The sequence below is a fragment of the Caretta caretta genome, chromosome 2 (genome assembly GCF_965140235.1).
Source record: "Caretta caretta isolate rCarCar2 chromosome 2, rCarCar1.hap1, whole genome shotgun sequence".
Taxonomy (NCBI): Eukaryota; Metazoa; Chordata; order Testudines; family Cheloniidae; genus Caretta; species Caretta caretta.
In genome coordinates this window covers 269,630,234-269,697,323 of record NC_134207.1, presented here as the reverse complement: position 1 = coordinate 269,697,323, position 67,090 = coordinate 269,630,234, and the positions used below count along the sequence as shown (strand labels likewise).

Genomic DNA, 67,090 nt, shown 5'->3' with positions numbered 1-67,090 from the left:
ACGATACTGGGGGACGGTCCCTTGTTTAATGCCAGCGAGAATTTTCATTTACCAGAAGATGGGGGCAGGGCTGCAAGCAGATCCCGCATCCTAATGATAAAGGCGTCACTAGCAGCCGGGAGCCAAGCCTGAAGATGAACATCTAAGGCACGACAAGGGTCCCAATCGTACCATCCGCCCTGTGAGCAGATCTGGGCTCCAACTGCTCAGCCCTACTTTAAAAATGATTCTTGCCCTCATAGCAACAAATGAGATGCTGAAAGCTGGAGCCCAGTGTAAGCCGCGCAGGGATGTCTGCCTGAGCTAAGGGACATTAGCTTGGAGGGGTGTGGATTGCCCCATTCATCTCAATGGGATGTTAACTCTGAACCCTACAGATAGCAAGTAATAACCCAACAGTGCTAACTATTTGGGCAGAAGCATCCAGCCGATGTGTTGACCCCACACTGTCAATCAATCTTCCACCCCTTTCCAGCTGCCAGTTGCCACTCCCCCAGCGGCCGAGACCTTCAGCTTGCCCCTGGAAGATGTCTGCAAAGCTGTTCTGTAGTTTCGTTCCAGGATTCGATAGCACGTTGAAAATGGAGTGTGTGAGGACAGCGTGAGGCAAAGCGGATTTAACATCCAAACACAGAGCGTGGAGCTACGCTGCTTAGCTTCATCCCTGTGTCCACAGAAATCTCCGTTTCTGAATGTTCTTGAAACTGCTGCAGACTTTCCACCGGAGGCTGCAGAATGTAGGCCCAGCTTCTCCCAGAGCGCACCAAGCCCTGACTGTGATGCTGCCCCAGAGCTGAAGTGGATTAGCCCACGGGGACGTTTCCAAAGCCCCTGGGATCCGCTGGGGTATGCCCACTAGGCATGCTGCTCACTCAGCCGCATGTTCTGATGGGCAGGTATCTCTTGTTGTTGCAGGTCCCAGCGAGGTGTGTGGACCAGACCTCCCTTCCCTTCTGGAGCAGTGGCAGAGCGGCACGGGGAGCAGCACAAGACCAGAATGAGGGAGAACTATGATGCCATGATTGCTCTGGGTAAAAACAGCCCCCGCCTGCCGGGTGTGCCCCGCATTGCACAGGGAGTGCTCCGGGAAGAGCCAGCGAGGGGCACCTCCCCCTAAATTCCCTGGGGGGCTGGTGAATGGAGCACCTACAGTGTCAGGGGCTCTCTCCTGGCTGCAAACAGGCAGGCCCTCTGGTGCGTGGCTCATGCGGGAGTTGTTGCTTCCAGAAGCCATTGCGACCCCAGTCCAGTGGCACTGTGCAGGAGTGTTGTCTCCGCAGGGACTACGGCCCTATCCGGACTCCTCTCCTAAACATACCCTCCATCAGCTTTGGGGCGACTGGGTTTGCTGTGCCTGAGAGCCAGCGGTGGACAGGCCTGCCCCACACGTGGCCAGCAGCCTCTGTTGTGTCTCATGCAGGGTCCCCCGTCGCCAAACCCGAGATTGTCCCACGTATCGAGCAAGCCGAAGAGCCTTGTGCCAAGGCTCCTGGGGAGGCAGAGGAGAGGGAGGCCCCTGGCAGCGCCAGCCCAGGTCAGTTAGGGGCAAGGGGAGGGCTCTTTCCCAGGCGAGATGCTCCAGGTCCTGGAAGCAGAGTGAGGACGTGGGCTGACCAGTGCTTGTGCCATGTCAGTGGCAGGAGGATCCGGGCACGGTTGTTGCTCTGCCAGCCTGGAGGTCCTGCTGAACCCCAGCTGCAGCTGTTGCCAAGACGACTCATCATCGCTGGTGCTCGGCCCGAGGTTTTCGTTCCTTCCTGTGGGAAGCAGGAGCCCTTCTCGCGCCTGGCAGGCGTCTCCTGGGGGCTGAGCTGGAGGCTGTAGCAGCCCATGCATAGCGCCGTGAGCTCGTGGCACTGGTGCTGGCTGCCTGTCCCTGGCTGCAGGCCCTTTGAGCAATTGCTGTGGCCCCACAAAACCCTTCCTGCTTCGGGTCGCGGTTGCTTATGGGGCTGCCTCTCTCCGAGTGCCGCTGCCAGCGACTGGTAGCCCCGTGCTGAACGCAGGAGGGAGCCTCTGATGGCATTCGCAGGGCGGGGCAGTGGAACTCCCCTCTCCTCTTGGTCTGCCAGAGCCAGGATTTGCTGCCCTTCCGGTGCCCTGATGCCACGGTGATGGGCGACTTTATAAAACCCTAGGAGATGGAGGGAGGTGCAGCCAGCCACTCCTGGGCTGCTTGTGACACTTCCTGAAGCGTGCGGGAATCTGGGCTTCATTCTCTCTCCCCCTCGGACAGGATCCGTAGTTCCCAAGCCCGAGATCGTCCTGCAAGGTGAGCGAGAGCAGCAGCAGCAGCGTGGTGGCGGGGAGCAGAGGGGTCTGGAAGGACAAAAAGGCCCTGAGAGCAGCTGCTCAGGTGAGACCCCCCCCCTCCCGCTGTATCTGCCAAGCTTGGGCAGCCTGAGCAGCCAAGCAAACTCCCTGGCACCATCCGCTGCCAATGTGCCCCAGCCCTGCGGTGAGAGGTGCTTAGTCTCCCCAGCCCAGTCAGCCCTTGGCCAGCGAGGGGACCACTCAGGCGTGCGTGTTGTGGGCCCCGTTCACATCCCTGGCCCCGGTTCCCAGGACTCGCTGGGCCGCGGGAGCCGCACCGGTAGCTCAGCAGGGGAAGGTACTGGAATTGCTGGGCGTGGATCTGTCCCTGAAGAAGCCAGGAACGTGGCTGGCAGATGGCACGGGGTCTGTGGCTTCAGTGGGTTACCCGACGTGCCAGGCTGTCTGATTCCCCATCTCTCTCTCCCCTCCACCCCGGGCAGATGACTGGCTCATCCGGACAGTGAAGGTGGAGGAGGACTACGAGGAGTGGCCCGCGAGTCTCAGCGCGGAGGCGCTGCTGTCGGGGCAGCTACAGGGCAGCGGCTTGCTGCACCCTGACGGGGGCCACGGCTACCTGGGCGCGTGCAAGCTGGAGAGGCCGAGCCTGGAGGACTACGGCAGCTACGGCGACCTCCCGGGCTTGGCCCTGCAGCAGTGGCAGCTGCTGACTGAGAAGCCGTACGGTTGCACCGAGTGCGAGCGGCGGTTCAAGGACAAGCTGACGCTGCGGCTCCACCAGCGGGTGCACACTGGGGAGAGCCCCTATGCCTGCGGGGAGTGCGGCCGCAGCTTCAGCCAGAAGCCCAACCTGGTGGCCCACCAGCGCACCCACTCAGGGGAGCGGCCCTTCCCCTGCGCCCAGTGCGGCAAGGGCTTCAGCAAGAAGGCCCACCTGACACGGCACCAGCGCATCCACACGGGTGAGCGCCCCTACCAGTGTGCCCAGTGCGGCCGCTGCTTCAGCCAGAAGATCCACCTGGGATCGCACCAGAAGACGCACACCGGGGAGCGGCCCTTCCCCTGTGCCGAGTGCGGCCGGAGCTTCCGCAAGAAGACGCACCTGATCCGGCACCAGCGCATCCACACCGGGGAGCGCCCCTACCCGTGCGCTCAGTGTGCCCGCAGCTTCACCCACAAGCAGCATCTGGTGCGGCACCAGCGTGTGCACACGGAGCCGGAGCCGGAGCCGGGGCCGGGGGAGCTGGCCGAGCTGGAGACAAGTGCCCCCTGCAGGCTGCCCGGGGTGGCAACGCCATCCCCGGGGACCTCGCCGGAGCAGAAACCCTTCACCTGCTCCGAGTGCGGCAAAAGCTTCAGCTGGAAGAAGAACCTGACGTCGCACCAGCGGCTGCACCGGGAGGGGCGGCCCTTCTCCTGCGCCGAGTGCGGCCGCGGCTTCAGTGACAAGCGCCACCTGACTGCCCACCTGCGCAGCCACATGGGCCTCAAGCCCTACGCCTGCGCCTACTGCGAGAAGAGCTTCAGCCACAAGCCCAACCTGACCACGCACCAGCGCACGCACACCGGGGAGCGCCCCTTCGCCTGCCCCGACTGCGGCCGCAGCTTCACCCACAACCAGCACCTGGTGCGGCACCGCCGCGTCCACACCGGCGAGCGCCCCTTCGCCTGCCCCCAGTGCGACCGCAGCTTCAGCTCCCGGCCCAACCTCATCGCCCACACCAAGGCCCACTCCGGCAAGCGGCCCTACATCTGTGAGCAGTGCGGCCGCGGCTTCAGCCGCAAGTCCCACCTGGTGAGGCACCAGGCCGTGCACACCGGCACCCGCCCCCACGGCTGCACCCAGTGTGGCAAGCGCTTCAGCTCCAAGACCAACCTGGTCCGGCACCAGGCCGTGCACACGGGCCACCGGCCCTACATCTGCACCCAGTGTGGCAAGAGCTTCAGCAGGAAGACGCATCTCCTGAGGCATGAGCGTACCCACGCTGCCCCCCTGCAGAGGGACAGGGGCAGCGCCTGGGCTGTGCACGACCCCCTGAGCCAGCAGGCAGCCTGTCTCTAGCGGGGGGGGACTAGTGACTCGCAGGGCTCACCACGCCGAGCGACCAGTTGCTCTGCTGTGAGCTGGACAAAGTGCGGGCAGATGCTGTGCCCTCAGTGCCAGCCTGTAACCCCCCTCCCTGCTGTGCTACCCCAGCCCCGGGCCCCCCCCACCCCACCCCCGTATTCCAGTCCTTCCAGGTCACCCTGGTTCTGCTCATGCACTTCAGACCCACCTGCAGCCCCCTGCTAATCCAGCACAGGGCTCCCTCCCCCACCAGCTCTGCTGGTGCCCCTCATTCCCGACAGCCAGCCATTGCAGTCCTTCTCTAGATCCTCCCTTCAGCCTGGCCCTGCCATGCCCGCTCGGGGCTCCCCACCCACACAGCTCTGCCAGTCGCCCTCAATCCCGCACTCCGGTGTACGGACGGGACAGGAGAGAGAGAACTGGGAAGCCACACAAAGCCACAGGAGAGAATCTGCCTGAGTGTCCTGCAGCGAGACCTGCTTCTGACCCAGACGTGCCATGAGAGCCCAGGGTGCGATTCAGACAGCCCAGCCCGCATGGGCAGGGACACCACTGGGTGCAGCTGCCCTCAGCCTGTCCATCAAACAGCAGCTGCGAGACAAGCCCTTAACCCTGCCTGGAGAGCTGACCAGGCAGGAGATGGGGTTAGGACTCATCTGTGAATCATTCCTAAACTAGAAAGGGGGATAATACCGTTCCCCTGAGCCAAATGGTGCCATAAACAGTGTTCTCAAACGGTGCTGGAGATGGGTTGGAAGCGGGCTTCTCAGCCTGCTCAGTTCCCCAGTCGCTGGCCAGGGCACCCAGCACTGGTCCAGCGAGAACTTGGGTGAGCAACAAGGGGTGGGGGTGGGGTGTCTCTGTTCTCCACCTGGGAGGGGGCACAGCAGGGGACCCCCAAGCAAAGGGGCATTTGAATGTTAATGTCCCTCTGTAATTAAAGACGAAACTCAAGCCTTTGCCTGGCTAGTGCTGTGAGCCGGGCATTTCCTTCTTCACACCGGTCTTGGGGAGTCTCTGAGGAGCCCTCCAGGGTGGGAAGCAGAGGCTTGGCGCTGAGAACAATCGGCGAGATCTCCTTGGGTCCACGGCGAGATGGTCACAGAGTGGGGAAGCTGGGACCGAGAGGGACCTGCTCAGAAGTTCCCGCCGTACCTGCCAGTAGCGTTGGAGCAAAAAAAGAGTTAATGTCCCGTTTGGGTGAAATCACACCAATTACAGCCATGGCAGGAGGGCTGCTAGCTTCTCCCTGCAAAGCACAATTGCCAAGGAGTTAATTTTGTCCCCACCTGCCTGTGTCCCCAGCTCTACTTCCATTCATTCTGCATCACTCTGTCCCCGCATCAGCTGATTCTGTGCCTCTCCTGCCCCTTCGACTCCAGATGTCGGCTCTGGCTCTGCAGCCCCCAGCAATTCTCCACCTCTGCTCCTCCTGCAGCCCGGGAGGCCCTCCCCTCCGCCTAGGAGGGGGCAGCTCAACAGGGACCTGTTCCTCCCTCCCTCCCCAGCTTGAAATGACTGGGTGCAGAGGGAGGGTGGAGCAGAGCCTCCCTGAGCTGTGCAGGCTGCTCCCTCTTCCCCATCCCTGACCCAGGATCTCCTAGGCGGGGCAGAGATAGGCCTGCTGTGGGGAGCAGGTTGACCCCCCAGCTCCCTGAACCTGTGGTACTGACATCCCTGTCCCGGGTGCCAGCTGTCTTAACAAGCAACGCAGAGACAGTGGGGCTGGGGAGCAGGAGCAGGCGTGGAGATGGCTCATGAGCTCAGTTGGGCAGGGACTGTCCAGTGGGGCCCTGATCGCTGTCTGGGGCACGCAGCAGAAATTGCTCGTCACGCTCGTGGATTTGGTTGGTTACCCCTAGCTCCTGGCTGAGGGGGGCTTGGTGCCAGGCCTGGTGGGCAGCAGGGGAGCGTCTCTGTGTTGCCAGGGTGCACTCACTGCTGGTGGTGTCTTCTCCTGCCCATCCTGGGGATTAGCTCTGCCAGGCGTTGCACCCTCCACGGGTGGTATCTTCACCCTGCAGCTCCTCCCTCGCTCCAGGAACTGCAGCCACCTCTTCCGGACTCGGCCCTCTGGCCAGGTCACTACGTAGTTCCCCTTCTGGGGGTTACCCAAAGTCCTTCCACACAGCCAGTCCCAGGCAGTCCTCTCCGACACTGTCCTGATGGTGCCACTTCCCCAGCAACTGGTAGGGAAACCAGGGCCACTCACTACTCCCGGGGCTCTGCACCTTGTAACCGGTCTGCTGTCCCGCAGCCCTTGCTGTTCCTTCCTACAGCTTCTGGTCCCCCTCTTCTCTGGGTGAACCAGCTCTAACTTCCTCAGAGGGAGTCACTGTAAGTGCTTCTCCCTGGGAGTGACTGCAGCCCCCTTCTGCTGCCAGCTTTCTGGCTTTATAAACCCAGCCCAGCTCCTCCCTCAGCTGGGCTTCATCAGTAAGTTAGGCCTTAGCATCCCCTGGCTCTTCTCCAGATGTGGTCTACAGGTTAATTGGTCTAATTTACCCCTTCAGCCCTTGTGTGGGGTGGGCACAGCCGATGCTCTCCATCCACGAGCTGAGGGGGGAGGCAGCTGAGCTCCATAGTTAGGAGAGTGGCGGGCGGGTGGTCGGCCATCCAAGTCCTGGAGATAGGGGAGGGAAACTATCTGGCTGCATTTCTGACAGGGGAGGGGACCTTGCCCAGCCTGGGCTGTGAGGGGAGAGCTGCTTTCTGCCCACAGAGCTGGCCAAGGCCCCCAGGGAGACCCTTGAGGGGGAAGCCAGGGACACAGACCCTGCAGCTTGCTCCGCCTGGTCACTCCCTGAAGCCTGCAGGGGCAGCAGTCACTGCAAACACCTCAGCAGGGGCGCAGAGCTGAGGGCAAGAGGTGGGCAAAGGCAGCCTTGGGGGCACGGCTGGGAACCAGACAGATGCAGGACTGAGCAGATGGGTAGCCAGGAATTGGGAGCAAAGCTCAGAGTCTCCCTCAAGAAAACTCCACAGCATGGGGAGCCACCCACCCACCACAAAGCTGAGCAAAATCAAGGGGCAATTCTGGGGTGGGGCATTGCCTGGTGCCAGTGGCTGCCAGGCTGGGGCTGGCGCCAGGCTGAAGTACCCATTGCCATGGACACAGGAGTAAGGCACCGCAGCCCAGTGACCAGGCCTGCCCAAAGTTTGGAGCTGGGCCTTTGCATGTGCCCTGGCCACTCTGGGGCTGCAGAGTCCATAAAGATCAGCCGCGGGCACGGGCGCGATAAAGCTCTCTCAGCTCGATGGGTGTATTGCTGGGGGAGGGGGACAGGTTCTGGACCAGCCCCGCTGTCCTTCCCTGTCTGCTCTTCCTTGTCCCTCCACTCTCCCACTGCATCATAAAATCATAGACGATCAGGGTTGGAAGGGACCTCAGGAGGTCATCTAATCCAACCCCCTGCTCAAAGCAGGACCAATCCCCAATTTTTGCCCTAGATCCCAAATGGCCCCCTCAAGGATTGAACTCACAACCCTGGGTTTAGCAGGCCAATGCTCAAACCACTGAGCTATCCCTCCCCCACATCACTCTCTGTCGCTGTTTCTGTCCCGACACCTCCTTTGGGTAGGGCAGGAGAGACACCTGTGCCCCATGTTGGGGGCCCCAGCAGATGCTGTTAGGGGGTAGGTGGCCGTGCATAGGTCAGTACTCACTAGCCAAACTACACAACTAACCAGGAAACAAGTCAAGCGCCCACCTGCGAATGAGTGGCCTACACACCTAGCCCTGGTCTACACTAGGACTTTAGGTCGAATTTAACAGCTTTAAATCGATGTAAACCTGCACCTGTCCACACAAGCCCTTTATTTCGACGTAAAGGGCTCTTAAAATCGATTTCCTTACTCCACCCCTGACAAGTGGATTAGCGCTTAAATCGGCCTTGCCGGGTCAAATTTGGGGTACTGTGGACACAATTCGACAGTATTAGCCTCTGGGAGCTACCCCAGAGTGCTCCATTGTGACTGCTCTGGACAGCACTCTCAACTCAGATGCACGATTGTTTGCCATTGCTCTGACGCAGGGAGGGGCGACTGACGACACGGCTTACAGGGTTGGCTTACAGGGAGCTAAAATCAACAAAGGGGGTGGCTTTACATCAAGGAGTATTTCAGGCAGGACTTCACGGAGGGGTCCAATAAGAAATGGTGCACCTAAGTTATTGTTCTTATTGGAACAAGGAGGTTAGTCTGGCCTCTGATTGATACATGGCTAGATTTACCTCGCTGCACCTTCTCTGTGAGTGACCGCAGTGTGACCTAGAGGAATGAGTCCCCTAGACGGGGGGTGGGGGTTTGCAAATGAGTACAAAACAAATCTTGTTTTGATACACTCCATCTATCTTTTACATCTTTGGCTGGCAGCAGACGGTGCAGAAGGACTGCATGCCATCCACATCTCATGGCTGCTCGGCAGAAGATGGTACAATAGGACTGCTAGCCATCCTCATCTCTTGCCTGCCCGGCAGAAGATGATGCAATAGGACTGCTAGCAATCCGTATCACCTGCCTGCTCACCATAAAATGGTTCAATAGGACTGACTGCAGGACTAAAGAGAATGACTTGATCAAGTCACTCCAAATTTAGTCCCTGCGTCCATGTCTGCCCAGGCGCTCCTGATCGACCTCACACAGGCCACCAGGAGCACCTCGGACATGACGATGACAGCTACCAGTCCTATTGCACCGTCTGCTGCCACAAAGCAAGGGGTTGCTGCTGCTGTGTAGCAATGCAGTACCACGTCTGCCAGCACCCAGGAGACATACGGTGACAGTGAGCTGAGCGGGCTCCATGCTTGCCGTGGTATGGCGTCTGCACAGGTAACTCAGGAAAAAAGGCGCGAAATGATTGTCTGCCCTTGCTTTCACGGAGGGAGGGAGGGAACAGGGGCCTGACGATACGTACCCAGAACCACCCGCGACAATGTTTTAGCCCCATCAGGCATTGGGATCTCAACCCAGAATTCCAATGGGCAGCAGAGACTGCGGGAACTGTGGGATAGCTACCCACAGTGCAACGCTCCGGAAGTCGACTCTAGCCTCGGTACTGTGGAAGCGCTCCGCCGAGTTACTGCACTTAATGCACTTAGAGCATTTTCTGTGGGGACACACACACTCGAATATATAAAATCGATTTCTAAAAAACCGACTTCTATAAATTCGACCTAATTTCGTAGTGTAGACATACCCTGGTGAGGGTTCCTTCCTCTCACCCAGCCCCTAGCTCCCGGCCCTGAGCTCTGCTAATGGACACAGCGTGCATGGAGAGCCAGACCGTAGCCCTCTCTCCTGCTGGCTGGGAGGCCAGACTTATGTGGGCCTCTCCCACAGAGCCCTGAACCCAGCCCCTCTCCTGTGGCAGACAAAGAGGAAGCTTCCTATTTCCTCCCATTATCCGGGAAGCATCAGGATAAACTGCAGAGGAGACGGGAGTGTGGAGGCGAAGGGAACCCACCAGTTACGTTAATCCAAGCCTTCCGAGTGAGTCGAGCTACAGGAAGCCGCTAACAGCTCCAGCCACGCTGCAGCAGCATGCTCCATTGCTGACTGCCAGCGACTGGGCATATTGGTTAGACGAGCACTCTCCACCCGCATGCCTCTCATCGCCCACCCCTGCTCACTTCCTCGGGCATTCCCTCTGGTGGTTTTGTTGTTTTCTTATCAGAACAATGCCACTAAAAGGGAAATGTAGGTAACTATTTATGGAGGGTTCTGCTCCACCCTCTTCTCTGCATCCAGCAGTCTCAGGGAAGGACGGTGAGACACGGCCATGCTGGAGCTGCCATCTCTAGGCCTGGGGTGAGGGGTGCAGAGGTGTGGGGATGGGGAGACCTGGTACAGAAACAGAATAAAACCAAATTCCGACACCCTGCCTGACCAGTCCTGGGAAGGGTGTACAGGATTTTGGTTTTATTCTGACTAGAGCCAACTTTTATTATGACTTTAGAAACTTAGATCCAGTTGGGCAAATCTTTTCCCCCTGTGAGCTACAGGCTGCTCTGAGCAGGTTCATTTCCCTCTGAGCCTCAGGGGGGCTGGCGTTGTGATGGGGGCACAATGCTCTATTTCAGCCCCATTGCAGGGTGGGATGATACCAAGATGGGACAAGGCCTGATCCCTGCCGTGGGCCCACACTCTGCATCTGGTCTTTTTGCCACCACAAGGTCATCGGTAACAAAGCCCCATGCTACAGCTCCGATCTAGCCCAGACCAACCATGCACAAACCCCCATGGGTGGGTGTGACCAGACAAGAACCCTGCTCTCTCAGCTCCCGACACAGCGGTCTCTACCCTGGCTAGCACCAGCCCCTGTGTCAGAGGGCTGTGGTTCAGCGAGTATGGACTTTGCACAGTGAGGCACTTGGGGGCACGCACACCACGCACAGTGCAGCTGGAGCTCACGGGCTTCGCTGGGCACTTGCACTCCCTTTCACTTTCCCCTCTTGAGTGCCACATCTCAGACAGGATTCCAGTTCCTCCCGCAGACAGGCAGCTCCTCTTACGGCTTCCAAACCCTGGCTCACCCACCTGCCCATTCCATAGCTAAGCTTTTTCCATCCTGCGACGCACTGAGCTGACTCCAGATTTACTCACTTGTGTAGGGGGGAAACCCCCCCAGTTCCTGAGCCGTAAAGGGCTGAGGCTGTATTCCGAGTAAGAAACTGTGGTTCAACACCCAGTGTTGTCCAAAGGAATCCATCTTTGCCCTGAGCATTTCACTGGTCATGTTTAATAGCGAATGGAAGAGAGGCTAAGCCATGGAAATGTGGGGAGACGAGCCTGAGCCCGTCACGTCTGCAAGACACTGCAACATCCCCTGCAGCCTGCAGGAGGGGTGAAAGGAAATCAACAGTAACCCAAAGAGGCCTTTGTACAGTGTGTGAGAAAAACCAAGTGTCTGACACATCCTGTTCAGCACAGAATTTCTGCCATGCCAGCCTTACAGACCAAAGGGAAAGGATTGTAAACGGCATTCTTTGTATGGGAGGTCTCTGGCCTTGCACTTCAGTGGAAATGGAGAATGCTTCACTGGAAACCATCCAACTCATCTGACAGATCAACACTCACAATTTAAAATATATATTTGCGTCCAAGAAATTCCAGGGCATTTTACTGGAGAGAGATATTACAAAGAGGCAAAACCCCCCGCCCCATCCGGCACTTGGCCCCCTTCTCTCCTCCCCTCCCTCAGAACCCGGCTCCTGCCACTGGAGCCCTTGGCTGTTCCCAGGGACCCTCCCCACCCCCAGCACCTGCAGACTGGGCCCAGGGCAGTGATTTCAAAGCTCCTGGCACATTCTCCATGCCCACTGTTTGCCTCTGGGACTGGGGCTGGGTTTGGCTGGAGTTTGGGGGGAAGGGCTCCATCTCTCACTTGACAAAGCCCTGGCTGGGATGATTTAGCCCTGGTCTACACTAGGACTTTAGGTCGAATTTAGCAGTGTTAAATCGATGTAAACCTGCACCCGTCCACACAATGAAGCCCTTTATTTCGACTTAAAGGGCTCTTAAAATCGATTTCCTTACTCCACCCCTGACAAGTGGATTAGCGCTTAAATCGACATTGCCGGCTCGAATTTGGGGTACTGTGGACACAATTCGATGGTATTGGCCTCCGGGAGCTATCCCAGAGTGCTCCATTATGACCGCTCTGGACAGCACTCTCAACTCAGATGCACTGGCCAGGTAGACAGGAAAAGAACCGCGAACTTTTGAATCTCATTTCCTGTTTGGCCAGCATGGCAAGCTGCAGGTGACCATGCAGAGCTCATCAGCACAGGTGACCATGATGGAGTCCCAGAATCGCAAAAGAGCTCCAGCATGGACCGAACGGGAGGTACAGGATCTGATCGCTGTTTGGGGAGAGAAATCCATGCTATCAGAACTCCGTTCCAGTTTTTGAAATGCCAAAACCTTTGTCAAAATCTCCCAGGGCATGAAGGACAGAGACCATAACAGGGACCCGAAACAGTGCCGCGTGAAACTGAAGGAGCTGAGGCAAGCCTACCAGAAAACCAGAGAGGCGAACAGCCGCTCTGGGTCAGAGCCCCAAACATGCCGCTTCTATGATGAGCTGCATGCCATTTTAGGGGGTTCAGCCACCACTACCCCAGCCGTGTTGTTTGACTCCTTCAATGGAGATGGAGGCAATACGGAAGCAGGTTTTGGGGACGAAGAAGATGATGAGGAGGAGGAGGTTGTAGATAGCTCACAGCAAGCAAGCGGAGAAACCGGTTTTCCCGACAGCCAGGAACTGTTTCTCACCCTAGACCTGGAGCCAGTACCCCCCGAACCCACCCAAGGCTGCCTCCTGGACCCAGCAGGCGGAGAAGGGACCTCTGGTGAGTGTACCCTTTAAAATACTATACATGGTTTAAAAGCAAGCATGTGAAAGGATTACTTTGCCCTGGCATTTGCGGTTCTCCTAGATGTAGTCCTAAAGCCTTTGCAAAAGGTTTCTGGGGAGGGCAGCCTTATTGCGTCCTTCATGGTAGGACACTTTACCACTCCAGGCCAGTAACACGTACTCGGGAATCATTGTAGAACAAAGCATTGCAGTGTATGTTTGCTGGCATTCAAACAACATCCGTTCTTTATCTCTCTGTGTTATCCTCAGGAGAGTGAGATATAATTCATGGTCACCTGTTTGAAATAGAGTGCTTTTCTTCAGGGGACACTCAGAGGAGCCCATTCCTGCTGGGCTGTTTGCCTGTGGCTAAACAGAAATGTTCCCCGCTGTTAGCCACAGGGAGGGGGGAAGGTTGAGGGGGTAGTCACGCGGTGGGAGGAGGCAAAATGCGACCTTGTAACGAAAGCACATGTGCTATGTATGTAATGTTAACAGCAAGGTTTACCCTGAAAGAGTGTAGCCACTGTTTTATAAAATGTGTCTTTTTAAATACCGCTGTCCCTTTTTTTTTCTCCACCAGCTGCATGTGTTTCAAGGATCACAGGATCTTCTCCTTCCCAGAGGCTAGTGAAGCTTAGAAAGAAAAAAAAACGCATTCGCGATGAAATGTTCTCCGAGCTCATGCTGTCCTCCCACACTGACAGAGCACAGACGAATGCGTGGAGGCAAATAATGTCAGAGTGCAGGAAAGCACAAAATGACCGGGAGGAGAGGTGGCGGGCTGAAGAGAGTAAGTGGCGGGCTGAAGGCAGGGCTGAAGCTCAAATGTGGCGGCAGCGTGATGAGAGGAGGCAGGATTCAATGCTGAGGCTGCTGCAGGACCAAACCAGTATGCTCCAGTGTATGGTTGAGCTGCAGCAAAGGCAGCTGGAGCACAGACTGCCACTGCAGCCCCTCTGTAACCAACCGCCCTCCTCCCCAAGTTCCATAGCCTCCACACCCAGACGCCCAAGAACGCGGTGGGGGGGCCTCCGGCCAACCAGCCACTCCACCACAGAGGATTGCCCAAAAAAAAGAAGGCTGTCATTCAATAAATTTTAAAGTTGTAAACTTTTAAAGTGCTGTGCTTAAAGTGCTGTGTGGCATTTTCCTTCCCTCCTCCACCACCCCTCCTGGGCTACCTTGGTAGTCATCCCCCTATTTGTGTGATGAATGAATAAAGAATGCATGAATGTGAAGCAACAATGACTTTATTGCCTCTGCAAGCGGTGATTGAAGGGAGGAGGGGCGGGTGGTTAGCTTACAGAGAAGTAGAGTGAACCAAGGGGCGGGGGGTTTCATCAAGGAGAAACAAACAGAACTTTCACACCGTAGCCTGGCCAGTCATGAAACTGGTTTTCAAAGCTTCTCTGATGCATACCGCGCCCTCCTGTGCTCTTCTAACCGCCCTGGTGTCTGGCTGCGCGTAACCAGCAGCCAGGCGATTTGCCTCAACCTCCCACCCCGCCATAAACGTCTCCCCCTTACTCTCACAGATATTGTGGAGCACACAGCAAGCAGTAATAACAGCGGGAATATTGGTTTCGCTGAGGTCTAAGCGAGTCAGTAAACTGCGCCAGCGCGCCTTTAAACGTCCAAATGCACATTCTACCAACATTCTGCACTTGCTCAGCCTGTAGTTGAACAGCTCCTGACTACTGTCCAGGCTGCCTGTGTACGGCTTCATGAGCCATGGCATTAAGGGGTAGGCTGGGTCCCCAAGGATAACTATAGGCATTTCAACATCCCCAACAGTTATTTTCTGGTCTGGGAATAAAGTCCCTTCCTGCAGCTTTTGAAACAGACCAGAGTTCCTGAAGATGCGAGCATCATGCACCTTTCCCGGCCATCCCACGTTAATGTTGGTGAAACGTCCCTTGTGATCCACCAGAGCTTGCAGCACTATCGAAAAGTACCCCTTGCGGTTTATGTACTCGGCGGCTTGGTGCTCCGGTGCCAAGATAGGGATATGGGTTCCGTCTATAGCCCCACCACAGTTAGGGAATCCCATTGCAGCAAAGCCATCCACTATGACCTGCACATTTCCCAGGGTCACTACCCTTGATATCAGCAGATCTTTGATTGCGTGGGCTACTTGCATCACAGCAGCCCCCACAGTAGATTTGCCCACTCCAAATTGATTCCCAACTGACCGGTAGCTGTCTGGCGTTGCAAGCTTCCACAGGGCTATCGCCACTCGCTTCTCAACTGTGAGGGCTGCTCTCATCTTGGTATTCTTGCGCCTCAGGGCAGGGGAAAGCAAGTAACAAAGTTCCATGAAAGTGCCCTTACGCATGCAAAAGTTTTGCAGCCACTGGGAATCGTCCCAGACCTGCAACACTATGCGGTCCCACCAGTCTGTGCTTGTTTCCCGAGCCCAGAATCGGCGTTCCACAGCATGAACCTGCCCCATTAGCACCATGATGCATGCATTGGCAGGGCCCATGCTTTCAGAGAAATCTGTGTCCATGTCCTGATCACTCACGTGACCGCGCTGACGTCACCTCCTCGCCCGGTATCGCTTTGCCAGGTTCTGGTGCTGCATATACTGCTGGATAATGCGTGTGGTGTTTAATGTGCTCCTAATTGCCAAAGTGAGCTGAGCGGCCTCCATGCTTGCCTTGGTATGGCGTCCGCACAGAAAAAAGGCGCGGAACGATTGTCTGCCGTTGCTCTGACGGAGGGAGGGGCGACTGACGACACGGCTTACAGGGTTGGCTTCAGGGAGCTAAAATCAACAAAGGGGGTGGCTTTACATCAAGGAGTATTTCAGGCAGGACTTCACGGAGGGGTCCAATAAGAAATGGTGCACCTAAGTTATCGTTCTTATTGGAACAAGGAGGTTAGCCTGGCCTCTGATTGATATACGGCTAGATTTACCTCGCTGCACCTTCTCTGTGAGTGACTGCAGTGTGACCTAGAGGAATGAGTCCCCTAGACAGGGGAGGAGGCAAATGAGTACAAAACAAATCTGGTTTATTTCTTGTTTTGACCCACTCCATCTATCTTTTACATCTTTGGCTGGCAGCAGACGGTGCAGAAGGACTGCATGCCATCCACATCTCATGGCTGCTCGGCAGAAGATGGTACAGTACGACTGCTAGCCATCCTCATTTCTTGCCTGCCTGGCAGAAGATGGTACAATACGACTGCTAGCAATCCTCATCTCTTGCCTGCCCGGCAGAAGATGGTACAGTACGACTGCTAGCAGTCTGTATCGCCTGCCCGCTCACCATAAGACGGTTCAATAGGACTGACTGCAGGACTAAAGAGAATGACCTGGTCAAGTCACTCCAAATTTAGTCCCTGCGCCCATGTCTGCCCAGGCGCTCCCAGCCGACGTGGCCAGGAGCACCTCGGACACAACGAGGACGACTACCAGTCGTATTGCACCGTCTGCTGCCAGAAGGCAATGGGTTGCTGCTACTGTGCAGCAAAGCCATACCACGTCTGCCAGCACCCAGGAGACATAGGGTGACGGTTACCTGAGCGGGCTCCATGCTTGCCGTGGTATGGCGTCTGCACAGGTAACTCAGGAAAAAAGGCGCGAAACGATTGTCTGCCCTTGCTTTCACGGAGGGAGGGAGGGAACAGGGGCCTGACGATATGTACCCAGAACCACCCGCGACAATGTTTTAGCCCCATCAGGCATTGGGATCTCAACCCAGAATTCCAATGGGCAGCGGAGACTGCGGGAACTGTGGGATAGCTACCCACAGTGCAACGCTCCGGAAGTCGACTCTAGCCTCAGTACTGTGGAAGCGCTCCGCCGAGTTAATGCACTTAATGCACTTAGAGCATTTTCTGTGGGGACACACACACTCGAATATATAAAACCGATTTCTAAAAAACCGACTTCTATAAATTCGACCTTATTCCGTAGTGTAGACATACCCTTAGTTGGGGTTGGTCCTGCTCTGAGTAGGAGGTTGGACTAGATGACCTCCTGAGGTCCCTTCCAACCCTGATATTCTATGATTCTATGACACTGCAGGCTTCAAGACAATGGGCATACGGGGTGTGAAGAGGGCTGAGTGATAATTGGGAGCTTCTTAGGAATGCTTTATTAGATGCTAAATACTCCCCACAGTTCTGCAATTATGTATGAAGGCTTCTTCAGTTAAAAAAGAGTAACATCCTAGTTAAGAGGGGAAGTCAAATTAGCAATTAAAAATAAAAACATAATATATAACAAATGGAAAAATGGGGAATTTGATAGCAATGAGTACAAACCAATTGTTAAGAAAATGCAGATAATTGATAAGGGAAGCTCAGCATAGCAGTGAAAAAAATCTATGGCCAGTGCAGTTAAGGACAAAAAGAAGGAATTCATTAGGTATACCAGAAACAAATTAAATCCTAACAATGGTATAAGTCCAGTACTAGGTCAGGATGCTAAAATAGACAATCCTGATGCAGAAAAGGCAGAGGTATTGAATCAATATTTCTGTTCTGTATTTGGAATCATAGAATCATAGAATATCAGGGTTGGAAGGCAATGAAGCGTGATGACGTATTCGTACCTCATAGTGATAAGGACAACTTCCTTCTATTCCATCAGGAATCCTGCAGGTTGTTAAACAGCAACAGCTAAAGTTAATTTTTTAATTGGTGGGACGGGATAACTCACACCCAAGCATATGAAAAAAATGGGTTGAGGAGCTCTCTGAACCACTGACGTTGATTTTTAACAACTATGGACTACCCAGGAAGTTCCAGAGGACTGGGAAAAATGCTATTGTTGTGCAAATATTTAAAAAATTTAAATGACGCCAAACTGGATGAGCTGAGTGACTCTAGACCAGTTAGCCTGACTACGATGCTGGGCAAAGTCCTGGCAAAGCTGCTCTGGGATGCAGTCAGCAAAGACTGAAAGGATGGCAGCGTGACTAAGGGCAATCAACATGGTTTTATGGAACACAGGTCTTGTCACACACATTTTACATCACTTTTTGATGAGATTACAAGTTTGGTTGACAAAGATAACTGATGACATAATGTAGCTATGACCTCTGCATGGCTTTTGTCTGAATCCCATATGACATTTTGTTAAAAAAGCTAGCACTATACAAAATCCATGTTACCCGTATCAAATGTATTAAAAGTTGGCTACCTGAGAGATCACAAATGTAATAGCAAACGAGAATCATCGTCCTTGGGGGTGTTTCTCCTGGGATCTGGTTTGTCCCAATGCTATTCAATACCTTTCTCAAGCTTCTGGAAGAACAGAGAAAACCTTTGCTGGTAACATTTGCAGGTGATGCCACAGACATTGGCAGAGTGGTCAGTCATGATGGGCACACGTCAGTTATACAGACCGAGCTGGAGCACTTGGTAAGGGGGGCTCATTGGACTAGTCATTAATTCATTCTCTCGCTCTAGCCCAGTGACTGTTCCACTATGGATAAATGCTTAATTGTCACTGGGTCGGAGACAGAGTGACTCTGTATGTAGTCCAGTGCTCAGAGCACACCCCTGGGCTGAGTTAGACCCAGGGTCCAGCCCCCCGCTCTAGTAGCTGGGTCATTATTTATCCACAGTGGAAAAGCATCACAGGAGAGACTGTCGGAGCCCCACATCAGGCCATAGCTCAGTGGTTAGGGCATGCTTGGGACAGCCCTGTTCAAAGCCTTTCTCCTCCTCCGATGGAGGGGGAAACTGATCCTGGGTGAGAGCTCTAATTAATGGCAGTATTGCCAACCCCAAACGGTCAAAAATCATGAGTCAGGCTCACCAAAACTCACGAGATTGGCTTTAAAAGCGGGAGATTCCGTAAAAAATAATAGATTTGGCATTCTTTTGATTTGCCTTTTGTTTGTTGAGCCCTTAGGGTGCACGGGGGTCACATTTTGAAGCTTTCTTTACAGCCAGGAGGGGTAGAAACTTACTTGTTCTTTAAGAATGAAGGCTGAAATCATCAGAGATCCACGTGACTCAAGGAGCTGGGGCTTTAAGGAAAACAGGCGTTGTGACAGCAGAGCAGAGGCTCCAAGAACAGAAATAAATAAAACATGGCACTAAGCCCCTTATCTTCCCCCAGCATGGACTGGCCTGTCCCAGCCTGGCGGGCACGGCTAGTGGGGGCTCCCCGAGGCCTGAGACTGCGCTGCAGGGCTGGCACACAGGGAGAAACCACTCGAGATGGCCCCAAGGGTACGTAAGACCCAGTCAAGCAACCAGGGGCCAGAGCGGTGCAGCCAGCTTGGCCTTCCCTGAACCTTGCCCTCAGCCCTCTGGAAGAGGAGACATACACCTGTGTCGTCTGTACCCCTGGGCCGGAGCAGTGACAGGGCAGCCAGTCTGCCTCCATTCTCCTGCCCTGGGGGGCAGTGGGGACAGAGGGAGGCCAGGCCGGGCGGGGGTGTGTGTCTGGGGTGGGGTGGTAGAGGCACGACCAGCAGCAGGTGAAGGGGTCCTGGATTTGGGGGTCTCGCTAATCCAGGAGAGAGGGGTGGAGTGGGCTGGGTCTGAGAGCTGCCCCTGGCTCTGGCAGCTCTCAGACCCAGCCCAGGAGGGGGATCCCCTCCTGACCTAGCCTCACCTGGGCACCTGGAGTTATGGCCGTTTGGCTGTTTGGGGCGGGCACTGGGCAGACAGCCTGGCCCTGCATCACTGCCAACCCCACAAGCTCATGGCAACAGGGCCCATCGAGCACCTACCCGGGACCCTGATCCCACAACTGCCAGGGGTGAGCCCGCGCTCCCCTCAGGCGGGAGACGAGAGGCAGATGGGGGGGTGTCGGTCCGCGCTCCCCTCGGGGGGGGGGCTGGAGAGGCAGTTGGGGGGTCGGTCCGCGCTCCCCTCGGGGGGGGCTGGAGAGGCAGTTGGGGGGTCGGTCCGCGCTCCCCTCGGGGGGGGGGCTGGAGAGGCCGTTTCAGGGGGGGTCGGTCCGCGCTCCCCTCGGGGGGGGGCTGGAGAGGCAGTTGGGGGGTCGGTCCGCGCTCCCCTCGGGGGGGGGGCTGGAGAGGCAGTTGGGGGGTCGGTCCGCGCTCCCCTCGGGGGGGGGGCTGGAGAGGCAGTTGGGGGGAGGTCGGTTCGCGCTCCCCTCGGGGGGGGGGCTGGAGAGGCAGTTGGGGGGGTCGGTCCGCGCTCCCCTCGGGGGGGGGCTGGAGAGGCAGTTGGGGGGTCGGTCCGCGCTCCCCTCGGGGGGGGGGCTGGAGAGGCAGTTGGGGGGTCGGTCCGCGCTCCCCTCGGGGGGGGGCTGGAGAGGCAGTTGGGGGGAGGTCGGTTCGCGCTCCCCTCGGGGGGGGGGGCTGGAGAGGCAGTTGGGGGGGTCGGTCCGCGCTCCCCTCGGGGGGGGGCTGGAGAGGCAGTTGGGGGGAGGTCGGTCCGCGCTCCCCTCGGGGGGGGGGCTGGAGAGGCAGTTGGGGGGTCGGTCCGCGCTCCCCTCGGGGGGGGGGCTGGAGAGGCAGTTGGGGGGGTCGGTCCGCGCTCCCCTGGGGGGGGGGCTGGAGAGGCAGTTGGGGGGTCGGTCCGCGCTCCCCTCGGGGGGGGGGGCTGGAGAGGCAGTTGGGGGGAGGTCGGTCCGCGCTCCCCTCGGGGGGGGGGGCTGGAGAGGCAGTTGGGGGGTCGGTCCGCGCTCCCCTCGGGGGGGGGCTGGAGAGGCAGTTGGGGGGGGCTGGAGAGGCAGTTGGGGGGAGGTCGGTTCGCGCTCCCCTCGGGGGGGGGCTGGAGAGGCAGTTGGGGGGGGCTGGAGAGGCAGTTGGGGGGGTCGGTCCGCGCTCCCCTCGGGGGGGGGCTGGAGAGGCAGTTGGGGGGTCGGTCCGCGCTCCCCTCGGGGGGGGGGCTGGAGAGGCAGTTGGGGGGAGGTCGGTCCGCGCTCCCCTGGGGGGGGGGCTGGAGAGGCAGTTGGGGGGGTCGGTCCGCGCTCCCCTCGGGGGGGGGCTGGAGAGGCAGTTGGGGGGAGGTCGGTCCGCGCTCCCCTCGGGGGGGGGGCTGGAGAGGCAGTTGGGGGGTCGGTCCGCGCTCCCCTCGGGGGGGGGGCTGGAGAGGCAGTTGGGGGGGTCGGTCCGCGCTCCCCTGGGGGGGGGGGCTGGAGAGGCAGTTGGGGGGTCGGTCCGCGCTCCCCTCGGGGGGGGGGGGGCTGGAGAGGCAGTTGGGGGGAGGTCGGTCCGCGCTCCCCTCGGGGGGGGGGCTGGAGAGGCAGTTGGGGGGTCGGTCCGCGCTCCCCTCGGGGGGGGGGCTGGAGAGGCAGTTGGGGGGAGGTCGGTTCGCGCTCCCCTCGGGGGGGGGGCTGGAGAGGCAGTTGGGGGGGTCGGTCCGCGCTCCCCTCGGGGGGGGGCTGGAGAGGCAGTTGGGGGGTCGGTCCGCGCTCCCCTCGGGGGGGGGGCTGGAGAGGCAGTTGGGGGGTCGGTCCGCGCTCCCCTCGGGGGGGGCTGGAGAGGCAGTTGGGGGGGGGCTGGAGAGGCAGTTGGGGGGGTCGGTCCGCGCTCCCCTCGGGGGGGGGCTGGAGAGGCAGTTGGGGGGAGGTCGGTCCGCGCTCCCCTCGGGGGGGGGCTGGAGAGGCAGTTGGGGGGTCGGTCCGCGCTCCCCTCGGGGGGGGGCTGGAGAGGCAGTTGGGGGGGTCGGTCCGCGCTCCCCTCGGGGGGGGGCTGGAGAGGCAGTTGGGGGGGTCGGTCCGCGCTCCCCTGGGGGGGGGGGCTGGAGAGGCAGTTGGGGGGTCGGTCCGCGCTCCCCTCGGGGGGGGGGGGCTGGAGAGGCAGTTGGGGGGTCGGTCCGCGCTCCCCTCGGGGGGGGGGCTGGAGAGGCAGTTGGGGGGGGGCTGGAGAGGCAGTTGGGGGGAGGTCGGTTCGCGCTCCCCTCGGGGGGGGGCTGGAGAGGCAGTTGGGGGGGGCTGGAGAGGCAGTTGGGGGGGTCGGTCCGCGCTCCCCTCGGGGGGGGGGCTGGAGAGGCAGTTGGGGGGAGGTCGGTCCGCGCTCCCCTGGGGGGGGGCTGGAGAGGCAGTTGGGGGGGGCTGGAGAGGCAGTTGGGGGGGGTCGGTCCGCGCTCCCCTGGGGGGGGGCTGGAGAGGCAGTTGGGGGGAGGTCGGTCCGCGCTCCCCTCAGGCAGGCCCCACCCCAGAGAAGGGAGCTGTCCATCGCCTCTGCGGTGCCTTCCCCCAACCCGAAGAGGCGAACGGGGCGGCCATTTTGAGAGAGGGCAATGGACGTCGAGCCCCTTGCAAACAATGGGAGATGCGGCCATCTTTACTACTGGCAGGGCGAGGGCGGGATCCGCAGGCCCTGGCGGTGGGTCGCTGCTGCCGGGTAAGGGGAGGGGGCGGCTCTGTGCTGCGGGGGGGACCCCGGGCTCCCCCCGGCAGCCGGCGCCCAAAGGGACGGGGGCTGAGGCCAGAACAAAGGCTGGGAATGGGGCGGGGGCTGCAGGGGGCGCCTTGGCCGCAATGACCCACGGCAGGGGGCGCGGGGCTCCGGGGAGTGGGGCGGGGGCTCGGCAGGGGGCGGGGGGCTCTGGGGAGTGGGGCGGGGGCTCGGCAGGGGGCGGGGGGCTCTGGGGAGCGGGGCGGGGGCTCAGCAGGGGGCGCGGGGCTCTGGGAAGCGGGGCGGGGTCTCGGCAGGGGGCGCGGGGCTCTGGGGGTCTCGGCAGGGGGCGCGGGGCTCTGGGGAGTGGGGCGGGGGCTCGGCAGGGGGCGCGAGGCTCTGGGGGACTCGGCAGGGGGCACAGGGCTCTGGGGGACTCGGCAGGGGGCACAGGGCTCTGGGGAGTGGGGCGGGGGCTCGGCAGGGGGCGCGGGGCTCCGGGGAGTGGGGCGGGGGCTCGGCAGGGGGCGCGGGGCTCTGGGGAGCGGGGCGGGGGCTCGGCAGGGGGCGCGGGGCTCCGGGGAGTGGGGCGGGGGCTCGGCAGGGGGCGCGGGGCTCCGGGGAGTGGGGTGGGGGCTCGGCAGGGGGCGGGGGGCTCTGGGAAGTGGGGCGGGGGCTCGGCAGGGGGCGGGGGGCTCTGGGAAGTGGGGCGGGGGCTCGGCAGGGGGCGCGGGGCTCTGGGGGTCTCGGCAGGGGGCGGGGGGCTCTGGGGAGTGGGGCGGGGGCTCGGCAGGGGGCGCGAGGCTCTGGGGGACTCGGCAGGGGGCACAGGGCTCTGGGGAGTGGGGCGGGGGCTTGGCAGGGGGCACAGGGCTCTGGGGAGTGGGGCGGGGACTCGGCAGGGGGCGTGAGGCTCTGGGGGTCTCGGCAGGGGGCGGGGGCTCGGCAGGGGGCGCGGGGCTCTGGGGGTCTCGGCAGGGGGCGGGGGCTCGGCAGGGGGCGCGGGGCTCTGGGGGTCTCGGCAGGGGGCGGGGGCTCGGCAGGGGGTGCGGGGCTCTGGGGAGTGGGGCGGGGGCTTGGCAGGGGGCACAGGGCTCTGGGGAGTGGGGCGGGGGCTCGGCAGGGGGCGCGGGGCTCTGGGGAGCGGGGCGGGGGCTCGGCAGGGGGCGCGGGGCTCTGGGGAGCGGGGTGGGGGCTCGGCAGGGGGCGCGGGGCTCTGGGGGGCTCGGCAGGGGGCGGGGTCTCGGCAGGGGGCGCGGGGCTCTGGGGAGCGGGGTGGGGGCTCGGCAGGGGATGTGCTCCCCTCTGTAGGTGCTGTGCTGTTGCCCCACATGGTGGGGTGCTGGGCCATGGGGAGCAGGGCGGGGGCTCGGCAGGGGGCACGGGGCTCTGGGGAGTGGGGCGGGGGCTCTGCAGGGGGCATGGGGCCATGGGGAGCGGGGCGGGGGCTCAGCAGGGGGCGTGGGGCCATGGGGAGCGGGGCGGGGGCTCGGCAGGGGGCACGGGGCTCTGGGGAGCGGGGCGGGGGCTCGGCAGGGGGCACGGGGCTCTGGGGAGCGGGGCGGGGGCTCTGCAGGGGGCACGGGGCTCTGGGTAGCGGGGCGGGGGCTCGGCAGGGAGCGCGGGGCTCTGGGGAGTGGGGTGGGGGCTCGGCAGGGGGCGCGGGGCTCCGGGGAGCGGGGCGGGGGCTCTGCAGGGGGCGGGGGGCTTTGGGGGGCTCGGCAGGGGGCGCGGGGCTCTGGGGAGCGGGGTGGGGGCTCGGCAGGGGGCGGGGGGCTTTGGGGGGCTCGGCAGGGGGCGCGGGGCTCTGGGGAGCGGGGCGGGGGCTCTGCAGGGGGCGTGGGGAGCGGGGCGGGGGCTCGGCGGGGGGCTCTGGGGAGCGGGGTGGGGGCTCGGCAGGGCGTGCGCTCCCCTGTGTAGGTGCTGTGCTGCTGCCCCCCATGGTGGGGCGCTGGGCTGCTGGAGGCTCTATCTTTCAGCTGCAAGACCCAGGCTTGTCTCTTCGGGAGGCTCTTTTCTAAGCCTGCGGAGAATTAATCCCGGCGTCCCAGCTCAGCTAATTACAATGGTCCTGATCCTGCAAGCTGCTGAGCTCCCATTGCAACCAGCGTGAGGCTCGGCTGCCTTGCTCCTGCGGGACCGCACCTGTTCTGTCTGTCTTAGGCTGTTGAGCAGAGCTGGGGGAGTAGAAAGGCTGCTGGGTTGCTCCCCAGGGCATTTCAGTGGCAGTTCCCCACAGATTTGTGAAGCATGGGGGGGGGGGGGGGGAGGTCAGGCCTCTGCACAAATAACCCATAGACAGCTTTAAGGTTGGTGGGCTGCTCCCAGCCCGCTCCCCCTTTCTCCTCTCCAGCCCTGAGGCTCCTGCCTGGCAGATCCACTAAACCAGGAGTTCTCAAACTTCATTGCCCCGCGACCCCTTTCTGACAAGAAAAATTACTTCACAACCCCAGGAGGGTGGAACAAAGCCTGAGTCTGCCTGATTCCCACTGCCCCAGTGTGGGAGCCAAAGCCCGAACCCCACTGCCTTGGGCAGGGAAGGGGTCAAAGCTGAAGCCCAAGGGCTTCAGTCCCAGCCAGGGGGCCTGTAACCTGAACCCCGCTGCCCAGGCTTGAATCGCTCAGGCTTCGGCTTCAGCCCTGAGCAGTGGTCTAAGCCAGCCCTGGTGGTTGTGACCCAGTTTGAGGACTGCTACACTAGACAAAAAAGCAACCGGGGCAGAGAAGCTAGAGCCCTTCTCTGTGCTGCTCACTGCTGCACCCCCCAGGTCAGACCCATGTCCCTGTGGACTCCCCAGCTCAGCTTGGGAGGCGAGCGGGGAACAGCATTTGGGAGCAGAAGGACTGTGCATGTTTGGGGAGGGGCATGGACAGAGGAGGGCACCACATGGCTTTGGGGTGGGGGAGTGGATGTTTTGCGGGGGAGAGAGTACCGGCGGGTGTGCGAGGGAGCGGGTTCAGGGGAGGTGCTGGCGGGGTTAGAGAGGCAGCACAAGGCAGGGCAGTGTGAGAGTGTGTGTGTGAGAAACACAGCAACCTGGTGGATGGGGACAAGCATGGATTCAGGGGAGGTGTCGATTTTCATGGGGTGATGGGGAGAGACTGGGAGAATAAACCACAGAAGTGCTGAGTGGGGAGGAGAGACCGCGAGCGGGAGAACCTGGGGAGAAGAGACCCATCCCAGTTGACAAGTCCGAGAGCACCCAGCATCTGTCCCAGTGGAGCCGGGCGCCGCTTAGCTCTGCCACTGTTGTAATTCTTTAGAATCAGGCTGGTTACCCTGGTGTGTTTGCAGGAGCTGGGCTGGTAACCTATCATTTAAATCTGCTTCTGTACCAAATGACTGGAGGGTAGTTAATATGATGCCAATTTTTAAAAGGGCTCCAGGGGTGATCCCGGCAATTACAGTACTGGGCAAACTAGTTTGAACAATATTGTCAGAGATACAGATGAACAGAATTTGTTGGGGAAGAGTCAATGTGGTTTTTGTAAAGGGAAATCACGCCTCACCGATCTACTAGAATTCTCTGAAGGGGTCAACAAGCAGGTGGACAAGGGGATCCAGTGGATATAGTGTATTTAGATTTTCAGAAAGCCTTTGACAAGGTCCCTCACCAAAGACTCTTAAGCAAAATAAGCTGTCATGGGATAAAAGGGAAGGTCCTCATGGATTGGCAACTGGTTAAAAGATAGGAAACGAAGGGTAGGAATAAATTGTCAGTTTTCAGAATGGAGAGAGGTAAATAGTTGTGTTCCCCAGGGATCTGTACTAGGTCCAGTCCTATTTAACATATTCATAAATGATCTGGAAAAAGGGGTAAACAGTGAGGTGGCAAAATTTGCAGATGATACAAAACTACTCAAGATAGTTAAGTCCCAGGCAGACTGCGAAGAGCTACAAAAGGATCTTTCAAAACTGGGTGACTGGGCAACAAAATGGCAGATGAAATTCAGTGCTGATAAATGCAAAGTAATGCACATTGGAAAACATAATCCCAACTCTACATATAAAACGATGGGGTCTAAATTAGCTGTTACCACTCAAGAAAGAGATCTTGGAGTCATTGTGGATAGTTCTCTGAAAACATCCACTCAATGTGCAGCGACAGTCAAAAATGCAAACAGAATGCTGGGAATTATTAAGAAAGGGAGAGATAATAAGACAGAAAATATCATATTGCCTCTGTATAAATCCATGGCAGACCCACATCTTGAATACTGCATGCAGATGTGGTCGCCTCGTCTCAAAAAAGATATATTGGAATTGGAAAAGGTTCAGAAAAGGGCAACAAAAATGATTAGGGGTATGAAATGGCTTCCATATGAGGAGCGATTAATAAGACTGGGATTTTTCAGCTTGGAAAAGAGACGACTAAGGATATGATAGAGGTCTATGAAATCATGACTGGTGTGGAGAAAGTGAATAAGGAAGTGCTATTTACTCCTCATAACACAAGAACTAGGGGTCACCAAATGAAATTAATAGGCAGCAGGTTTAAAACAAACAAAAGGAAGTATTTTTTCACACGACTCACGGTCAACCTGTGGAACTCCTTGCCAGAGGATGTTGTGAAGGCCAAGACTATAACAGGGTTAAAAAAAAAAAATCAGATAAGTTCATGGAGGATAGGTCCATGGCAGGGATGGTGTCCCTAGCCTCTATTTGCCAGAAGCTGGGAATGAGCAACAGGGGATGGATCATTCCCTCTTAAGTACCTGGCATTGGCCACTGTTGGAAGACAGGATACTGGGCTAGATGGACCCTTGGTCTGACCCAGTGTGGCTGTTGTTATGTGCTTCAGCCTGACTTGGCAGCGACGGGCAGCTTCTCTCCTTGGGCTGCTTTGTAGGGTTCTGAGCTTCCTTTCTGCTGTTGTAGGTCCAGAACTGGTGGAGTCTCCATCTTCCCCAGCATTGTGTCCCTGGGCGTGTCCTGAGAAGCCGGGCTCCCAGCTCCGGATGCATGGGCCTGGCCTGGACACCCAGAGCCCCTGTTGCAGAGACCCCAGGCAGGGGCCCCCACACTGCCTCACCCAGAACAAGTGGGTAACAGCACGAGCTGTAGTTTCCTGTGGACAGACACCGCTGGACAGACAGCAGGATGGGGGCAGCCAGGTGGAGAGGCTGAGGAGCCATTGAGGTCTTAGGAATGAACTGAATTCACGGTGTCCTTTGTGAGCAGACTGGCTACCTACCTGGAAATCAACGAGCAGCTGCGGCCGATGGCCTCCTGCCCCTAGAACCCAGCCTCTGGTGCATTCTTGGTAGTCCCGAGGCCGTTCTGACAGCCTACCCGAGCCACCAGTGCAGCTTTGAGCTCTGCGCTCGCGGACAGGACTCTGCCTCTCCCTGGCTTGGGAGGCATCGCCCTACCTTGGGCCTGCAGCACCTGGCTCAGCCACTGTCAACGAGCGCGTCTCCTGTTGAGGGGGAGGAGAGGGCCTGGCTGGGCGTGGCGAGTAAGAGCAAGGGTGACACCACTTGCCTCGCCAGCTGCCCAGTTGACCCTGGGTGTTTCCATCACTGAACCTGCTCCTTTTTGCTAGGCATGTTGCCGGTAAAGAAAAGCAAGCTGCAGAAGCGGAGGACAGTTGGCAGCTCGGCCATGCTGAGCCCTGGCATGTGTGCCACTTTACCGCGGGCCGTAGCAGAGCATGCCGTGGGCGCTTTCCCCTTCGCCATAGCCGGCACTGCCGATGCCCATCTCCACCATCTGCCTCTGGGCTCCGACCACGAGCATGTCCCCGAGATCGAGATCAAGCTGGAGTTTAGTGACGAGGAGGAAGAGGGTCATGAGGGCAGCAAGCTGGGATTCGTGGCAGCCTGTGGGGAAGGGAGCCATGAGAAGAGGAAGGCAGAGCTGGCCCCCCAAGGTGCGGGCAGCCAGCCTCGAGTCACGGCCGGCTGGCAACCCCCTTCCTCCATGATGGATGTAGACAAGGCTGTCCTGGAGGGATGGGCAGCAAAGCGTACCACACCTCCGGCCTTTGGTCTCCCCGTCCGCACCCGGCGCCGCAAGACCACCTCCGAGGTGTGGCAGTTCTTCTCCCCGGACGCCAGCGACCCCTGCCGGGCCGTCTGCACCCTGTGCCAGGCTAGCATTGGGCGCGGCAAGTTGAGGGGCCACTGCAACACCACCGCCCTCAAGCGCCATCTGGAGGGCAAGCACCCGCTGGAGTGGGGGCAGAGGAAGAGAGCAGGGGGCGGGGCCCAGGAGGAGGAGGAGAATGAGGAGGAGGAGGAAGAGCAGATGAAGGGGTTTCCCTTGCAGGACACTGTGTTTGGCACCAGCCATGCTTTGTGTTCCCGCACCCAAGCCCTCAGCAGCGCGCCCCCCCAAGTGCCCCAGGGTGCCCCCCGCTTCCCGTATGTGATCAGCGACTCCAGTGAGGAAGAGGAGGAGGAGGAGGGGCAGGGAAGGGCAGGCACCACAGTCACTGATTCCTCCCCAGAGTCCAGCGAGGAGGAAAGCCGTGAGAGTAGCAAGCTGCTGCCCCAGGACAGGGGGATGGGCAGGAAGGGCAGGGTCCAAGCAGGGCACTGCAAGCCGGACCTGGCCACACCCTACCTGGAGGTGCTAGTGGGCCAGGGGCTCCCCAAGTCCGGGCAGCTCAGCCGCCCCAACCACCCGCTGGTGCCACCAGGCACGAAGCGCCGCAAGTCCACCTCGGCCGTCTGGCAGTTCTTTTACATCGACTGCAGCAATGTGTGCCGGGCTGTCTGCACCCTGTGCCAGGTCAGCGTTAGCCGTGGCAAACTGGGCAGCCACTTCGGCACCTCGGCCCTCATGCGCCACCTGGAGGGCAAGCACCCGCTGGAGTGGGGGCGGGGGAGGGCTGCTGGCATCCCTGCCACTCCTCCCGGCAGCACCCGGTCCGAGAGGCTGAGCCTGGGGCCGGCGGAGGACGAGGAGCCCGTGGAGGACCTGTCTCTCACCTCGCCCATAGCGTCGGACTCCCTGAGATTGCCCTGCATCAGCACTGGCGGGGCCCCAGTTCCCTTGTGTGACAGCTGGCAGAGCGAGGTGCCTCCCGAAGGCAAGGCGGACGAAGCCCTGCCCACCTCAGCTGCCCTGCTGCTCCCAAGCAGGAACCAAGCCGGCCTGGCTAAGCGGTGCGAGGATGTGCCCGGCAAATACACCTCCAACCACCCGCAAGCGCAGGCCTGGAACCGCAGCATTGCCGAGCTGCTCTGCGGCATGGCCCTGCCCTGCTCCTTCGTCTCGGCCAAGCCCTTCCACCAGTTCATGGCGCAGGCTGACCCGCGCTACCACGTCCCCTCGCCGGCCTTCTTCTCCCGCAAGGCAGTGCCCCAGCTGCGCCAGGCTGTCGGCCTGCGCCTGGCCCTGGAGCTGCAGCAGGCCAGTGTCAGCCGGGTGCACCTCAGTGCCCACATGTGGGCCCAGGGGCCGGCAGGGGCGTACCTGGCGCTGGCAGCGCACTGGCTGGCTCCCCGCTCGGAGTCAGGCCAGCCCCGGCCCTGCAGCCGGCGCAGGCGGGCGGTGCTGTGCGTGCGGGCTCTGCAGGAGGAGCAGGCGCTGGGTGGCATGCAGCAGGTGTTGGCTGAGCAGCTCCAGCTGTGGCTGGCCCAGAACTCCCTGAGCCCCGGCTTCCTGGTCTCGGGCGGCAGCCCTGGCGTGGAGCGGGCCGCGAAGGACGGTGGCCACACTCACATCCCCTGCTTCGCTCACTGCCTGAGCCAGCTAGTGCTGGGCTTCCTGCGGCTCCACCGCAGCATCGAGGGCACGCTGGGGGCGGCCCGCGCCATCTGCGCCCACTTCGCCCGCTCCCCGGAGGCCAGGAGGGGGCTGGCGGAGCTGCAGCGGCAGCACGGCTTGGCCCCGCGCCGGCTGAAGCAGGAGGCCACGGCGAGCTGGGCCTCCACCTACTACATGCTGGAGCGGCTGCTGGCGCTGCAGCCGGCCGTACAGGAGTACGTGGGCAAGTGCCAGGTGGGCGAGGCTGGCCTGGCCCTGAGCGCCCCCCAGTGGACGCTGATGCGCAGCCTGGTGGAGCTGCTGCAGCCCTTCGAGATGGCCGTGCGGGAGGCGAGCGCGGCCGAGGCCTCACTGAGCCAGGTGCTGCCGCAGGTGCGTTACCTGCACATCTTCCTGCAGCAGATCCGCCTGCGCTTCGAGAGCCAGGCCGGGGAGGGGGCCGGCTCCGCCGTGCGCCTGGCCGAGAGCCTGGCCCTGCAGCTCTCCAGCGAGCCCCGGCTCAGCGAGATGTTCCACCGCCAGGAGTACGTGCTGGCCACGCTGCTCGACCCCCGCTTCAAGGGCAGGATGGATGCCATCCTGCCGCTGGGCTCCGACCTCGACCACTGGAAGCAGCTGCTGGTCCGGAAGGTCAAGGAGCTCATGGCCTCACCCAGCGGCTGCCCTTCCTCCCCCTGGAACACCCAGCCGGGCAAGGCCTTCTGCGTGGACACGGCCCTGCAGCCCCTGGAGGCAGAGCCGGGGCCAGGGGAGCCCCATCAGGACAGGGGGCTGAGTGGGATGGGCTCTGCGGTGCCTCCACTGATCCAGAAGGAGAAGACGCTGACTGAGCACCTGGAGAGCGTGGGGCTGCTGGCCTCTGAGGGCCATGGGGCCTCCCTCCCCACCGAGAGCCACTTGGCCTGTGTGATGGTGGAGAGGTACCTGCGCGACAACCAGACCATCGGGGCCCGGGAGGACCCGCTGGGGTACTGGGAGAAGCGGCACTGGCTCTGGCCGGCCTTGGCCAAGCTGGCCATGCTCTACCTGTCCTGCCCGCCCTCGGGGGCCTTCTCGGAGCGCATCTTCACTGCCCCAGACAGCCCCTTCTCCGAGAGGCGTCCCCCGCAGGAGGAGAGTGCGGAGCACCTCGTCTTTCTGAGAGCCAACCTGGGAAACTTCCCCGACTACCGCCCACCGCCCCTCATCTGCTCGGAGAACGACAGCGCGGGCAGCAGCAGCGGGGAGGAGGGGACCCGGCCGGCTTAGAGACTGTCTCCGAGGTACAGGCAGCGGGGCACCTGCCAGTCTCTGGGGTACGCCAATCCGGGTGCATGGCGCTGGGCGGCCACTGGGCCGTTATGGGGCAAAGATGGCTGAAGGGAGAGGGTACAGCTACCCTATGGGCCCTGCTGCTTTTGGTGTGGCTCCTAACCATGGGCCGTTTGGTCTCAATTGCTATAAAGAGGACAATGACCGGTGTGACGAAGCGGGACTGTTCTTAATGTTTCCTCTGAATAGTGTGGGGGTGCCTCAGTTTCCCCTAGGCAGTTCTTAAGTGTCTAGGTGGTGGGGTAAGGGTGTATGATTGTTGCAGAGCCCTAGAGGGCAGGTGTGTGCAGGGGTCTGGACTCAGAGAATGGCCGACACCCTGTTTCCTGGCAACTGATGGCCTGGGCCCTTCCCCCCTGCAAGGTGAGAGCTAAAGGGTTGGAGAACAAAGGAATCAGGTGGCCTCCTGGCCCGGGAAAGCCCAGAGGAGGAGGGGCTGGAGAGAGTTTCAGTTTGGGGCTGGCTGGAGACAAGGAGTGAAGGGCAAACGTGGTTGTCTGGCTTCCTGCCCCCCAAAATGGACCCAGCTGAGGGGTTCTGTTCTCTGCACCTGCAAGCTCTGTTTTAGACCATGTTCCTGTCATCTAATAAACCTTCTGTTTTACTGGCTGGCTGAGAGTCCCGTCTGACTGCGGAGTTGGGGTGCAGGACCCTCTGACTTCCCCAAGACCCTGCCTGGGCGGACTTGCTGTGGGAAGCGCACGGAGGGGCAGAGGATGCTGAAGGCTCCGAGGTCAGACCCAGGAAGGTGGAAGCTGTGTGAGCTGTGTGTCCTGAAGACAGGCTGCTCACAGAAAGGAGACTTCCCCAGAGTCCTGCCTGGCTTCATGGGGAGCAGTTCCAGAGCATCGCCTGGGGGACTCCGTGACAATTGGTGGTAGAGGTGGGATCTACTGCATCCCGTGGACGGAGCTTCCTGAAGTAAGTGACTGGGGAGCAGTAAAATGAAGGGGGATTGACGGGGACCAGGCGTGCTGAAGATTCAAAGAGAGACGGTTTCAGGGGGCGGTTAACCCCTGGGAGTGTGTGACCAGAGAGAAGGACTTTTGCAGTAACTGGGTCCCCCGGAAGATTGCAGCAAGCGGTCCCAGGGACGGAGGAGTCTGCAGCTTGACCCTGGCAAAGAGGGGGTGACCTCGAGAAGGGCTGGCACACTAGGGGTTCTCCCTGGAAACCGTGGGGAGCTGAGACCACACAGGCCTGTGAGTCCACAACAACTTGGGAACAGCGGAGTGATGGCCTGTCATCGTCTCCTTAAGAAGGACATTGTAACCCTGTGCAGAAAGAGAGGGTTGAGCATTGGAAAGTTCACCAAAGCAGAGTTAATCGTGCAGCTGGAGGAGGATGACCGCTCTAAGGAACAGATTCCTGACCCCAAATGGGGCTATGGCAGGATCTGGGAGCAGCTGGAGTAGTAGCCAGGCATCACCAAGACTCCTGTCCCTGACAAGACGGGGGTCTTCACGATCGGGTTCCCCATCGGGGGATCGGAGACGGATGGGATTGGAGCTGGGTCTGAGAGAGCAAGAGGACTGAGAGAGACAGCAAGAGCCCGAGAAAGAGCTGTAGAAGGAGCAGCAGCATGAACTGGCGGTGGTGGAGCGGAGAGGCCTAGGGGACCTCCCCGGGGTGAGTGGGGATAGACCCCAGGGTGCCAGTTCCGCAGGGAACCTCGAGACTAGATTGCTGCCCCTCGTTAAGGAGGGGGGGGATGTGGATGCCCACCTCACTGCCTTTGAGCAAGCTGGCAATTTGAACCAAGGGGACCCTGCGGAAGAGCCCCGGTGTCTAGCTCCCTTGCTGGGTCCCAAGGCCATAGATTTTGCCAGCCAGATGGGTGGGGAGGTGGACAGGCTCCCACTCCTGACCCCAACCTATATGTCTGTGCGGAGTTTCCTGGGGTCGGGCCCCTCGGACCTCCAGTGGGAGCAGAAGGTGACGGTCAATGGGGAGACATTCCTGGGGTGGTGAGATCCTGGGACAGAGGGAACTGTTGTCAGGCCCTGGGTGGTGCAGCCTCAGATGGTGAGGGGCTCTATGAGCTGGGTGAGGGTCCCAAGGACAAAGCCCCTCACCCTGCCTGTGGCCCAGATCCCTGTGCAGACCCAGAAGGGGTGGGGCTGGCTGGTCGTTGGGGTTCTCCAGGATACCAGCTGCGAGACCCTGTTGTGGGGGGACTGTGTCTTTTGGGACAGGATCCAGGTGTCACGGAGTCCCTGGGCGATGCTCTGGAACTGCTCCCTACAAAGCCAGTCAGGATTCTGGGGCAGTCACCTTCCTGTGAGCAGCCTGTCTGGAGGACACACAGCTCACCCAGCTTCCACCTTCCTGGGTCTGACCTCGGAGCCTTCAGCATCCTCTGCCCCTCCGTGCACTTCCCACAGCGAGTCCGCTCAGGCGGGGCTCCTGGGAAAGCCAGAGGGTCCTGCCCCCCAACTCCACAGTCAGACGTGACTCTCAGCCAGCCAGTAAAACAGAAGGTTTATTAGACGACAGGAACATGGTCTAAAACAGAGGTTGTAGGTGCAGAGAACAGCCTGGGGTCCATTTTGGGGGGCAGTGAGCCAGACAACCACGTTTGCACTTCACTCCATGTCCCAGCCAGCCCCAAACTGAAACTCCCTCCAGCCCCTCCTCCTCTGGGCTTTGTCCCTTTCCCGGGCCAGGAGGTCACCTGGTTCCTTTGTTCTCCAACCCTTCTGCTCTCACCTTGCAGGGGGGAAGGGCCCAGGCCATCAGTGGCCAGGAAACAGGGTGTCGGCCATTCTCTGTGTTCAGACCCCTGCACACACCTGCCCTCTAGGGCTTTGCAATGATCATACACCCTTACCCCACCACCTAGATACTTAAGAACTGCCTAGGGGAAACTGAGGCACCCCCACACTATTCAGAGGAAACATTAAGAACAGTCCCACTTCGCCACACCAGGCCTTGCTCCGATAACTGCCAAGGGTTTGAATTTGAATCCAGGGAACTAATCGGTGGAGAGGGAAATGGTCAGTGAAAATGCAGATGACCTGGCTGGCAGCAGGGAGGAGCGGATAGGCTCAGGCTACCTGCCTGCCTGTAACAAGACCCCTTGGGCTGGGTGGGACAGAGAGATGCTCCCCGCCCCCCTTGCGCACCGGAGAGGGGGCTCACGCTGGCTCTGATGCAGTGAGGAAAGCAGCGAGCTCGCTGCCTACCCCCACTGGGACAGCAAGGGCAGCGCTGAGCACAGTGGGAGCTGAGACCCCAGCTGAGTGGGGGGAGACACAGGCAGGGCAGGGGATCTGTGGGGAGTGGCAAGGTGCTTGGTAAGGAAAGACTGGATGAGCCTAGGCAGCCTTGTGAGCTGATGGCTGTGTCTAGTCAGCAGTGTGGGAAGGCGAGGAGAGTGGAAGATGAGAGTCCCTGGACCTTACCTGTTAGCTGGGTGGAGAATTGTGACAGTGAAGGAAATCTGCCTGTGTCTGTCAGGGGTATTGACTTGCCTATGGAGGGAGCTACTCTGATCTCCAACCAGTTGTCTGTGACCAGCCCTGTGTGCTGGGACAAGGGGAAAGAGATCCCAAGCTGTGTGTCTGGTCAAGGAGAAAGTGTGTCCGGCTCTTCTTTGTCTGTGGAGCAGACAGAAGGGGCCTTTCAGCCTGTGATGGTTGAGGGTCGTGCAGTTGTCTCAGAGCTGGTTCTGGATTCAGCTAAAGCACAGGAAGGAAAGGGTCCTAAGTTTGTGTCTGCTCGGGAGAATGGCCCTGTAACTAGGTCGCATCCAGTTAGTGTCTATGTAAAATCCCAGAGACCAGACAATTCTGGTGCTTGTATTTTGCCTGTTGCTAGTGTGTTGTTGGGAAAGGGTGTAGCAACTCTGTCTAATCAGGGTGAGATCCTAGCCAGGGCACAAGGAGAGCAGAAAGGTGATTTGATCCTGTTACCTACTGAGGGTGTGGAAACCTGTAGCAAGAAGGAAAAGATTCCTGAACTTGTGTGTGGCAAAGGGAAGGAGAATGCTTTAGCCTTTTATCTAGGAAGTCTGTAAGTTTCCCTGAAAGGGGATTGTGTAGGAATCCGCCAGATGGGCCAGAGGTAATTGTGGATGTAAGGGAGACCCAGAAAGAGTCTGTTGTTGCTCAGGAAAGTGTTCCTCTAGAGCAAGCCCTCAGTGAAGAGGGTAAGAGCAGAATTTCTGTGAGGGGTGAATTGTTGCATAGAAAAGCCCCTAGGGAAAGGAACCCTCATGGAGTCTTTGCAAGCAGTTTACTGCAACTGAAGGGTGTGAAAGTGATTTAATCAAGAAAGTTTCAGTTCCTAACAGCCAGAAATGTTCTGTTGTGAATGGATCCATTGACTTTCCTGTTGAAAGATCCAGTATGGAGAGCTTTGAGAAGGTCTCAGATGAAGTGAAAGTTGTTAAGAAAGTTAAACAGTCCTATAACCAAGTGGCTGTGTTTGGCCAGCTTGTTGGGGAGAAGACCCAATCCCAGTTTGACCCCCTGGGGTTTTGGGGTGGCCAAAGGGTACGGGTCGCATAAACCTTCCCACATGTGGCGTGCGAGTGCTATTGACCACCCCCGTCCTAAGGGAGGGCGCGAAACTGGAAGGGCCTGGTGTAACTCCTACCAAGGAATGAGAGAGATGCTGGGGCATCCATGGGAATGTTGGTGGCGTCAGACTTCCCCAGGTCACCGGCTAAAGTGACCCCGCTCAGTTCGATCTCGAAGGGGGGAGAGATGTGACGAAGTGGGACTGTTCTTAATGTTTCCTCTGAATAGTGTGGGGGTGCCTCAGTTTCCGCTATGCAGTTCTTAAGTCTCTAGGGGGTGGGATAAGGGTGTATGATCACTGCAGAGCCCTAGAGGGCAGGTGTGTGCAGGGGTCTGGACATAGAGAATGGCCGACACCCTGTTTCCTGGCAGCTGATGGCCTGGGCCCTTCTCCCCAGCAAGATGAGAGCTAAAGGGTTGGAGAACAGAGGGATCAGGTGACCTCCTGGCCCGGGAAAGGGACAAAGCCCAGAGGAGGAGGGGCTGGAGTGGGAGTCAGTTTGGGGCTGGCTGGAGACATGGAGTGAAGGGCAGACGTGGTTGTCTGGCTCACTGCCCCCCAAAATGGACCCAGCTGAGGGGTCCTGTTCTCTGCACCTACAAGCTCTGTGTTAGACCATGTTCCTGTCGTCTAATAAACCTCTGTGTTACTGGCTGGCTGAGAGTCCCGTCTGACTGTGGAGTTGGGGGGCAGGACCCTCTGGCTTCCCCAAGACCCCGCCTGAGCGGACTCGCTGTGGGAAGCGCACGGAGGGGCAGAGGATGCTGAAGGCTCCGAGGTCAGACCCAGGAAGGTGGAAGCTGGGTGAGCTGTGTGTCCTGCAGACAGGCTGCTCGCAGAGAGCTTTTGACACGGTCTCCCACAGTATTCTTGTCAGCAAGTTAAGGAAGTATGGGCTGGATGAATGCACTATAAGGTGGGTAGAAAGCTGGCTAGATTGTCGGGCTCAACGGGTAGTGATCAATGGCTCCATGTCAATGGCAGCCGGTATCAAGTGGAGTGCCCCAAGGGTGGGTCCTGGGGCCGGTTTTGTTCAATATCTTCATAAATGATCTGGAGGATGGTGTGGATTGCACTCTCAGCAAATTTGCGGATGATACTAAACTGGGAGGAGTGGTAGATACGCTGGAGGGGAGGGATAGGATACAGAAGGACCTAGACAAATTGGAGGATTGGGCCAAAAGAAATCTGATGAGGTTCAATAAGGATAAGTGCAGGGTCCTGCACTTAGGACGGAAGAACCCAATGCACAGCTACAGACTAGGGACCGAATGGCTAGGCAGCAGTTCTGCGGAAAAGGACCTAGGGGTGACAGTGGACGAGAAGCTGGATATGAGTCAGCAGTGTGCCCTTGTTGCCAAGAAGGCCAATGGCATTTTGGGATGTATAAGTAGGGGCATAGCGAGCAGATCGAGGGACGTGATCGTTCCCCTCTATTCGACATTGGTGAGGCCTCATCTGGAGTACTGTGTCCAGTTTTGGGCCCCACACTTCAAGAAGGATGTGGATAAATTGGAGAGAGTCCAGCGAAGGGCAACAAAAATGATTAGGGGTCTGGAACACATGACTTATGAGGAGAGGCTGAGGGAACTGGGATTGTTTAGCCTGCAGAAGAGAAGAATGAGGGGGGATTTGATAGCTGCTTTCAACTACCTGAAAGGGGGTTCCAAAGAGGATGGTTCTAGACTGTTCTCAATGGTAGCAGATGACAGAACGAGGAGTAATGGTCTCAAGTTGCAGTGGGGGAGGTTTAGATTGGATATTAGGAAAAACTTTTTCACTAAGAGGGTGGTGAAACACTGGAATGCGTTACCTAGGGAGGTGGTAGAATCTCCTTCCTTAGAGGTTTTTAAGGTCAGGCTTGACAAAGCCCTGGCTGGGATGATTTAACTGGGAATTGGTCCTGCTTCGAGCAGGGGGTTGGACTAGATGACCTTCTGGGGTCCCTTCCAACCCTGATATTCTATGATTCTATGCCCCAGAGTCCTGACTGGCTTTGTGGGGAGCAGTTCCAGAGCATCGCCCGGGGACACCATGACAACTGGTTCTCCACTGAAGGTCGGACTAGAAGGAATGGGCTTGATCTGCAGCCAGGGGGATGTAGGTTAAATACTAGAAAGTTTCTATCCCTGGAGGTTGAACCAACCTATCAGGGTCTAGGCTTTCCTGTGTGCTGCCTCAGTGCAGGGGGCTGGACTGCCTGACCCTTCCTTTCCAGACCTATGTGTTTGTGTTTCTATGAGCATCAGTGTGTGTGTGTGTGTGAACATGTATGGCGCATGCGTGTTGGCAAGTTTGCAGCATGTGTGAGCATACCCAGGACACGTCTCTGTGACTCTGCAGCATGTATGTGTGCGCATGTGCAGATCTGAGTGTGACCGGTGTGTATGAATGCATGTGCACTGTGTGTATCTGGGTGTGTGTGCAGAGCTGTGTGAAGTGTGTATCTCTGTGTGTGTAAATCTGTGTGCACTGTGTGTGTGTGTGCACAGTGGGTCTCTGCATGTGTGAGTGTGCACAGGGTGTATCTGTTCAGATCTCTGTGTGCAGACGTGTGCGTGCCCAGGGTGTATCTGTGCATGCAGATCTGTGTGTGCGTGCACGGGGTGTATGTGTGCGTGCTGGGTGTCTGTGTACGAGTGTGTGTGTGCATAGTGTGTATCTGCACATCAGCCGGTGCCGTGTGTGTGTGCGCACAGACCCCTGGTAGATTGCTGAGGCCCCATTCCTAAGGCTAAGATTTTGTCACGGTTGATTTTAGTAAAACTCAGGGACAGGGTCATGGGCAATACACAGAAATTCAGGGAGCCCATGACCTGTCTGTGACTTTACTAAAAACTGGGAGTAGGGCTAAATAGGGGGGAGTGTGGGGGGGAGCTGACAGGCCAACACCACCCCCCTGCTCCCCCCCGGCTCCGGAGCTGGCTGCAGCTGTGGGACAGGGGTGCGCGGCCGCAGGCGGGCGTGTGACCTAGGGACCCGGCGGGGCGGGGACTGTGGGGTCCCAGGGGCGCGGGCTGAGGGACACACGGAGCTGCCCCCCCCCCCCCCGCTGTGCAGCGCGTGCCGCTCGCTGGCCCTTTAAATGTTCCCGGCCAGGGAGCTGCGGCCCCTGCTGCCATGGCAACGCTGGGGGGGGCGCCCTGTGAAGGGAGTGGCCGGGAGCAAGCAGGCGGCTTTGCTGGGTGAGGGGCTGCGGGCGGGGGGCACCGGGCACCCCGGGGGGGTCGGATCCTGTGAATGCAGCGGGGGGGATGGGCCCGTGTCCGTGCGTGTGCATGTGTGTCCATGCGGCCGCCCATGTGTACCTCTGTGTCCGTGCGTGTCCGTGCGAGCGTGTTCATCCGTGTGTCTGTCTGCGGTCATCTCTGTGTGTGCGTGTGAGCGTGTTCATCCGTGTGTCCGTCCGTGCGTTCGTCCCTGTGAGCGCCGCGTACTCGTTCACGTAGCTGTGTGGCTCCGCACGGACGTGCCGCCTGCACACCGGTGGGGGGGATGCACGCGTGTTCATCCGTGTGTCTGTCTGCGGTCATCTCTGTGTGTGCGTGTGAGCGTGTTCATCCGTGTGTCCGTCCCTGTGAGCGCCGCGTACTCGTTCACGTAGCTGTGTGGCTCCGCACGGACGTGCCGCCTGCACACCGGTGGGGGGGATGCACGCGTGTCCATCCGTGTGTCTGTCTGCGGTCATCTCTGTGTGTGCGTGTGAGCGTGTTCATCCGTGTGTCCGTCCGTGCGTTCGTCCCTGTGAGCGCCGCGTACTCGTTCACGTAGCTGTGTGGCTCCGCACGGACGTGCACACCGGTGGGGGGGATGCACGCGTGTCCATCCGTGTGTCTGTCTGCGGTCATCTCTGTGTGTGCGTGTGAGCGTGTTCATCCGTGCGTTCGTCCCTGTGAGCGCCGCGTACTCGTTCACGTAGCTGTGTGGCTCCGCACGGACGTGCACACCGGTGGGGGGGATGCACGCGTGTCCATCCGTGTGTCTGTCTGCGGTCATCTCTGTGTGTGCGTGTGAGCGTGTTCATCCGTGCGTTCGTCCCTGTGAGCGCCGCGTACTCGTTCACGTAGCTGTGTGGCTCCGCACGGACGTGCACACCGGTGGGGGGGATGCACGCGTGTCCATCCGTGTGCACAGGCGTGTCTGGCTCTGCACACGTCGGTGTGCACCTCCCTTCCCAGGGCTCCCGCCGGCCCCGCAGGGGGCACGGGCTGGGGGCGGAAGGCCCCGCGCTCTCCCTGGCCCACGGGAGGTGTCAGGCTGCAGACGGCCTGGGGCTCTGGGGGCTTCCTGCAACGGTGCCAAGAACTGGTGTTGAAACACCCTGTTTCCACAACCCTCTTTTGGTTTGTTGGGATGGAAACGCCCCTCCCCCACCTCCCGTGCTCCCCCCGCCCCCCATCCTGTTCGCGGGCCAACCCTTGCAGCTGTGGCCTCCTAGAGCCTGCCTCCCCCCAGCGCCTGGCACTCAAAGCAGCCAGAGCTCTGGCCATGGCCTGGGCACAGAAGAAGCCAGGGAGACCCCTGACCTGCGGGGTGTGTGCGTGTGGGGGGGGGTTAGTACCGCAGGGAAGGACGGACAAGGTGTCAGGTCTGAGATAGGCAGTGGGTGATGCCCCTGGACGGAAGAGGCCAGGTGGGTGAGGCCGTGGGGGGCAAATTCCTTCTTCACCCAGCTGTGAGCAGCTGATGCTCGTAGTGTGAACCGACCTCTCGGCCCCTGCTGCTCTCGGGGTCAGGGGCAAACCTCTGACTGCAGGTCTGGCAGCATCCCGCCTGGAGCGGCCTGCAGGAGATTCGGGCCCCCTCCCTGCCCCGCCTCCCCAGCCCAGGAACCGAGCTGCACCTGCCACAGACGGCGGCTGCGAGCACCAGGGGCCAGCAGGCCACAGAGCCGCCCGGTGTGCCCAGCTGTGTGCAGGGGCAGGGCTAAGGGGGGCTCCGGCCCTGCTGGCTGAGGCTGCTGCTGGCGGAAAGGAGGCGGCTGGGCGTGGGCAGGGTCCTGATCCCTTCTCCTCTTCCCTTCCAGGGGCTGGTGCGTTCCTGGCGTGGCCACACAGGCAGAGGCTCCAGGCAGGGGCAAAGCACTTTCCCAGACCTGGCCCGGCTCGCAGGGTGCAGAGGTTCTCCGCGCCGTGGGCTGCCCGGGCCCCGAATGCCAAGCGCTGCAGGCCTGGCCTGAGCCGTAGTGCAGCGGGCCGGCCTCGATGGAGCCCTGGGCGGAGAAGGGGGACGAGGGCGAGAACATCAGGGTCACCGCCCAGCTGCTGAAGGCCAGGACGGGCGAGTTCGCCCTGGAGTCCATCCTGCTGCTCCAGCTGCGGGGCCTGGGCATCTCGGATCTGGGCTGCCTGGGCGAGTGCGCCAGCCTGGAGTGGCTGGACCTCTCCGGCAACGCCATCTCCCACCTGGGCCCCCTGGCTGCCCTCAAGTCCCTGGCCGTCCTCAACCTCTCGGCCAACCGCGTCTGCAGCCTGGAGCCGCTCGGCGCTTGCGAGAGCCTGCAGAGCCTCAACCTGGCCGGCAACCTGCTGAGCAGCCTGCAGCAGCTGCAGGGCTTGGCGGGGCTGCGCCGGCTGGAGAGCCTGCGTCTGCACGACCCCCGGGCCCGCCTCAGCAACCCCGTCTGCGCCACCGGGGCCTACCGCAGCGCCCTGGGGGGCCTGCTCCCCGGCCTCAAGGCCCTGGACGGCGAGAGGGTCTCCGGGCGTGGCAGCGAGCTCTACCAGCTCTGCCGGGACCTGGACAGCTCCCTGGAGCGGGGCAGCAGCGTCGGGGTGGGCAGCCCGGAGCCGCCGGGCACGGCGCTGCCCTGGGTGGAGGAGGGCTACTGGGAGCGGAGGCCGGCTCGGCGCAGCTCCATCATGGAGGAGGCCTACAAGCAGTTCAACGACGTGCTGCGGGAGTGCCGGGAGCTGAGCGAGAGGGCGGACGACACCATCTCCCAGGCGGAGCGGGCCCTGAGCGTCCGCAGCGACCCCAGCTCCTATGTGTTTTGAGCCGCCTGCCGGGGCGAAGCTGGGGATTTGCCTCTCCATCGCCCGGCTCCACGGAGGCCCATGCCAGAGTCTCCACCTGCAAAGCCCCGTGCCCTCTAGCCCCGGTGCCCTGCCTGCCAGGATGGCACCCCACAGAATGACAGCCCCTTTCTCCCCCCCCTTCCCCCCCCCCCGCCCGGCCCCCGGCGTTCCTCTTCTCCTGACTGCAGCCAAAATGGATGGGGAGCCACAGCTGGCTTGAGGCCCTGGGGCGCTGGCCCCAGCCCCTCATCCCAAGGTGATCTGACTCTGCCCCTACGCCAGAGGGGGCCCAAGCAAGAGGGGCTCCAGGAGCTGACTGGACGGAAGGGCCCAGCCCTGTAGCGAGGCGCACCTGGGTCTGAGCCGATGAGCCCAGCCATGGAGCCCCAGCACTGGTGTGCGCGAGAGCCCCTGGAGCTGGGCCTGTGGAGTGCTGGGCGCCGGTGAGCCAGATCTCCCCACACCACCCCATCAGTTCCCCTTGGGCCTCCGGTGAATCTGCTTCGCCGCTGGCATTGCCCTGGGGCTCAGGGCCGCCCCCAGTTCCCTCCGCCGTGGGCTTAATTTTCAGATTGCTCTGAGAGAGGCCGGGCTGGCGGCCCTGGAGACAATTCCACCAGCAGGCACCATGTGGGCAGCTCAGGGCAAGCTGCCCACCACCAATGGGCACTGGCCCCATCTGTGAGGTGGGAGGGGAGCTCTGCTCTGTGGCTTGCTCCCTCGCTCCTTGTCCTCTCAGCTCATGGGGCCAGTGGAGGCCAGAGGCAGTGGCGGGTTTGCGGAGGGGACCACCCACCCCCCACGTCCTTCCCTTTGAGTCTCCTTCCTGCAGGCAGCCTGCCAGCTGCCAGCAGGGCCCAGCGTTCAGTCCCTACTGGCCAGGGTCCTGGGGGAACTAGTCCCTTTACCAGGGCAGCACCTTCCCTCTCCCCCATTGTCCCTCCCAACCCAGTGTCAGTGTGAGAACCGGCTGGTTGAGCCCAGTGGCAGAGAGGAGTCGGGGGGGGAGGAGGGACCTGTAGTCTTTATGAAGCCCAGTCTGCTGGTGAAGGGCAGCTCCTGCCAGCTGTATGGGGCCCTGGCAGGGTCCCCTGCCGGGGAGTGTCAGCTGGGCTCAGGGATGGCATGTGCCCTGGCACATTGCTCTGAGACCTGCCAGGGACTGGGGATTTTGCCTCTATCCAAGGCTGGCAGGAGCCCCTCTTGGACCCCTGGCATGGAGGCATGTGGGCAGCAGTGCCTCGCAGGCTGGACTAGACAGGAGCAGAGACCAGGACCAGCCCTAGTGCAGACTACGGCAAGCATCCCTGATCCGCTGGGAGGAAGGAGTGGTGAGCCTGTTTCCTGTGGGGCAGGACCCAGGGGAGGGGGTGGGGTGATCCCCTGGGCTCAGGGGGAGGAGGGGACACAGCCCGGTGGCAACCAAGGGGAGGCAGGGCCTGGGAGCTGCCCATTCTGGCACCATGGGCCCAGCCCAGTGTGGATGTACCGTGGTGCCATGTGAAGATATTTGCCTGTGAAATAAATGTGTTGTCTCCTGCCTGGCCCCTGCCTCTCTGTGCCCTGTCTGCAGAGCCGTGGGGGCTGCGGGGGCACCCCAGCTGCACTGCAGGGCCCAGTGACTTTCCTCCAATGAGCTGGATTGCGGGGCCTCACTGCCACAAGGGGGGCCTGATAATCTTGGGGTTCTTAAGCCCCTGCCCTGCCTCGGTGAGTTGTTCTGGGGGGCTGCACCCCTTGCCCCTGTGCTGTCCCCCAGTGTGATGAAGTGGGAATGTTCTTAATGTTTTCTCTGAATAGTGTGTGGGTGCCTCAGTTCCCCCAATGCAGTTCTTAAGTATCTAGGTGGTGGGATCAGGGTGTGTGATTGTTGCAGAGCCCTAGAGGGCCAGTGCGATGGTGTCTGCACAGAGAATGGCCGACACCCTGTCTCCTGGTCACTGATGGCCTGGGCCCCTCTGCAAAGGTGCCAACTGAAGGGATTGGAGAACAAAGAGATCAGGTGGCCTCCTGGCCCAGGGAAAGAGACAAAGGCCAGAGGAGGGGCGGGAGAGTTTCAGTTTGGAGCTGGCTGGGGAAATGGAGGGAGGCCCAGATGGGGCTCTGGGCTCCCTGGCCCCCAAGATGGACCTGACTGAGGGGTCCTGTTTCCTGTACCTACAAGCTCTGTTTTAGACCATGTTCCTGTCATCTAATAAACCTTCCGTTTTACTGGCTGGCTGAGAGTCCCGTCTGACTGCGGAGTTGGGGGGCAGGACCCTCTGGCTTCCCCAAGACCCCGCCTGGGCGGACTCGCTGTGGGAAGCGGACGGAGGGGCAGAGGAGGCTGAAGGCTCCGAGGTCAGACCCAGGAAGGTGGAGCCGGGTGAGCTGTGTGTCCTGCAGACAGGCTGCTCACAGAAAGGAGACTCCCCCAGAGTCCTGACTGGCTTCATGGGGAGCAGTTCCAGAGCATCGCCCGGGGACTCTGTGACAACTGGTGGGAGAGGTGGGATCTACTGCACCACGTAGACTGAGCATCTGGCAGGAAGTGACTGGGGAAGTGGGAAGTGGCTGGGGAAGTAAAACGAAGTGGGGCTAACGAGGACCAGGCGTGCTGAAGGCTCAGGGAGGGGCGGTTTCAGGGGGCGAAGGAGCTACGCTTAACCCCTGGGAGTGTGTGACCAGCAAGAAGGACTGTTGCAGTGATGGGGTCCCTCTGGGGACTGCAGTGAGCAGTCTCAGGGGCGGAGGAGGCTACAGCTTGGCCTTGGGAGAGAGGTGGTGACCTCGAGAAGGGCTGGCACACTAGGGGTTCTCCCTGGAAACTGTGGGGAGCCGAGAACACACGGGCCTGTGAGTCCATAACACCTTGGGAACAGCGAAGCGATGGCCTATCACCTTCTCCTTAAGAAGGACATTGTCAACCTGTGCAAAAAGAGAGGGTTGCGCATTGGAAAGTTCACCAAAGCACAGTTAATCGTGCAGCTGGAGGATAATGAACACTCTAAGGAGTCGATTCCTGACCCAAATGGGGCTATAGCAGGATCTGGGAGCAGCTGGAGTAGTAGCCAGGCATCGCCAAGACTCCTGTCCCCGACCAGATGGGGGTCTTCACGATCGGGTTCCCCATCCGGGGATCGGAGACGGACGGGATTGGAGCTGAGTCCGAGAGAGCAAGAGGACTGTGGGAGACAGCGAGAGCCCGAGAAAGAGCTGCAGAAGCAGCAGCAGCATGAACTGGCGGTGGTGGGGCGGAGAGGCCTAGGGGACCTCCCCCGGGTGAGTGGGGATAGACCCTGGGGGGCCAGTTCCACAGGGGACCTCGAGACTAAATTGCTGCCCCTGGTTAAGGAGGGGGGGGGATGTGGATGCCCACCTCACTGCCTTTGAGCAGGCTGGCGATTTGAACCAGGGGGACCCTGCGGAAAAGCCTCGGTGTCTAGCTCCCTTGCTGGGTCCCAAGGCCATAAACTCCGTCAGCCAGATGGTTGGGGATGTGGACAGGCTCCCACTCCTGACCCCAACCTATATGTCTGTGTGGAGTCTCCTGGGCTCAGGCCCCTCGGACCTCCAGTGGGAGCGGAAGGTGATGGTCAATGGGGAGACATTCCTGGGGTGGCGAGATCCCGGGACAGAGAGAACTGGTGTCAGGCCCTGGGTGGTGCAGCCTCACCAGATGCTGGGGGGCTGTGTGACCTGGGTGAAGGTCCCAGTATGAAGCCCCTCGCCCTGCCTATGGCCCATTCTCTGTGCAGACTCCATCACACTGGCCCTCTAGGGCTCTGCCCCAATCACACACCCTTATCCCGCCACCTAGATACTTAAGATCTGCATAGGGGAAATTGAGGCACCCACACAGTATTCAGAGAAAACATTAAGATCAGTCCCACTTCGTCACACCCAGATTCCTGACTGCCTGGCCTGGTCCTTTGCCCCAACATCCTCCTGCTTCCTAGTGGCTGGATTGTAAAAGTCGGGTGGGTGCTTCAGGGGGTGATTTCCTCACTCTGGGGCCACCACACCCAGCTAAACCCTCCACCCCCCAGAGCGAGGCGGGGCAGAGCCCAGGGACCCAGCCGGATGGAAGTGGGGGACACAGACTCCTGGCCTGCCCCGCCGGGCGGGAGACGATGCACTGGAGCAGACGACCCACTGAGGCAGTCGGGTGCGGCAGGAGCGGGCCCAGGTGTCTGTGCTGCCATATCCCCATGACCCGAGACATCCCCGGAGGGACGGCTGGCCCGACCTCCCCTCCGCTGGCAGGGCAGCCCCGCCTGAATAACAGCCCCGCCCTTCCGAACCGTGCCTCTGGCTTTATTGGGGAGGAGCAGCCAGGCGCTGGAGCTGCATGAGGCGGGGGCTGGGGGCAGCAGGATCCGTTGGCCAGGCTGCTCGGCCTGGCCTGGTGCTTGAGCGGGCCCGGTGTCTGACGGGCAGGGGTGGTCGCCGGGTCTCCGCTGGGCGGCCGTGATAGCCGTGTCCTTCCGAGGATGGGGGGCACCAGAGGTGCCCTGGCATTGTGGGCACTGGCCAGGGGAAGAGGAGACACGTCATGGGGTTAGCATTGCGGCTGGGGGCTCTGGGGGATCCCCAACCCTGCTGCTCTCCAGGCTGGGTTCGTTTCTGGGGGTTGGAGAGAGCAGTGCCCAGACTCTGCCGCTCGGTCACCGCTGCCTTGGGGAGCCCGAGTCTCTGCAGCCCAGGCTGCGCCCCTGAAACCCCTGCCCTTGGTTCCTCCTTGGGGGCGCGGGACGCTCCCGCTCATCTTGGCGCCCTCTGCTGGGCTGCGGGATCAGCGGGATCAGCCCCTGGGGAGAGCAATGGGTCACAGGGCATCAGGCCCAAGGGGAGTGGGCACAGAGCACTCTGCAGCGGGGCTCGGCCGGAGAGCGGGGAAATCTGGTGCCCGGGCCAGGGCCCCCTAAGGGAACCATGAGCAGCCCAGCCCCCACCTGGTCCCAGGTCCCTGCCTGGGGGTGCCCATCCTTACCATGCTGTGGATGTGGGGGTGCCGCCCGGGCTAGGACGGCAGCCCTCTGGAGAAGGCCAAGCGGCCGGGATGGTAGGGCGCTTCGCCCGTCTCCTGCACAGTCCTGCACTTCTCCTCATGTCTCGTCGTCTCCATCTCCTGCAGGGGCAGAGGTGCCAGGTCACAGGGAGGCCACAGCTCCGGCCAGGGAGGTGGTGCGGATGCAGCCCCAAGCAGCGCCCGGGGGGCATGGGCTGGGCCCAGCGCTGTTGGCACCATCAGTCTCCACAGAGCATGGAACCACTGAGCCCCTGTGCTCGTGGGTTGCCTGCGTGTGCACGTCTGTGGGCCTGTGTCGTGGGCACGTGTGTGTCTTGGCATCCACCCGGGGCACGGGTGTCTGTCCGTCCTGTGTGCGCAGAGCCATGCTGCGCCTGGGAGTGGGACCTGGGGGGCTGAATGGCCCAGCTGAGCCTGGCCCCACCCAGCACGGCTCCCAGGCCCTTTGCCCCACGTGTGGGGTTTTCCCAGCACCCTGCTCCCAGGAGAGCGGCTCTGAGCCCGATCCCTGCCCGCGGGCGCCCTCACCTTCACAGCGTGCTGCGTCTCCGTCCTGCAGTGCATGTGGCTATCCAGCACCTTGCTTGGGCTGCGGGAGTCAAACTTGACACAAGCCAGGCAGATCTGCCTCCTCTGAGGAGAGAGGGACCCAGGGAAGCCTCGCAGCCCAGGGCGTGAGCTGGGGCAGGCTGGGCTGAGGGCAGCGCCTGCGGGCTGCCGAGAGGATGCAGCAGCTCTCCCCAGCCACCTCCCCCGGTGCACGTCTGTGCCCCTCCCTCACCATGGGGCATGTTCCCCGTCGCACCCGCAGGCCCGTGCACACCCCCCCCCCGCACCCCTCTGGCCCCAATCCCTGTAGGTGCTGAGCCCCCGCAGTATGCACCCCCCGCAGCCCGTGGGGCAGGGCAGGGCAGGGCGCTGACCCCAGGCGACTTGTCCCCCGGGGAGTCCCTGGCAGAGCGGGGGCCGGAGCCCAGCACCGTGCCCCGAGGGCAGCCGCCTCCCGCCCCCCGACGCGGGGTCTAGCCGGAGCCCCCCCCGGCTCCGCGCACACTCAGCCGCGTGCCAGCGTTCAGCCCCTCCCGCCGCTCGCACGCTCAGTCACTCCCTCGCGCCGCTCCGCACTTCTTCCTGGGGCCCGGCGGAGCAGGGGGCGGCCCCCCACCCTCATTCCCGCGGCAGGGGAGCGCGTCACCGCAGCCCTGCTCCCCCGGGGGCGGGAGAGGAAACGGCCCTCTGGAGCAGTGACCCGGCCGCACGGACAGACCGAGGTGGGAGCTCACCCCCCTGCGTTTGAGGGCGCAGTCCTGCCTGCTCCCCGGCTGGTTCGGGCACTGGGTCTGCTGGAGCCGGAGCCGCAGCCGCACAAAGGACCCCGCCGGATACTCCTGGAACCAAAGCGAGAGCAGGGTCGGCAAAGCGCCGCCGGCAGCTCCTGCCAGAGCCCCAGGCTCCCTCACTCCAGCCCAGCGCAGAGCCGGGGGCCTGGGCACGCGGCAGGGACAGACGCCGGCCTGCACCAGGGTAGAGCCCCCGTCGCTCGCCACGGCGCGACCCTGGGAGGGGCAGTGTCCCCCCAGGGCCCCTCCCCGCGGCCGGCGCGGCGACGGAGGGGCTGGCAGAGGCTCCCTCTGCCCCGTGCTGCCGCCGGGGAAACCAGACGCAGGCCCCCAGGTGGGACGTGCCGTCCAGTGGGCCCGCTCCCACGAGGAGAGGGGTCCGCGGAGGAGCCTGGGAGAAGCCCCGGAGCGGCCTGTGCTGGAGCGGGGGGGGCTTAGCCGCACGCTGCAGCAGCCGGGAAGGGGCTAGCGGCTGGTCAGCTGCATTGTCGGGGGGGCCGAGGGGCGAACCCCTGTGCCAACGGAAGTATGGGTCACGGCCTCTGCTGTGACTAAGCCAAGCAGGCGTGGGCGTGTGACTGGCCCATGTGAGTGTACGGCGCCATGGGACCAGGTCACTTGGTGCTGGGCTCCACGGTGGAATACCAGTGTTTTTCCACTGCCGGGCGTGGGAACGAAGCTCGGAGACAAAGGGCTCCCGCCGGCTACATCAGGCAGGGGAGTGACATCCTCGGGGTGCTTCACTGACTCCCCACCCGCAGAGACTCCTGGAAACACCTGGAGAAGGAGGAGTGAACCGGGGGAAGGGCTGGACGCAGGCTGAAGGGAGTTTTAGCCTGTGAAAGGAACACCCGGGTTTCAAGCTGTAAGCAAGTGCAGCTGGCCCCTTAAGAATCTCTGCAGCCTGCGTGTGTAACGCTGGCAGACCCCGGTCGGTTGTGGCGGGCAGGATCGAACCAGGGACCTCTGGAGCTGTGTGCATGAGCGTCTACCGCAGGAGCTAAAAGCCCAGGGCCTATTAGCTAAGGCTGCAAAGCAGACTCAAGCTCTCTCTCTAGGTCGGGGTCCCCAGCGCAGTGCCCAGGGGTGCAATGGCGCCCGCTGGGGCAGTTGTGTGCGCCCGCAGGACACCGTGCCGCCGAAATGCCGCCGCTGAGCGCGGCCGCCAAAGAACCACCAGTGCGGAGATGCCGCTGAGAAGCGTTGCGGTTTCTCGGCGGCATTTCGGCGGTGGGGTGACTGGCGCCCACCACAGTCTTCTGGGAATAGGAATATGCTTTTCCTAGTCCCAGATCTCTGGGCAGTGCAAGACGGTATAATTTGGGGTTTACACTCCAGAGGGGTGCGTACTTTAGGAACTGGGAGGTGCCTTAGCGGAGCCTTCCCATGCAGGGGCTGGTGTGGATGTCACTGCAGCTGCGTGTGTCCCGACCTGTGTGAATGCTGGTGAAAGAGCAAGCTGGGAGAGCGTCACACCTAGTCACAGCAGCACAGAGCGAGAGGGAGCCCAGGCTGGTGGGGCAGGGGGCTCAGTGGTACCCCAGTTCCAGCTGGCGCCCTGGGGGGAACCTGTCACCGTGGCTATGCCATGCCCAGCCATGAGAGGGGGCCACCAACCAGTGGCTGAATCTTCTACAAGAGGCAAACACTGCAACCCAGCGGGCCCCCGGCATATCAGCCCCCTCTGCGGCAGGTCAGCCAGCTCCCGGACAACAGGCTGTCAGTCACTCAGCAGCCTGTGTGGGGAAGTGTCCTAGCAGAGGGGCCGTGGCCCGTCAACAAAGCAGAGGGGCCTGGAGAAGCGGGAGCTCTGGGACGCTGCTACAGCCCTAGAGAAAAGCCAGTCGTCGACGTCACCACTCGTAGGCCCCGGCAGTGTCCTGCACCCTGTGCCTGCCGCTGGCTGCCCCCTCGGGGGGGCCGGGCACAGTTAATGTGTAGCTGAGCTCTGCAGGTCAATGCCCATTCGCCTCTGACAAGGCTGGCCAGGTGCCCGCAACCCAGCCCAGCCGCCCTGGCCTCATGAAGAGCCCAGGACACTGAGCCCCATTAGCTGGAACCAGCTCTCCCGACCAACACCCGCCTCGCGCTGCCTGCAGGGCCGTGAGCAGCTCCGGGGGGCCAGGCGTGGGCTCCGGCTGGAGGAAGAGCTCTGTCCTGCTTTCCCCAGCTCTGAAGAGGCCCTGCCCTCTCCCCTATGCCCCAGCCGGGTGATGCAGGGGCCACTGGGAATGCTGAGCATGGCTGTGTCTGCACCAAGCTTTGCAGAGCTCCAGCTCATCCCAGGCCCCTGCTCACTGCCATCCCACCCCCCGCACTCCCCTCCCTGTACCCAAACCCACCCCTCCCCACATCTCCCCTTCCAGCTAGTCTCTGCAGACCTCCTCCATCCTCACCCAGGGCCACCCCCAGCGCAAACCCACCCAGATGGGCTCTCAGCAATGAGAGTCACATGTTCCTTTCATCCCACAGGATCCCAAAGCAGCATACAGGCTGGGTAGACAGGAATCGCTTCCCCCATCACTGCAGAGCAGCCACCTCTGAGGAGGGACTCAGCAGCTCAGTGCCGGCTCTCATGCACTCACTCTTTCAGTGACTTCTTCCACCGCCTGCTCCTTGTACATCCATTGCACGACGCTCCTGTTGTGAAAAGCCTCCAGCACCAAGTCCACCACCCTCTCCTGCAGTGTCAATCTGCTCGCCGCAGCCAGGGCCACCAAGCCCAAGCCCAGAACTAGCAGCCCCTTCATCTGTGCGGGTGGCGAATGGATCCCAGGGAGCCGTCTGCCGCTCTCACCCACCCCAAGAACTCCCCTCTGTTGATCTTAGTCTTCCATTAACTAATGCCCCAGAAGCTGCCCTACTCCGCCCCCGGCCCCCGGCCAGCACCCTGCCCATTGCAATCTCTGTCATCGATCTGTTGCCGGGAGCTGATGGAGAGAGGCAGGCAAAGTTGGCACAGCACGGCCTGGGGGGGGGGGCAGGGGGGAGGGCGAGCCAGGGGAACGGGATGCCCAGCTCCTAGGGGCATGGAAGCTCTTTCCTGTGGCTGGTCACTAAACCCCTCTAGCCTCTAGGACCGGATTGAACGAGCCCATTCAGTGCTGCAGCTGCAGGTTCCTGGAGCCTGAGCACATTGTTTCTTGGCTCCTCTCCCTGGCTTTCCCGCGGGAGCTGGCTGTGTCCTGGGGGAAGCTTTGCATGCCCTGAGGGCCACCGCAATGCAAGGAGACCCACCGCCCTGCCAGCTTGCACCACACCCCAGCCCCCCATCTGACCAGGGACAGGTGTGTGTTTGGGGTGGGGGAGGGGATACTCAGGAGGTAGAATGGAAAGAGACCCACAGGGATACAGCTTCTGCCTCCCGTTGCAACAGAAGAAGCTTCCGGCCTGGTGCTGGGAGCTCCCCGACCTGGCTTCTCATCACAGCCCTTTGCAATTCAGGGGCATCGCCCATCCCAGGGCACCAGGCCAGTGCATACAGCTTCCCAGCCCCTGAGTGAGGGGGTGGGGCAGGTCACTCTCCCTGGAGCCCAGAGAGAGGAATCTCCTGGCGAGTGAATGGCAGAGAAAGGAACAGGACTCCCAGCCAGGAGGCCATCCCTCTGGAGCTCTTACCAAGGGGGCACGCCCCGAGCTCTGCCCGGGAGTCATGCAGAAGAGCTGCAGGGGTTCTGGCTCTATGGGTGCTGCCCACAGGAGCCCAGGGGACTTTGCAGGCTTTAGCCGCCCTCGACCTGTGTGACGTTATTGACATAATCTGGGACCGTATAGATCATTGTTGCAACCAAGGTCCTGCAGTGGCACCAAATCTCGTACAAAGGGGGTCAAATGAGGTGTCCCAGACAAGGTGATGGTTGGCTGGTTAGGATTATGTGATCTGTTTGCATGTATCACTTTTGTAGTTGAAGTTATGAATATTGGCTCTATCCTGCCTGTAGTTCAAACGTGTGCTGTGCTTCTGGGTGACACCCCAGACAAGTTGGTGTCAGCTCTGCCCAGCCTGCTGGACGGCCCATTAAGGACCATCAGCGACACAAGTGACCCACTGAGAGAAGGCAGACATGCCTGGGGACTCAGCCAGGTGTGCAGGGACCTGCCTAGGGACAGAACTCTGAGGTGTTTCCAGGCCATGGGATGGGCAGCTTGTCCTTGGGACAAAGAAAGGCCACATGGCAAGAGACTATAAACAGCTACTGCAGCTCCTCCACCTTGTCTTCAGTCCTGCTTCCGACCTCTGGAGGGACTTGGCTACAAACGGAAGCTTTGAACCAAAGACTGAACGACCCATCCCAGCTGGCGATGTTCTCTAGAGGCTTGATTTGAACCTGCTGTTTATTCCATCACTGCTGCAAGCCTGAACCAAGAACTTCGCCGCTACTGGATGTCATTGATTCCATTGAACCCATTCTAGCTCTCATCTCTATCTTTTTCCTTTTATCAATAAACCTTTAGATTTTAGATTCTAAAGGACTGGCAGCAGGGTGATTTGTGGGTAAGATCTGATTTGTACATTGACCTGGGTCTGGGGCTTGGTCCTTTGGGATCAAGAGAACCTTTTTCCTTTTACTGGGGTGTTGGTTTTCATAACCATTTGTCCCCATAACGAGTGGCTCTGGTGGGGATACTGGGAAACTGGAGTGTCGAAGGGAATTGCTTGTGTGACTTGTGGTTAGCCAGTGGGGTAAAACCAAAGTCTTCTCTGTCTGGCTGGTTGGGTTTGCCTTGGTGTGCACAGAAACCCCAGCCTTGGGCTGTAACTGCCCGGCTCGAAGCAATCTGTCCTGTATGGGCACTCTCCGTTGGGTCCCGCCAGAACCAGCCTCGTTACACCCTGTGAAGAGAAAGGAGCTCAGAGCAGCCGCGATGGAAAAGCCTGGTCAGGTCCCACTGAGTCCATCCCCTGGGGATAATGCCAGGCTTGTTCCCTACCAGCTGGGGAACCTGGCTGCGTACATCCCTGGCGCTGGGTCTCCCAGCCCCCACAGCTGGATCACAGTTTGTTTTTCCATTCTGGTCGCTACGTTTTATCTGAAGCCTGACAGATGTTCCATCCCGAGAGAACCAACCCTGTGGCAGAGCTGAACCTTTCCCAGTGTCCCTGGCAGGCAGGGGACTCGTGGCATCTGGTCACTGTCTGGGAGGGCAGGTGGATTATGCAATGTGTTGCCCTGTACAGAGGACTAAGAGAGCAGGGGTTGGAAATGCTGAAGGTCGAGCTGGTTTGAAGTTCAGTATTTCTCCAAATGATCCAAACAGCTGAATTCTCAGCACAGAGTCCGAGCGCTTGGGGAGGGCGGGGGGCAACGGAGCTACTTACCCCTAGATACCGAGCCAGCTCTTCCCTGCTCTGTGCCTCACCCACGCCCCGAACCGTAGCCTGCTCCCCCACCCAGCCCCGATCCCACTTTCTCCCTGCCAACCAGCCTCAACCCTCTCGCGCTGCTCTTCGAATCCTTCTGAAAGTGCTCCCCTCCCGCCTTCAGAGTGTTCCGAGCTGATCTCCTCTCTCCAGGCCCCACTCCCCCCCGGCCATGCTCTGCTGCCACGCCGGTCTATCCCCCAGCTCCCCCAGACATGTGCTCCCAGCTGAGTCCCCGTTTCCCTGGCCGGGTAGAAAGAAAGGCGGGGGGAGGGGCATACAGCCGGGGAATCAGGGAGCATTTCTAAAGATAGACTGGTCCAGTCAAAGTGGGGCTGGGAGCATGGGCGCTAGGTTTGGATAATTTTTGGTGGTGCCCAGAATAGGTCCAAGCAGAACCGTCCTGACCATAGGATAGACTGGGGTAACCGCCCTGGGCCCCATGCTTTGGGGGTCCCCATGCTTCAGGGGCACGTGTGGTCCAGGGTGGCCTGGGGGGTAAGCTGGGGGCCTGGCACCGTCAGCAGCGAGTGACCCGGCCCCAGCCCGCCCCACTCCACCCTGTCGGCTCCCAGCATCGCTCAGGGGAGGGAGAGGAAGCTGGAAAGGAGCGGGGCGGGGGCTTGGGGGAAGGGGTGGAATGGGGGCGGGGTGGAGCAGGGCAGGCTGGGGCCTGGTTACTCACTGCTGCTGGCACCAGGCCCCCCACTACTCCCAGGCCACCCTGGACCCCGCATCCCCCTGAAGCATGGGGCCCCCCCAAAGCATGGGGCCCGGGGTGGTTGCCCCGGTCCGTCCTATGGAGAGGACAGCCCAGAAATATAAGCCCAAGCATTGGTGGAGCCGGGCCCACGTTGCTGAACACTGGTGGCGCAGGGGCACTGCAGAGGCTTTTGCTGAAATGCATCAACTGTTTGCCACCCTAGTGTCGCAACCACGGGTGCAGACTTAACACGGACACGTAAACAACAGCCACAGGGGATCGGCAGGCTTTCTACCCACTGGGGCTGGAGCTCAGGTCTCTGTGCCTTGCGGAGCACTTGAATGGCACCAGTGACGCCCAAGCAGAGTGGGGATTTGCCACCCTGACACCTGGGAGCGGGGCTGGTGGGTTAGGAGGTGTGTGGGGCACGAGGGGGGGCCCGGAAATAATAGTTGGGACTCCTGGTTTCTATTTGTAGTGTTGCCAGTGCTCATGATTTCACTGAGTTTCACACTAGCTGGTGGATTTTGTTAAAGCCCCAGCTCCTGGAGCCATGTTATTACATGAGAAGCTCAGCTTTCATTTAAGAAAAAGGTAAGTTTCCAGTCCTCACAGTTGCAGAGAAAAGCTGGGAAACATGACCCGAGTGCACCCTAAAAGCTCAGAAATGAGGAGGCAAATAAAAGGGCACATTTATTATTTAGAAATGTTCACTTGACATTTAAGCCAATCCCAGGCCTGGGGGTGCCTGACTTACGGTTGAGCATACTTGGGCTGATACTAGGGATATCCCCGCCACTGGGAGTGAAGTGGGTTAAAACTAGGGTTGCTAACTTTCCAATTTCTGAAAACTGGACACCACTGCTCCGCCCCCGCCCCCTGAGGCCCCAAGGTCCCATCCAGCTGGGGGACTGCAGCAGTCTTCCCACCCCACCAGTTACCTACAGGGGCGGGGGGGGGGCAGGAGAGGCTCTCTCCATAAGCCACTCACCCAGGTCACACAAGAAGTCTGTGAAGAAGCTGGGAATAGAACTCAGGAGTCCTGGCTCCCAGCTCCCCCGGCCCCCTGCTCTAAACAAAAAACACCATTCCCCTCTCTGAGCCAGGAATAGAGCTCAGGAGCCCTGAGTCCCAGCCCGCCTGTGCTAGCCCACTAGCCTCCACTCCCCTCCCAGAGCAGAGGATGGAACCAGGGGTGAGCTGGAGCCAGTTTGCACCGGTTCACGCGAACCGGTTGTTAAATTTTGAAGCTGGTTTAGAACCAGTTGTTAAAGGGGTGGGCAAACTCTGGCCCGCAGGCCACATCTGGCCCGCCTGAGCTCTCACCCGGCGGTGCTCCGGGTCTTTGGTGGCACTTCGGTGGTGAGTCCTTCACTCGCTCTGTGTCTTTGGTTCTTGATTGGGCACTTAACATATCTCAAGAGCAACTGAAGTAACCAGTTCTTCAGCTTTTGGCAGCTCATCAGTGGATGGAACCCAGGAGTCCTGGCTCCTGGCTTCTACACACCCCACCGTGAGAGGCTCTTGGGGCCCCAGCTCCTGGGCTACCACAGCTGCGGCTGACGCAGTCTGGCTACAAAGTGCCAGAGCCTACCAACTTCTGCTGCCAGAGCGAGTGGGAGCCTGAGTTCTCAGGGAGTGGCACTGGTGGGCGACTGGGCTCCTACCTGGGTGGTGACTGTGCCGTGTGCAGAGCTGGGATTGGCAGCCTGGCCTGGCACTTCAGGGGAAGTGGCCCCATGCAACGTGCCAAGCCCGGGCCCCTCTGCAGCCAGTGGGGGGTGAGTGGAGAGGGGCCAGGGGCTGCTCTCCAAATGGCTCCTCTCCTAACATCCATGCCCTGCAGGTAGCGGGTTGCCCCCTTCCTTCCCACTAGGGTCGCCAGGTTTGACGGTGCACCCGATAAGGCTCTATGGAAATATGCTTATGAACATATATATCTGACATAACTGGAATATGGTTTATGCTACATATGCCATGTAACATGTCTCTGTAAAGGTTATGATCTACTGAATCTATTCATCCTATTTGTATGCATGTGTCATTGTTGTATTCGAAGTTGTACTTGCTTGAATTCTAAGTAGACTTAGTAAAGCATTTGGTTGGCTTCTTGAAAAAGGAATGTGCAAGTGCCCAGTCAAGAAGCATTTAACGATCAACGGATGTTGGAAGATGCCAATCCACATAAGAAGTCTTCCTGGAGACCTTCAAGATACCATGTGGGCAATGGCTGCTGCCTGTAAAAACTGAATCATGCATGGACATGTGACTTGCCCAGGTGACTCCGAAACTCCATCCTGCAGCTGGACTTTGCATAGGAGAGGGGAGGGGGTCTCCTCCCACAAGAGAAAGTCTATTTAAGCCCATGGGAGACCCCTCCATTTTGTCTTCAGCTGGCTAAAGAGATAGCTTCTCCACCCCAAGGATACCTGAAAGAAACTGGAACAAAGGACAGTAACTACAGGGGGTGTGAGTGCTTTCTGGACCCAGACTAGAAGGAGACTAGTCTGTAAAAGGAAGCTTAATGGAATTCCTCTAAGGGTGAGGTTTTATCTGTATTCAGTTTTCTTAGACATAGACTTGCATGTTCTATTTTATTTCGCTTGGTAATTCATTTTGTTCTGTCTGCTATTACTTGGAACCACTTAAATCCTATTTTCTGTATTTAATAAAATCACTTTTTACTTATTAATTAACGTAGAGTATATATTAATACCTTGCGGGGGAGCAGGGGGGACTGTGCATATCTCTCTATCAGTGTTATAGAGGGTGGACAATTTATGAGTTTACCCTGTATAAGCTTTATACAGCGTAAAATGGATTTATTTGGGGTTTGGACCCCATTGGGAGTTGAGCATCTGAGTGTTAAAGACAGGAACACTTCCCAAGCTGCTTTCAATTAAGCCAACAGCTGTTAGGGGACATGGTTCAGACCTGGGTCTGGGTTTGCAGTAGGCTAGCGGGTCTGGCTCAAACCAGGCAGGGCACTGAATTCGTAAGCTGACAGGGCAGGAAAGAAGGAGCAACAGTAAACTTGGCACATCAATTGGCAGCTGCCAAGGGGTTTCTGTGATCCAACCCGTCACACCAGGCATCCGAGTTTCAACTGGAATGCCCAGTCAAAAAGGGACCCTGGCGGCTCTTGCCATTAAAAGTCTGGTCGGTGGTGCAGTGGGGCTAAGGCAGGTTCCCTAATTTCCCTGGCTCCACATGGCTCCTGGAAGCGGTTGCCAAATGTAGATCTGAAGAATGAAATTATTTCTTTTCTTTAATTACTATTATTAATAAGACTCCATATTGTAACTCAAACTCCATTTTGAAATGCTCACTCCATTTTGTAAACCCTGCTGTAACCTTCATTTTGCAAAACCCTGCTGTAACCTTATTAGTTTACAGAGTAACAGCCATGTTAGTCTGTATTCGCAAAAAGAAAAGGAGGACTTGTGGCACCTTAGAGACTAACCAATTTATTTGAGCATGAGCTTTTGTGAGCTACAGCTCACTTCATCGGATGCATACCGTGGAAACTGCAGCAGACTTTATATACACACAGAGAATATGAAACAATACCTCCTTCCACCCCACTGTCCTGCTGGTAATAGCTTATCTAAAGTGATCATCAAGTTGGGCCATTTCCAGCACAAATCCAGGTTTTCTCACCCTCCACCCCACCACACACAAACTCACTCTCCTGCTGGTAACAGCCCATCCAAAGTGACCACTCTCTACACAATGTGCATGATAATCAAGTTGGGCCATTTCCTGCACAAATCCAGGTTCTCTCACCCCCTCACCCCCCTCCAAAAAACACACACACAAACTCACTATCCTGCTGGTAATAGCTCATCCAAAGTGACCACTCTCCCTACAATGTGCATGATAATCAAGGTGGGCCATTTCCAGCACAAATCCAGGTTTTCTCACACACACCCCACCCCCATACACACACAAACTCACTCTCCTGCTGGTAATAGCTCATCCAAACTGACCACTCTCCAAGTTTAAATCCAAGTTAAACCAGAACATCTGGGGGGGGGGTAGGAAAAAACAAGGGGAAATAGCCACTCCCAGTCTCTATTTAAGCCTAAATTAATAGTATCCAATTTGCAAATGAATTCCAATTCAGCAGTTTCTCGCTGGAGTCTGGATTTGAAGTTTTTTTGTTTTAAGATAGCGACCTTCATGTCTGTGATTGCGTGACCACAGAGTGTTCTCCGACTGGTTTATGAATGTTATAATTCTTGACATCTGATTTGTGTCCATTTATTCTTTTACGTAGAGACTGTCCAGTTTGACCAATGTACATGGCAGAGGGGCATTGCTGGCACATGATGGCATATATCACATTGGTGGATGTGCAGGTGAACGAGCCTCTGATAGTGTGGCTGATGTTATTAGGCCCTGTGATGGTGTCCCCTGAATAGATATGTGGGCACAACTGGCAACGGGCTTTGTTGCAAGGATAAGTTCCTGGGTTAGTGGTTCTGTTGTGTGGTATGTGGTTGTTGGTGAGTATTTGCTTCAGGTTGCGGGGCTGTCTGTAGGCAAGGACTGGCCTGTCTCCCAAGACTTGTGAGAGTGTTGGGTCATCCTTTAGGATAGGTTGTAGATCCTTGATGATGCGTTGGAGGGGTTTTAGTTGGGGGCTGAAGGTGACGGCTAGTGGCGTTCTGTTATTTTCTTTGTTAGGCCTGTCCTGTAGTAGGTAACTTCTGGGAACTCTTCTGGCTCTATCAATCTGTTTCTTTACTTCTGCAGGTGGGTATTGTAGTTGTAAGAAAGCTTGACAGAGATCTTGTAGGTGTTTGTCTCTGTCTGAGGGGTTGGAGCAAATGCGGTTGTATCGCAGAGCTTGGCTGTAGACGATGGATCGTGCATTATTAAGGATCTACAACCTATCCTAAAAGATGACCCAACACTCTCACAAATCTTGGGAGACAGGCCAGTCCTTGCCTACAGACAGCCCCGCAACCTGAAGCAAATACTCACCAACAACCACATACCACACAACAGAACCACTAACCCAGGAACTTATCCTTGCAACAAAGCCCGTTGCCAGTTGTGCCCACATATCTATTCAGGGGACACCATCACAGGGCCTAATAACATCAGCCACACTATCAGAGGCTCGTTCACCTGCACATCCACCAATGTGATATATGCCATCATGTGCCAGCAATGCCCCTCTGCCATGTACATTGGTCAAACTGGACAGTCTCTACGTAAAAGAATAAATGGACACAAATCAGATGTCAAGAATTATAACATTCATAAACCAGTCGGAGAACACTTCAATCTCTCTGGTCACGCAATCACAGACATGAAGGTCGCTATCTTAAAACAAAAAAACTTCAAATCCAGACTCCAGCGAGAAACTGCTGAATTGGAATTCATTTGCAAATTGGATACTATTAATTTAGGCTTAAATAGAGACTGGGAGTGGCTAAGTCATTATGCAAGGTAGCCTATTTCCCCTTGTTTTTTCCTACCCCCCCCCCCGATGTTCTGGTTTAACTTGGATTTAAACTTGGAGAGTGGTCAGTTTGGATGAGCTATTACCAGCAGGAGAGTGAGTTTGTGTGTGTATGGGGGTGGGGGTGTGTGTGAGAAAACCTGGATTTGTGCTGGAAATGGCCCACCTTGATTATCATGCACATTGTAGGGAGAGTGGTCACTTTGGATGAGCTATTACCAGCAGGATAGTGAGTTTGTGTGTGTGGTTTTTGGGAGGGGGGGTGAGGGGGTGAGAGAACCGGGATTTGTGCAGGAAATGGCCCAACTTGATTATCATGCACATTGTGTAAAGAGTTGTCACTTTGGATGGGCTATCACCAGCAGGAGAGTGAATTTGTGTGGGGGGGTGGAGGGTGAGAAAACCTGGATTTGTGCTGGAAATGGCCCAACCTGATGATCACTTTAGATAAGCTATTACCAGCAGGACAGTGGGGTGGGAGGAGGTATTGTTTCATATTCTCTGTGTGTATATAAAGTCTGCTGCAGTTTCCACGGTATGCATCCGATGAAGTGAGCTGTAGCTCACGAAAGCTCATGCTCAAATAAATTGGTTAGTCTCTAAGGTGCCACAAGTACTCCTTTTCTTCTTATTAGTTTAGATGTGTGAATGAGGTATGCATGGATAATGGAATCAACCTCCAGCCCCAGCCTGTCCTGATAAAGTTAAGTGCAAATACCAATGGCTGAAGATGCAGACAAGAGCCCTAACAAAGTGAGAAGAGTCCACCCCAAAAGAAAAGAACAAAGGTGAAATTGAAACAAGATCAAAGTCAGGTCCCAGGCTGAAAGTCAGGTCTGCAATTGACAGGTGACCAATCACACCGAACCCAGAGACAGCATGACACAGCAAGACCAATAGACTCTTGATTCAAACTAAAGCCTACAAAAAGGATGGGTGAGATGGAAGATTTTGGGTAACGTTTTGCTGCCAACAGCAAATGGCATCGGTGCATGTCCAACAGAGACCCAGCCCTTCCCTGTGCCCGGCTTTCCTGGCCAGTTAGCCACCACAAGCTACAAACCGAAGCTGTGAAATCAAGCCACGGACTCAAGCTATGTTCAGGACTGGTTACTATACAGCAGCTGCAGAACATTTGGGGTGTGGGTGTGTGTATATAGGTATTAGACATTAGTTAGTGGTCATTAATCAAACTGTGCTATCATAACACACGTCTCCGAGGCCCCTGGGCGGGGTGGGGGTTGGAGGTCCCCGTGTGCTGCTCCCGCCACGAGTGCCATCTCTGCAGCTCCGAGGGGCCGGGAACTGCTGCCAATGGGAGTTGCAGTGGCACTGCCTGCAGGTGAGGGCAGCGTGCGGAGGCCACTGGACACCCCTGTGCCTAGGGGCTGCAGAGACATGCTGGCCACTTCTGGGAGCTGCCTGAAGTAAGCACCACCCACACCCCCTGCACCCCCTCCTGTGCCCTCTCCCACATCTCCTCCTGCACTCCAAACCCCTCAGCCCCAGCCCGGAGCCCCCTCCTGCACCCGAACTCCTCCTCTCCAGCCCCACCCCAGAGCCCGCAGCCCTGGCCGGAGCCCTCACCCCCCTGCACCCCAACCCATCATCCCTGGCCCCACCTCAGAGCCCACACCCCAAGCCCAGAGCCCCCTCCCACACCCTGAACCCATTTCAGGCCCCACCCTAGAGACCGCAACCCCCAGCTGGAGCCCTCAACCCCTCCCGCACCCCACCGCCCTGTCCCAGCCCCCTGAAAGTCTAAAGGGAGCGAGGGTGGGGGAGAGCAAGCGATGGGGGGGGGACGGAGTGAGTGGGAGGCGGGGTCTCAGGGAAGGGGGCGGGGCAAGGGGGTTTGGTGTTGTGCAATTAGAAAGCTGGCAACCCGCGGCCTCCCTGCTGGCAGCACTGGCTCCAAACTGTGGGCACTGCCCCGCCCCGCCCCGGCCCGGCCCGGCCCGGCCCGGCCCCCTCCTCAGCCGAAGCCGCGGCCCCAGGCTCCGAGAGGCCCCCCCGGCCGCCGCTGAGGCCCTGGCGGGGCGGCTGATCGCGGCTACGCCGGTAACCGGACTTTGCGTGCCCGCTGAGCGGCCCCTGCCCGGTGAAAAACCGGGCACCGGCAACCCTCACTCAGAGCAGGGGCGGGGAGCCAGGACACTGGGGCGCCGCGGCGGCCTCCGCCTCTCAGGCCTCTGCCCCCCAAGCCTACAGAGGTGGCGCTCTGGTTCGTCTCTATGGTGCTGGGGGAAGGGCACTCTGGTTCGTCTCTATGGTGCTGGGGGAAGGGCACTCTGGTACGTCTCTATGGTGCTGCAGCTGCACGGCCCCCAGGGAGGCGCGGCGCTCTGGCACGTCTCTATGGTGGCATCGTCGGAGCGGCGCTCTGGCGGGCACGTCTCTATGGTGCCATGGGAGCGGCGCTCTGGCGGACTCTATGGTGCTGTGGGGCGGCGCTCTGGCCATCGTAGTCAAGGCTCCTGTCTACACAAAGCCCCGGCGGCCCCTCGGCTCTCCCAGCTCCCGGGAGCGCCCTGCCCCTCCTGGAACTACATCTCCCATCACACCGTGCGGCCCCGTTCTCGCGCGGTGCGTGAGGTCCCGCCTGTTCTCGCGAGATTTCTGGCTCCTATCTTTCCCGTGATCCCTTGCGGGGCCGCGCTCAGCGGAGCTGGCTGAAGGTGAGTGGGTCCGCGCGTGCGCGTGGTGTCGTCATTACGTTCCGATGTGACGTCAACCCGCGAGGATGGGCGGTCGCCGCGGTGATGCGGGTCTAGGGCTTAGCGCGGGAGTTGGACTGTGTTGCCATAACAATGCGCGATGACGTGTTCCCGCCACAAAATGGAGTCACAGGGTGACGTAAGCGCCGCTGCCGTGACGTGAGCAGGCACTGGCGGGGGGGTGTCTGGCGATCACGTGGGGATTTGGGGGCGGGTGTGGGGAGAGGCTGGGGGGAGGGCGCAGGGTTAGGCGGGGGGAGGGGGCGGGTGTGGGGAGAGGCTGGGGGGAGGGGGCAGGGTTAGGCGGGGGGAGGGGGCGGGTGTGGGGAGAGGCTGGGGGGAGGGGGCAGGGTTAGGCGGGGGGAGGGGGCGGGTGTGGGGAGAGGCTGGGGGGAGGGGGCAGGGTTAGGCGGGGGGAGGGGGCGGGTGTGGGGAGAGGCTGGGGGGAGGGGGCAGGGTTAGGCGGGGGAGGGGGCGGGTGTGGGGAGAGGCTGGGGGAGGGGGCAGGGTTAGGCGGGGGGAGGGGGCGGGTGTGGGGAGAGGCTGGGGGAGGGGGCAGGGTTAGGCGGGGGGAGGGGGCGGGTGTGGGGAGAGGCTGGGGGAGGGGGCAGGGTTAGGCGGGGGGAGGGGGCGGGTGTGGGGAGAGGCTGGGAGGAGGGGGCAGGGTTAGGCGGGGGAGGGGGCGGGTGTGGGGAGAGGCTGGGGGAGGGGGCAGGGTTAGGCGGGGGGAGGGGGCGGGTGTGGGGAGAGGCTGGGGGGAGGGGGCAGGGTTAGGCGGGGGAGGGGGCGGGTGTGGGGAGAGGCTGGGGGAGGGGGCAGGGTTAGGCGGGGGGAGGGGGCGGGTGTGGGGAGAGGCTGGGTTAGGCTGGGGGGAGGGGGCGGGTGTGGGGAGAGGCTGGGGCAGGGTTAGGCTGGGGGGAGGGGGCAGGTGTGGTGAGAGGCTCAGCTGAAGCTAGGTTTATCCATTGTAAATGCCTGGTGATGAGGCGAGTTAGTAGTTGCGCTGGCAGAAGAATTACTCTGGATGCTGCCAGGGTGGGAAGGTGACTGGGAGTCATGGGCTGGAATGGAGAAAAGGGAAATTAAGGGTAAAATATCAAAGAAAATCTCCCTAGTGTATCAGTGACAAGCATGTAAACCCATCTCCTAAGGCAGTGGTTCGCAACCTTTCCACACTACTGTTCCCCTTTCAGCAGTCTGATTTGTCTTGCGTACCCCCAAGTTTCACCTCACTTAAAAACTACTTGCTCACAAAATCAGACATAAAAATACTGAAGTGTCAGTGCACACTATTATTGAAAAATTGCTTACTTTCTCACTTTTACCATAATGTTATAAAATAAATTGGAATATAAATAATGTACTTACATTTCAGTGTATAGTATATAGAGCAGTATAAGTAAGTCATATGAAATTTTAGTTTGTACTGACTTTGCTAGTGCTTTTTATATAGCCTGTTGTAAAACTAGGCAAATCTCTAGATGAGTTGATGTACCTCCTGGAAGACCTATGTGTACCCCCAGGGCTAAGCATCCCCCTGGTTGAGAACCACTGTCCTAAGGGAAGGGACGGGAACCCCATTAGGACATTACAAACTAGCTGTGTAAATGGACTGTAGGGGACCATTGTGCCATGGCCCATGGAGGAGGACTGTAGCAAAACAGCAGTAAATTCTCTCTTTAGATCTCAGTAATAGCTGGGAACAAGCTTTCAGCTCAGCTCTGTTGTTATGTATGTCCAACTCGCTCCCTGCAGTGATAGTTCTGTTTCACTTGAAGTCAGGGCACGGGCTAAAGGAGCCTCAAAGTTGCACTGACTGCCAGACTGTGACTGCTAGTAGATACAGCCTTGTATTGCAAAGATCCTCAGTCTCACTGCTCTGGGACTTCTGTGAAAAACACATCCTGTGTTCAAGTCTCCTGGGGACAGACGCTTTCAGCTTGGATCAACCCTCATTGTCCAGCATCCCCCTATGCTTAACGAAATATGGAAACAACTCAAATTGGTGACGGAGCTAAAGCCTGGATGAGTTTGGGTGTCAGGCAGTAGTATAGGGAGGGGAAGTGCACTTTCTCTTTGTAGATTCAAGGGTTTAGTTCTCATTGTGGTTCAACTGTGTCAATCAATGGAGCCATCCAATGGCCTAAGAAGTCTCTCCCTGTGCGTAGAGGGGGTTCTGCTGGAGCACAGTGGCTGGGGAGACCTGGAAGCCATCATGTGGGGGCAGAGCAGGGAAATGGGAGCAGAACCAAACCATTGAGTACTTCTTTGTAAATAACTGCAAACCAAGAGAGTGCTGAAAGCCAGTTCTACGCAGATGGTCTAAGCCTGCTTCCCAGTGTCACCCTTTTTGACCTAAGTGGTTAGCTGATATCTGGGGACTTGTGGGTTGTTTCTGTTAAGAGCAATTGATGATGGAATCAGGCATTTCTTTGATGCAACCCTATTTATCTACAAAGAATATGCAAAGTCCTGTCTCCATGAACACAGCAGGAATCAAACAATAGGAGAGAGCTTCTTTGCTCATGGTTCTAAGCCCCTTTCCAGCTAGCACTCTGCCCAAGAGCTTTCTCTTATGCTCATGCTACAAATGCTTCTCTGTCTGTCTCTGGTGCTTCCCTGCTGCCTTCTCTGTGTGCCTCTGTGGTATTTCTGGCTGCTTCTCTCCACATGCATGCACAGCTACATCATCCTTGCTCAGCTCCTTGCATATGGCCTGTGTTTTGGGTGGTGGTTCCTATTGTTTCAGCCATCTTATTCCATAAAGGAATTAATTGTTTCTTACATTTATCCTGAATGAAGGGCAGCTATTATGCCCACCCGCTTCAAGTGCCCACCCAGCCCCCAGCACAGCATTGGGCACTAGCTCTGGGCACTGTGGGATGGAAAAGCCCATCAACACCCCCACATCAAGAGGCTGTCACATGTATGCCTTGGAAATGTGTGTCCAGTTTTGGGCCCCACACTACAAGAAGGATGTGGAAAAATTGGAAAACATCCAGCGGAGGGCAACAAAAATGATTAGGGGAATGGAACACATGACTTATGAGGAGAGGCTGAGGGAACTGGGATTCTTTAGTCTGCGGAAGAGAAGAATGAGGGGGGATTTGATAGCTGCTTTCAAGTACCTGAAAGGGGGTTCCAAAGAGGATGGCTCTAGACTGTTCTCAGTGGTAGCAGATGACAGAACAAGGAGTAATGGTCTCAAGTTGCAGTGGGGGAGATTTAGGTTGGATATTAGGAACAACTTTTTCACTAGGAGGGTGGTGAAACACTGGAATGTGTTACCTAGGGAGGTGGTGGAATGTCCTTCCTTAGAAGCTTTTAAGGTCAGGCTTGACAAAGCCCTGGCTGGGATGATTTAATTGGGGATTGGTCCTGCTTTGAGCAGGGGGTTGGACTAGATGACCTCCTGAGGTCCCTTCCAACCCTGATATTCTATGATAGTGCTTTCTGGGTGGATAAAGCAATGGTTTCCATGTATGTCTTTATGTGTGTGGGTTGAGGATCACCATTGCTTGTCTCACCTGTCACGGGTGGGTCAGGAGTGGTCCTTCCCCAGTAGTTCTGTGGGAGTGAAGAGAGGGTGTACAGTGGCCCCTGGGTCTCTCCTCTTCTGTGTTTCCTGCAGTGCTAATGTGGAGGCTGGACTCTATCCTGTCCTGCCTCCCTGTCATCTCCCTCCCTGAGCCAAACCTGACCCTGGCTGCTTGCCAGTCAGGAGGCCCCGCAGCACGAGGAGCCCAGCTCTGCTGTCTTTGTAAATAGAACAAGGGGCCAGCGGAGGGATTTCTCTGGTTTTGTTGCAAAGTTCCTGTGCAGTTTTCCTCTCCACACTCCAATGACCCCTCGAGCAAGCTCGGCCTCTTCCCTTCCTTTTGGCTTCTTCATGGGACTGGGATACACACACAGGGCTTCCCGGTGTAGGCTGGGCAGTGCCTCACTTGTTTCAGGTGAGAGTGTGGCTTACTGACGAGAGCTGGGGACTGGAAGTCAGGATGCCTGGGTTCCAAACTCAGCTCTGCCCTGATTTCCTGAGTAGTGCTGGCCAAGTAATTTCCTGTGCCTCAGTTTCCCCATCTGTAAATGGGGCATGATTCTCTTTGTGCCGCAGAGGTCCGAGTGCCTGATTCTGCTGTCATGCTGACTGTACGCTGCTGGAACTCCTGCGGTTACCCCCGATCCTCACCGGGGTGAGATCAGCACAGGCTCCTAGTCTGGTGCACTACTCCAGTTGCCAGGAAAGGTTGAGAACCACTGATCCAAATGAAAAAAGAACAGGAGGACTTGTGGCACCTTAGAGACTAACCAATTTATTTGAGCATGAGCTTTCGTGGGCTACAGCCCACTTCATTGGATGCATAGAATGGAACATATAGTAAGAAGATATACACATACAGAGAACATGAAAAGGTGGAAGTAGCCATACCAACTGTAAGAGGCTAATTAATTAAGATGAGCTATTATTAGCAGGAGAAAAAAAACTTTTGCAGCGATAATCAAGATGGCCCATTTAGACAGTTGACAAGAAGGTGTGAGGATACTTAACATGCTCCAAATGAGCTTCCTTAACTGCTTTCTCTCTTACCAGCCGAGTAGAATCATAGAATATCAGGGTTGGAAGGGACCTCAGGAGGTCATCTAGTCCAACCCCCTGCTCAAAAGCAGGACCCATACCCAATTAAATCATCCCAGCCAGGGCTTTGTCAAGCCTGACCTTAAAAACTTCTAAGGAGTACTGAGAATGGTTCTGCCTAGTAGGCTCAGAGACTCACCAAGAGCTGCCACAGCACTAATGGAGCTGGCGGAGGTGGTGGTGGTGGGGGTCTTTTATTAGAATTTGTGGCCCAATACATCTGGGGGTGCAGCAGAGGAGATGGGTGTGGAAGTCCCTCAGCCACTCCCAGTCACCAGTGTCTAACTGGCCTGATGGCAC

The 67,090-nt window shown here is 59.0% G+C and overlaps 5 protein-coding genes and 1 long non-coding RNA gene across 25 annotated transcripts in view; 4 read left to right on the top strand and 2 right to left on the bottom strand.

The window, feature by feature from the left end:
- The window catches only part of ZNF467 (zinc finger protein 467), a 7,238-nt gene extending 1,942 nt beyond the window's left edge, over positions 1 to 5,296 (top strand). For 5 of the 7 annotated variants that reach the window (XM_048842027.2, XM_048842029.2, XM_075124690.1 and 2 more), the window contains 4 exons: positions 916 to 1,031; positions 1,421 to 1,534; positions 2,237 to 2,356; positions 2,757 to 5,296. In XM_048842027.2, coding sequence (XP_048697984.1) covers positions 998 to 1,031; positions 1,421 to 1,534; positions 2,237 to 2,356; positions 2,757 to 4,336 — 1,848 coding nt within the window. In that variant the 5' untranslated portion in view covers positions 916 to 997 and the 3' untranslated portion in view covers positions 4,337 to 5,296. Of the gene's footprint in view, positions 1 to 475; positions 591 to 915; positions 1,032 to 1,420; positions 1,535 to 2,236; positions 2,357 to 2,756 lie in introns of all 7 variants that reach the window. The other 2 variants (XM_075124691.1, XM_048842030.2) reach the window with 2 other exon arrangements.
- A 1,551-nt stretch (positions 5,297 to 6,847) lies between these two features.
- On the top strand, positions 6,848 to 13,851 carry LOC125633018 (uncharacterized). Its single transcript, XM_048842141.2, has 2 exons — positions 6,848 to 12,693; positions 13,282 to 13,851. Exons 1-2 carry the CDS (start codon positions 12,288 to 12,290, stop codon positions 13,800 to 13,802), a joined length of 927 nt encoding a protein of 308 aa, XP_048698098.2. The 5' UTR covers positions 6,848 to 12,287; the 3' UTR covers positions 13,803 to 13,851.
- A 1,036-nt stretch (positions 13,852 to 14,887) lies between these two features.
- Positions 14,888 to 19,473, bottom strand: LOC125633006 (uncharacterized). The gene is made up of 3 exons (XR_012667328.1): positions 18,629 to 19,473; positions 17,854 to 17,957; positions 14,888 to 15,468 (listed from the first exon to the last, which is right to left on the bottom strand). It is a non-coding gene; the product is annotated as an uncharacterized LOC125633006 (long non-coding RNA).
- Positions 19,474 to 21,787: 2,314 nt separating this feature from the next.
- LRRC61 (leucine rich repeat containing 61) lies at positions 21,788 to 43,764 on the top strand. Of its 9 annotated transcripts, none has more exons than XM_075126093.1 (3): positions 21,788 to 21,967; positions 26,859 to 30,958; positions 40,558 to 40,727. In XM_075126093.1, exon 2 carries the CDS (start codon positions 27,528 to 27,530, stop codon positions 30,942 to 30,944), a length of 3,417 nt encoding a protein of 1,138 aa, XP_074982194.1. In that variant the 5' UTR covers positions 21,788 to 21,967; positions 26,859 to 27,527; the 3' UTR covers positions 30,945 to 30,958; positions 40,558 to 40,727. The 9 variants fall into 9 exon arrangements, with proteins under 9 accessions (XP_074982194.1, XP_048697894.2, XP_048697895.2 ...); XM_048841937.2 differs by having other exon boundaries at positions 21,788 to 21,985; XM_048841938.2 differs by having other exon boundaries at positions 21,788 to 21,985; positions 26,859 to 30,991.
- A 2,059-nt stretch (positions 43,765 to 45,823) lies between these two features.
- On the bottom strand, positions 45,824 to 50,749 carry LOC125633019 (retinoic acid receptor responder protein 2). Its single transcript, XM_048842143.2, has 5 exons — positions 50,485 to 50,749; positions 47,843 to 47,947; positions 47,088 to 47,192; positions 46,521 to 46,658; positions 45,824 to 46,056 (listed from the first exon to the last, which is right to left on the bottom strand). Exons 1-4 carry the CDS (start codon positions 50,647 to 50,649, stop codon positions 46,551 to 46,553), a joined length of 483 nt encoding a protein of 160 aa, XP_048698100.1. The 5' UTR covers positions 50,650 to 50,749; the 3' UTR covers positions 45,824 to 46,056; positions 46,521 to 46,550.
- A 10,958-nt stretch (positions 50,750 to 61,707) lies between these two features.
- The window catches only part of LOC125632961 (uncharacterized), a 17,254-nt gene continuing 11,871 nt past the window's right edge, over positions 61,708 to 67,090 (top strand). For 2 of the 6 annotated variants that reach the window (XM_075124657.1, XM_048841956.2), the window contains exon 1: positions 62,168 to 62,293. The gene's annotated coding sequence lies outside the window, so the exon portion shown is untranslated. Of the gene's footprint in view, positions 62,116 to 62,167; positions 62,314 to 66,907 lie in introns of those variants that run through there. The other 4 variants (XM_075124656.1, XM_075124655.1, XM_048841957.2 and 1 more) reach the window with 4 other exon arrangements.

What these genes read in the sequence shown, in the direction of transcription:
- LOC125633018 (XM_048842141.2), top strand. Translation starts at nt 12,288, where the DNA reads ATGAAGGACAGAGACCATAACAGGGACCCGAAACAGTGCCGCGTGAAA. An exon ending in AGGCGGAGAAGGGACCTCTG is followed by an intron (nt 12,694 to 13,281) that starts GTGAGTGTACCC and finishes TTTCTCCACCAG; the next exon opens with CTGCATGTGTTTCAAGGATC.
- LRRC61 (XM_075126093.1), top strand. Translation starts at nt 27,528, where the DNA reads ATGTTGCCGGTAAAGAAAAGCAAGCTGCAGAAGCGGAGGACAGTTGGC.
- LOC125633019 (XM_048842143.2), bottom strand. Translation starts at nt 50,649, where the DNA reads ATGAAGGGGCTGCTAGTTCTGGGCTTGGGCTTGGTGGCCCTGGCTGCG. An exon ending in TGGAAGAAGTCACTGAAAGA is followed by an intron (nt 47,948 to 50,484) that starts GTGAGTGCATGA and finishes CTTTGGTTCCAG; the next exon opens with GAGTATCCGGCGGGGTCCTT. An exon ending in AGACGCAGCACGCTGTGAAG is followed by an intron (nt 46,659 to 47,087) that starts GTGAGGGCGCCC and finishes CTGCCCCTGCAG; the next exon opens with GAGATGGAGACGACGAGACA.